Raw genomic sequence first — 72,089 nt, forward strand, 5'->3', positions numbered from 1 at the left:
ACCCTGCACTTAAGCTTCTTCCAAAAGCTTCGTTTATTCATGAATTGTTCAAGCTCATTTGTTCATGGGCCAAGAATATCCTTTAAGTAATTCTTTCCTTTCCCCTTAATCCCCGTGACTGGCTCACACAGATCAGTCATCATTCTCGTTTTTCTGTGCTGGACAAACCAGAGTTTACTCTCCCCTCCCAGAACAACCATGCTGTAATTTAGTTCATCTTTCCAGAGCACGGATTACCAGAGCTCTGGGGTGCAATTTTGATGCCAGCTCACCAGAAACTTTCACAGTGGTCATGCTCCTTCWTTTTTGGAAATCCTCTGAAGCAAATAAGGTTGAAAGCTTCCCAGAAAATTTATCAACAAGGATATAGATATCAATCAGTTTCAACATTCTAGGGGATTTTAGAAATGTGAATCCCTACCTTATTGGAAATACTTTGTGTAGGATAAAATGGACATACTCCTAACCAGACCTCTATTTCACTGATTAAMTACTCCCATTATAGGCAATTTAATACATATTTTCAGTTTTACTTGTCATCTAGCTGGGGCCAGGAGTTGGAAGCAAGTTTTGCTTCGTGATTCTGCAATGCTCCAACAGCAGCAGTTTGGAACARGTTAATGGATTTATCTGAAGGTGGTTGCACAGTAATAGTCAAAAAACCATTCTATGTCAGCTCTCCTTTCAGGTCAGCAGGTGAACTTTAGGACAAAAAATTAGATCAAAGGCAAATATATTCCAAGTAAACATTAAAATAATTTAAGCAAGGTATTGAACAAAAAAATCAGATTAATAAAAATAATCCAAGTTAAACTGAAAAAAAAAATTGTCCATATAGAAAGCAAGGCGTCTTGCTTCATTCTTTAGTTAAGTTTTTAAGACATTACTTTTCTCTAAGAGCTGAGATAAATTTTTAACTGAAAAAAATTGCTGATAGGTTAGTTGGGAAAGGCGGACAGCAACTTAAAATGGAATGCAAAAATAAATTTTATTTTCAAAAGGGAAAGAAATGGGGATTTCTCAAAGGAAATCATGCATTTGACAGTTTCTCACTGGGAAGAACTCAGATGCTTTCTAAATCATTCCTATCCCCTTTGGGATCTGAAGTGTGGCTAAAAAATACAGCTGCTCACTAATAAAGAGGGCAGGACAGTGGAACCCAACTTCAAGGTCATGGAATACATCACCTGATTTCAGGCTCTGACTTTGCTGCCRTATGAAGATCTCTGTAGCTGGAGAAGTTTGCAAATGTGGTTAGAAAGCCCCCGAGGCAGCTGTTTCTGCAGGGAGGCTGCACAGCTGGAGGGGAACCCGGAAAACATGGGAAAACCACTCGTGTTTGATGGGTGAACCGACTGCTCTGGGTCAGGATGTGGCTCTTCTTCAAARCCTGAATTGCTCACGAGCAAACTCCACTCCGCTCTGAGAGAGCTAGCAAACTTCCTCTCAAGAGTTAGCTCATTCTGGGACTTCAGAAATATTTGGAAGGGTCTGAATAGAAATTAGGTAGAACTTCATCTGGAAGACAATTTTTTCTGTCATTTCTTTTGGGGAAAAAAAAAATTGCATTATGTCCCTAAGTTAAATATTTACCCTCAAGTGCTGTAATCCTTTGTTAACACTCTTCTAACAGCTGAATGATAAAAAAACCCTAACCTGTTACAAGAAAAAAAAACAAACCCAAAACCAAAAAAATCCCTACTATTTGGGTCTCTAGTGTTGATGATAACAGGTTTTATGAAAACTGCTTGGCCAGTATGTAAGTCAGGCTTGATTAGGTGTCTGAATGTATAAATGGATTAGGAATACACTTTTATACATGTAGAAATAGAAAATACTCACCGACAAGACTTGTAATTAAAGTTGTGACTATGCAAAAAAGGTTTAAATTGTCTTAATTTGGTTTGGTTTCTCTTCGTATTTATTCATCTCCATCTTAGAGGAGCCTTAAAAACAGACAGTTTTCTATTTCTTGACTCCTTTTTTCTTTTTAAAGCCTCCTACCCTTTCTTCCCYCCTTTCCTAATTTACTGCAGCAAAGCCTCAGGAGCCATGGACTTCTACTTTGCTTATACCTCCATTATTTTCCTGGAGAGAGGCATTTTAATGCAGAAAACTTTTCATAAGCTTCAAAACTTCACATCCTCAACCAAGGTATTGAAATACATGTTGAATATTCCTTTGTAGTGTCGTCAAGGAAAATACAAAGCACAGAGTTTTAATCATAAACCGTAACACAGAGCAGACTATCACAGATTAAAAATGGAAGAGGAATGAAAGTCTAAATTAAACATAGCTAAACCCATGTCTAAATTTGTTTCTTGATGAAATGAGGTTTAAAGGATACATGACAAATAAAAGTAAAGTTGTCCCTCATAATTTTTAAAAWGCAGGTTCTGATTACTCCTAGAATGAGGGTAAATAATGAGATGCAAATTCAATATGTTGACCATTACCATTATCATATAGTCTATGGTGATGCTTCTCTGGTTGCTATGGCTTTCTTTTAAAAGTTTATGTTGCACCATAATTTAATGATAGAAGGGAGTGTGACTAGTTAACCCAAACCATAAAAGATCCTGTTCCACAGGATCTTAATGCTATGAAGGTTTATTCTAAAGGGATGAGTGTGATTTTGTTTTAAAATACTGTTCCGCAGCAATCAATAGGTCAAAACTGATTTTGGTCAAGAAATGAATCARAGAATGGTTTGGTTGCAAARGGACCTTAAATATCAYCCAGTTCCAACCCTCCTGCAGTGGTCAGGGACTGCCTTCCACTAGACCAGGTTGACTAAAGTCACATCCAATCTGACCTTGAACACTTGCAGAGATGAAAGAAAACACCCAAGTCTTAGAGTCACCCCACTAGTGYTTGCTGCTGGTAAAAAGATTTCTCCCCTGTAGATCCATTTGGTAGCATGGCTATTGCAATTAATTAAATTTCATTCTAKTTTCTTTCTTTGCTAGAGAAGTCCCATACTTACATCATTACTTTGGTTTATATTTGTAGGACCAAAGAAAAAGAGTTTCATGCTGACCCAAAGCAATTTAAAAAAGTGAGGTTCCAGCAGTAAGAAACACAGCTAGAGAGAGCACACAAAACTCATGTGGTTGCAATAAAGATGAGTGCACTGAATAGGAGAAAAAATATGGAAAATTGGGGCATTCATAATCCCTGCTTTTCTACAACTCTCAAAAAAAATTGTGAAGTGTTTTCTTCTCAACTTATTAAGATGCTATTTGGTAACTTGCACTACAGAGTAAATCTGTTTCCACACCAGCTCTTAGCCATCATTATTTTATTTCCTGTATTGACCCTTTTTGATTCAGATTAATGCTGGTGGTGCCACTGTCAGATGAAGCCAACCATAGAATAACAGCTGTGAGCTTATCATAGAGCCATTTGCTGAAGCAATGAACTGAAAGCTTTTTCTGCATCATACCAAGCAATTAGAGAGTGAGGTACAGTGGCAAATCTAATTAACAATTTGGAGGGAGTATGCACATGTCAAAGATATATATCTATATATATCTACCTAAATATCTGTGTGTGTGTGTGTGTGTGTATATATATATATATATATATATATATATATATCTATCTTTGATACATATAACTTTTTCAAGGGCTGGAAAGCAATCTGTGCAATCAGCTGGTTCCAAGGGCAGCACAAATTTCTTTAGTCAAGAGAAAACATTTCTGATATTTCAGAAAGACAAAATGAAGGTAACTGATTTCTACAACCAGTAGAGAGATACACACCAAATGAAAACTCTGTGAGGTTCCCAGAATTTTCTTCCTTTGGAGAAAGTAATTAAAGCTGCATCAAACATACAACTGTCTGTCACATCCAGGATGAAGTAAAATCTACAGAATATTAACCTAAGAAGTACTCAGCATTAGTCAGAGAGATGAAGGAGCTGATGGACATRTAAGCATCTCCTGAAGCATGACAGGATAGCTTACACAGATCAGAGGGCTGAGTTTATCAGTGACTACTGCTGAGGATTCATTTCCAGAAACTGTTTTCTGTTTCTTCTCTTGCTTTTTGTTCCCTGCTGTCAAGAATGATACCCAGCTTGGCTGCCATGGTTTWTCTYCACTGGCCTTCRCARGAAATCRTCCTGGATTTCTTATTTTTCCACTCTGTCAAAGCCCCCCAGTTTTATCTGTTTTCAGCCTTTATGCTGTAACTGAGAGCTCACTTCATGCAATATCTCAGCCTCATCATCATATTATTTCCCTTTCTTCTATGTAATGCACCCATCTTTATTGCAACAAAATTTGACATCCATTTCTTTAGATCTTTAGATCTGTTCCTTTCTTTAGATCTTCCCTCATCAAACTGGCATTTGGCTGTATGCTGCCTAAATTAATTCCTCTCTGCATGACTGGAACACATACCTCTAATTACTGGGAATACCTACAGCTGAAATAATTAACTGAACATCCCCGTCAGATTTTGGGTCATCAGACTGTGGGATAGCAAAAAGACAACTCTTGTCKGAAGGAGCTTGAGTTTAAGAGTTTAGTGAATGACATAAGGTAGTAAAAACTGCAGAGAGTAGGTAGGAAGAAAAAAGTGATTAGATTGTGATGCTACATTAGAGGCAGCAATCCCAGAATTAACATTTCTGAAATGAAGAACAAATCTTAACAGGAAGAACAAATCTTGCTCTTATTGTTACATACCATCCCAAGAGTGATGAAGTAAAATGATGGAACAAGGTACTAAAGTGCCCCAGAGTAAACTGGGTATATCAGCAGAGAAGCTGCAATTGCCACCAGAGCTGAAATAGGAAATTATGACCCCAAAACCRCATAAAATAAGGAAGCCTAGACACAAACCAAGTTTGTTCTGTTTGGACTGGAATAAATGCAACAAAGGGGATTATTCCAAAGGGTGTTGCTGAGACCAGGTAAATTACTCCAAAGCCAGAAGGCCATGCTTTGGAGAGCACAAAGGCAATAAAAAACAGAGAGAAAACTCTGCCAACCTGTCCCCCTGGTGTCTTAAGCTGACAACAGGCTTGCTACAAATACACACAAATCATATGAATACTGCATTTTATAGATCACCTTTTGCTGTCTAAGGGAAAAATGAAATCACAATGAGGATCCCCGTCATGAATGAAGGGTATTGAAGTAGCCTACACGTGCCCTGCTATTGCCAGRTGACATCATAGCACAGCTCAAGATGGATTTCACATTGATGTGAAGCACTGTTTAATTTCAGAAGTATAGGTATCTAACAGCTCTAAAACTTGCTTCATGGACATTAGAAGAAATGTTTACTTTTGCTAGCAATTACTTGACTTTCCCAATTATCCAGAAAAATGACCTCATTGTAGCACATAAATGTGCATTGGAGACTCTGTGTGTAAGCTATAAAAATATAGCTTTTAAAAATAGATATGTAACAGGATTGAGACATTTGAGCCTGAGACACATGCAGTGGTGAGAATAAAGGGAACTTTTCTGCTGTCTTTACCAACCAAACCACACTGAATATTTACAAAGTAAAATTGCAAGTACCTTTCTTGGACAAGAGTCTTGTGATAGAAACTGTTATAAAGCTAAGTAAATGCCTGCCTGAAATAAAATGAACTTACCTGTGTGTGAGCTGCCATAAAGTGAAGAAGTTGGCAGACATTTCTGAAAAATTGTTACTTGCAACTCTCCATCCATCTTTCTCCATTCAGCCATGACCTGTTTTGTAAATCCTACAGATTTAATCTGTGTACATTAGGAAAGAATACGCAAAGGGCGAAAGGCAATCAAGTGGTGCCAACTACAAATTACTTCTCACAGTCTTCAGCAGCCTAAAGGAGCCACGTAGGCAGTAGGTGCATGCATGTGCAATACGTGTATGTGAAAAAAAATGGGTTATGAATCAGCTCATTAAATATTTATAGGGTTCAGATCAGTCCTGTAGGTATTCATTCTTGCATGAGACATTGCATATATTTTCCCAAATAAAATAATAAAGTGGAGACTGAAGGGATAAACTCATGGGTGGCACTGAAAAGTATGATGCAAACACAAGCTTTCACTACTGTCACCTTCTAAAGCCTCTCTGTAAAATATTAAAAGGAAAAATTATCATCAAAAGACGTTTGCATCCAAGGTTTTGACAGAGCTGGTTAATACGCACCAGTTGTCCCAATAAATCATTAAATGTGTTTGCAGTGAATTCGTAAATCACTATGTGAGGCATTGAAATAACTGGCACTACTGTTTTGGCTCAGTTACCAGTTTTACATCAGGGACTTATTTTCCAGTTTTTTTCCTCTAAGTCACTGTAATCATGTGCTGCACTTGAATCTAAACTGAATGGCATGCACAATAAATATGCTCCCTCACTGAGATCATGCAAGCACTGTAAAATGTAGAAGAAAACAGTGGAAGGCACTGAAGTGGTTCACACTGTGACCTTTTATAAACCGAGAGGAGAAAACCAGCAGAAGAGCAAAATTTGTCAGATTTATCTGCTCCTTTTGGCTCGGTAACAACATCAACATTTGCTTCTTTTGTGAGGACATCTATGGTGCAGTAAGAACCCTTACCTGAGCAGAAAATAAATCCCAGCTCAAAGCCTTCCTTTAACCACCCACAGATGCAACCCTGCTGTGTGTTTTTTTTTACAGAATATTCCATCTAAAGTGATGATCCTTTATCCAAAAGGAGTCACTGGGGAGAGCAGACACTGACTTGCAAAGTAAAGATCATGTTTGGGGCCGAAAGCTTCATTCTGTACCTCAGCAGCAATCCTGACTGTCACAGCTCTGTTATTGCTTGATCTTATGCCATGTAAAACCCACAAGTCTTCAGAAAACATAGTAGCTACAAATGCCAGAAGGGACATTAGCATCTCACAGTCTCTTCCAAATGTAAATGCCTACAAATCAAAAGCTGACCTTGCAAAGTGGCCTTGTCTATGTTTAAAAACAATCAGGATCCTATAACACAAGGTTATCTGCTTTTGGTTGATTTTGKTTCWYGTGTTAATAACAAATACACTGAGCRGGCCAGAGGAAAGTGAGCTGGATCAGCCCASAGAAGATCAGGTTTCYGATCCCAAATATGCCTCCTGGCTTMCTGAACAAGATAGGCTCCATAGYGAGCACCATGGAGCAACAATCACYGTGTCCCTGCTTGTTCATGAATCTGGYCAAGCYTGACTGTTTTACAGGACAGGTGAGCTCTTTAGCAAGCTTTAAACTAATGCAAATTGACAASACTGATTGCTGCAGTGAGGAGGTATTAGAAAAAGCCAAGTTCTTCACATTTCTTGCCCTTCACAACTGTCCTTCAGCTGCAGCAAACAAAAAAAGTCAGTTTTAAGTGMAAACCACCTCAGCTTTTCATATCGCCATATAGTTTTTTGACAGCGCCATTTTCCAAAGTACCCTATTTGACAACTCCATGCTCACGATTTTTAAAATGCAAAATTATGTAAATGGACTGAAAATATAGAAATCAGTTTTTATATATTAAATATACACACATATACACAAAAGCTTGTAGAATGTAGCCTTTGTTCTTTTCACTGTTTATTAAGAAATAAACATCACTCTGCTTTGTGATGAAAATATATTCTCCTTAAATAAAGGTCTACTTCTGAAAAACAGGAGCTAAAAATATTAAACTATTCTGGTTCAATTGTATTTCTCGCCTTCATACTCTAAACTATTCCTGATTTTATTTTCCAAAGGAAAACTAAGCCACTAAAAGTAAATAGTTGGAAACCTGTTTCTCTCATTTGGTCATATAGATACATGCCTATTTCTTARATCCTCAATTCTTCTACTTTTATTTCTTCCATGTTAATGTTACTTTGGTAAAACTAATTTAGATTCACAGGAAAAAAATAGGTTGGAAGGGACCAAAGGGGGTCACCTGCTGCAACTTCCTCAGAGCAGCAGCAGCTTCAAAGAGGGGTCTGGTCTGGCTGAGGTTCAAAACMCCCCAAGGAGGGATTGACTTTTCATGGTGCTTCACCGGCCCCATGATGAAGAATTTCTTGCATCCAAACACAATTTCCTTTGTTWCCAATCATGATCATTGCTTCTTGTCTCTTTGCCATGGTGTCCTTCACAAACTCCTTTGGGTAATGGAAAATGGCAACTGGATCCCCTCAAACACCCATAACTGAGCACAGCCCATTCCATCACAATCTCCTAAAGCCTTYCATGCTCTCACTTTCTAACCACTGTAATAGCTCTCCTCTGGAGTTGCTACGGTTTACCACTTTCCTTCCTGGGGGCTCAACAATTTTTCAGATGCACCCACTGGAATTCACCTACAAAGTCAGCTGGAATAGCTCAGCTCCTCAGTGAGGACTAAAGAACTTTTCCTGCAGCTGATTATGGAGCTCCCATACACTTCCATCCAGTAAAGAGCTACAGGTACTGTAACCTCTGGCAAAAGGTGGGTACAGTCTTCAGCCACATCTGAGAAGGAGCRTTTATCTCCTGATCCAGACACTTTTAGAAAGGTCTCTATCTATGACCTTAAGGCTAATTTTCAGGCACCTGGCCCTTGTATCATGTTTTAGAATCCTTCCAAGGAAGTTTACCTGCTGCCCATGGAGAGCTCCAGAAGTCCCAGTTGCCCCAWAAGCCTGGGGAGTTCTTACTTCAGTTTGCTGAAGGCAAAACTGCTTGTATAAAACAGCTAAATGCAAACCAGCTAGGAATATATCACATCCCAGAGTTGTTCATGCCAGAAAGCACCACAAATCCATTGGGATGCAGTAAAAGCAATAATAATAAACAAAAAATTTCATCTTCAAGGAGAGACCCAAACCAGAAAAGCAAAGCTATGTTATTTGCTTWTGCCCTGGCTCCATAATTTGTAACAGAAATACCGTGGGGCCAAGCRAGTGGCGTTGCAAGTCTTGCCCTAAGGACTGAAGTAGCTAAACAGATCATTTGCAAATGGTTATAAATAACCCACATGTTGATCTTCAGCTTCCTGCAGCCTGCGCCAGTATGAGAAATGACTCCAGGAATAATTCCAGAAAAAAGCCCTGTCCACTTGCTGACTTCCATTCTGCCTTTTGCTTTCATATCCACTCTCAGATAAAATTGCTCCTGTTGGAATACTCTAGCATATTGCAATGCAATGAAAGATCMCATTGCTGCTCTGTTTCTCCTGCCTTGGGAAAGAAAAACAATCCTGATATTCCCATCTTGAAACACTTTTTCATCCACTTGGTCAATGGGTTTGGATGGAGTCAAAGACATTTCTATCCTGCAGAACAATATTGTAAGAACCCTTATCACTTCACAAGTTTTGTGAGTCCCGTAACACTCGTTCCTACCCCATTTGCTGTAAATTTCTTCCATAAATCTTCAGTGTAACTTTCCTCAGGCCAGCATTACACTCCCCAACACCCTCTGCCCCAGAAAACACCACTTTGTTTGAGCATCTCCATTGGTAAATCTACTGATCGAATTAAACCAATTGCAGAGTCAATAGGACAAAGTCCAATGGCAACATAGGAAGTCAGGAAACACTGGACAGATCCAGCAGAAATTACTGGGGGGAAAATCAAATGCCTGTAYGGAAAGTGTTGTAATTTAGTTTTATTCCAGGTCTAAAAGTGGAAAAACTTAAAGCTTCATACTACTTTACAGCAGCACCGTTTAACGTCTGCCAATGTTTCCATTATGAACTGCAATTTTTCAGGGGTTTATAACTCAGCCATAAAAATTTGCTTTGGTATGAAGCTAGAAATAAAAGCTCTCCACCCAAAAAATAATTCTCCTCCCTGCCCCCCCCTTTTTTTGAAGGAGAGATTTAAATTGAATTTTGTTATTTTTAAGCCAGCTCAGTTAAAAAAAGGTAAATTTTTTTGGTTACTTTTTTTTACTGTCACAAAGGATAGATGAACTTGAGGGATTTGCAGTTAAAGCACATGAGAAACCACAACCAATTCACTATTGTTATGTTGCAAGAGGTCAAAGTTCTTTTTGGTTTGCATTAAAAATGTGAACAGCATTCCTAAGAGMTGGGCAGTAGTTATTCTGTGCAACTTTGCTATTGCAAAGTCTCATCCAGAGGACTCTAACCAAGTTCAACATTGACCAATAAAAATTATATAGACCTACAAAACATGACATAAGGCAAGGCTGAAGAACATACATTTAATCTAGGAACTGAATATCAAGGAATAAGCAACAACAATTCCCTTAATATGAAAAAAAGAAAAACTTTGTAAGGAAGACGGTGATCAAATGCTTTCCAGGTTTCCTTCAAAAAGAGCAAGAAAAAAAGGTTTATCTGCAAGAATGAAGTTTTAAATTACATGTCTGTAAATTCACATGGCAGTGAAGTCATGCAGTGGAATCACCCTCATATTGACCTGGTCATATTACTTTGCAAATATTCCTCTTGAGGCTGGATAATCACTTTGAAGTTGGTGGTGAAATGTAGCACTCAAATAGAGGTTACTCACATACAGTACTCAGATATATACCCTGAGGTTTTRTGACCAGCTTAAAAAATCCCCACATTATCTTTTTTTACTAAAGATCATTTGTGGGTTTTTTTTTCCTTTGCCTTGGATTCCTAGAGTTTTTAGAGCACATTTTCAATTTTCATGCAATTCAGACTGTAAATCTGAAATGCTGATAAATAAAAATTCTTAGTCATGACTTTAAATGAGTTACAGCTCTATGAAATACATCACAAAATCATGACATTTTCAATAGAACAACACAAGTTTTTAGCTTTGCATTTAGTCCATTATACAGTTGGTTTATTTTCCATATTATTTGGGACAGAGAAACTAGACTGAGTAGTTTCTCTTTTTTTACAGCGTGTCTTTTGCTTCMCTTTGCTAAACTAACATACTTTCAAGTGTCTTTTAAGTAGCAATCTTCTAAGCTTTATCCAAAGAATTATATCCTATATATCCAAGGCAGCAGTTATCTACACCAGTTTGAACTGAATTCAGGAATCAATTTTTTCAGTCTTTTGGGAAAGAATTAAGAACTTCTGAGATTATTAGCAAGAAATATTTGCTGGCTTCWAGTCCTTTATCTGGTGGTTTCTCACAAAGGCTGGGAGTTGATGGTAATTTCAATATAGTCTGAAAACATTGATTTATAATTTAAAGGATTGTAAAGCTTTGAAAAGCTTCTGACCATATTTAAAATTTGGCTGAGGGATCAGCTGACAATGCACTTTATTTAATCATATAAATTTTAAACATTTCTTTCCTAAAGAGAGGCTTATCTCCAAGTGGTGGCTGGGGAACAGATCATAACCTTCTGGCTGTGTAAAAGACTTCTCACATTTTCTACTGCCCCTTTGGCCCCTGTAAGTATCAATCACATCTTCTCTGAAATGTGGTATGGCCCCTAAGGTCTTTCCTCTGAAGGTTGTTCACCATCTCTACTGTCCTCCCTCATCCCCTCCAAGCAGATCCCATTGGATTGCATCATGCCTGGTATCTCTGCTGTCTGATTTCCAWGTATTGACAGCCAACTTCAAACACTATCCTGCCCCCCCCACAGTAGTCATTGGTTTTGATCCTAAAAAATATTAAATAAAAAATGAACCCAACCCACAAAACTTACCAGTAGTGCATGTAATTTTTYTTCCTAGAAGGTCAGATCCTCTGGGATCCTGTTTCTCATCCATGCACACTGCTCTGACAGCTCATCCCTCAGCACACTTCAGGTGTTAGRTTGAAACACCAGAGCCAAACACACTCGAGGTTTTGTCTGTGCATCTGGCCTGTGCCAGCAAAGCCCAGCTTATCTCTGATGGGATGGGCAAGATCAGAACCCATCTGCAGCCAYCCAACCTCAAAGCATGTTGACAGGCTCACATTACCCTGGTGCTGACCACAYGTGATACCCTGGTCATCCATGTGCCAAACATGGCCTCTGCAGGCAGAAGAAACTTCTTGAATATTTGGCTCCTGCCCTTCCACTCTCAGTTCTACTCTGAATCCAAAACACCACTTGCACAAAGCAGGCATGGAGAGAGGGCCTCCAAGCTGAAAATTTGGGAAGGGTCTAGATAACTCTACCCAGATAAGACCAAAGATTACCTCGGGTGAGCAGCTGAATAATTCAGCTTCAGTGATCTTTGACCTTTCAGACCACACTGAAAGTTTGGGTTTGCCTTGAAATATTTCAGGAGTCAACTGGTCCGAGACATGAGCCAAAGCTCTCTTGCAAAAATATGAGTTTAAATATAAGGCGGCAGACAGACTTGGTGCACTCACCTGGTAAAAACAGTGCACAAAGTCCATGTGCCAGCAAATATGTGATGACTCTGCTTGGGTTTACACACTGAAGTCCCAGAGCTGCATGGATTCTTCTGTTGTGAGTCCTGCTCTGGACAGWGCCCCACAGATCAGGGGGCTGCAGAACAGCAAAATCTGTCTATTTGAACAAAATAGACAGCAGGCTGTAGTAGCTGCACAAAGCTCTAATTTTCCACTTTAACACTTGTGGTTCTCTAGACCACATCTCACCTTCAGCTAAGGAATTTTCAAGAGAAGTAACAAAATGAAGCAATACTATTATAAGCAGCCTTTGGGTGGGTTACAAGTCATGCTGCTGATGACTGAGTAACTTTAATCACCTTCAGAGCCCTGCAACTTCCCTGAAACAACGCAAAATGTTATTATGAAATGGAATTTATACACAGAAAGCAAGAAAAAACAGACTTTTAAATTTACCAGACTTGCAACTATGATTAGGACTATAATGGTGGATCAGAATGTTCCCATTACATCAGTGGGTCTATAATTAGCCCCTAACTCTGTTTTTGAGGGTATAAGAACATCTTCCAGCTTGCCAGTGGTGGCTGTATCAATTCCGACACAAGCGCACCCRCTCCAGCTGTCAGCACTATGCCACCGCTTCCCCTACATTTTCTTGAGTTTTCTAAGACAATAATAATAAAAAATCATACTATTGAACTGCCTCTTGGACATCCTCTGCTTTTTGATATCCTATCCAGGAAAAGCCAATCCTCAGATGGCACAGGGTCAGGCCTCCAGTAACTYCACTCATGTAAGGACTTTGTCTGATGTGTTTTGGCACAGCTCAGCTGGTCCTAAATGAGCTCCACCAATTTACAGAAGGAACTGGCACAGACAACTCTGCTCTACTCTGTATAGCATTAACAGGTCCTCCTAATTATTTATTGAAAGAACATTTTATTTTCCTGCTGCTCTCCTAAAGCCAAGTCCCTCCAAGGTGGTCTCCATCCAGAGCCTGGAGCTGCACGTTGAGCTGTTTTTGAACGCCTCAAAGTTCCGTGTGCCACCATCAGGCAACCTGACCAGGTCTGGCCAGCAGCCAGAATGTGTTCAAAGCTCTGGAGATGATGTTGGGCACGAATCTAGGGACACAATTTGTGCCATTTAGTTGTCTCAGTAAGCCAAAGCACAGTTTTGACTACAGGMGATATCAGCACATGCAGATGTACAAGCAAATCCTTACAACACACTCACTTGTAGTTGTAGCACTGGAGGGAATTTGACAAAGTAGAATGAGTCCCATCCTCTTTAGCACCACTTCAGCCTTTGATTAAGTACAAAGGGAAGGTTTTAAAGAAACTGCAGTGAGTTAAATTTAAAWGACTTGAGGTAATTACAGTACTTTTCAAGGCCTACTTTAATAGTGACTGGTATGGAGGAACAGTATTAAGCTTTGACATTTGATATTCACTAYAAGAAGGGAATGACTGATTTTAAATACTGCTACATCCAGCAAGCAAAGCAGGTCCACACAGAAGCAAGATCATAGACAAGGATCTATGCTATTACTTCTGCTGCAAAYGTAGTGTAACCTGTTGTGGCAGCCCATTAAAAAGCGCTGTGGCTAAAAATATGATGGCTGAAGTAACTTTGACAATACTGCTTCCTGTCAAAAAACACAGACCGCCACAACTAAGAACAAACTGGCAGCRTTTTCTGAAAAAAAAAATCAGAAATATGTATTCCTATAGTAATAATTTTAATATTGTAAAGAAGCAAAGACAAGAATATTTACCGGTTTTACCCTGTCTTCCATTTATCTCCCCTTTTATCAATTTTCCCCAGTAAAARAAAAGAACTAGAAGAGAAAGGAGCCAAAAATCCCCAAAGGAGCCAAGAACCTCAGTGGCTTTTGAAGATAAAACTCTTTTCCAGGGTGAAAGGAAGGTTGTGAGGGGGAGAGTGGGAGAAAAAAAGCTTTAGTGAAGCAAATTAAAAAAAAATAATCCAAAAAAACGAACAAAACAGAAATTGTTGCACCATTAGCTGGATTTCAAACCTCATACAATAAGGGCAGCCAGCCTGCAAATCTGGAAGGGAATTCAGCCCATRTTATTGGTGGCTGATTTCAACATTGCCCCAAGGGGAATGTATTTAAAGATCCATATGTTTGCTTGGCACCAAACCAAGTTCCATTAAATAACACTCTACYCAGCTACACAACAAATTTACTTACCATACATTTCATATGAGAACTAATTTGTTTGATAGCAATATTGCTGATGTTTATATTGGTTTACTGTAATGAAAACAGTATTTTCCAAACTATGAACAAATGCATACCAGTAGTTTTACAGTGGCTTAACCAAAGTACTGGTAGTACTTCAAGAAGGGAGTTTATACAGTACGTACATTTCTCAGGGCTGCTCACGCCAAAGRGGGTTCCACTGTGAGGATGGAACTTGCTTTTACCCCCCAGAAGAGCTGACCTAAGTCCCTTCATGGGCCATGGGGAAAACTGCTGAGGCCAGCAGGACCAGAGGCAATTCCAGGCTTGACAGTTTGCTGTGTCTAAAAATGCCTTCAGGAAAACGGAATATTCAGTGCTGGGAGAGTGAAGCTCTCATGACAGGGCTCTCCCTTCTCATGACATTACAGAAATTATGAAGGCAATCACTTAACTGCTGTTTCAACTGAATGTTAAACCCTAATTGCAGATATGAAACCACAGGCCTTTATAGAAAATGTGAAATCCACATACCATCGCCTATCTGGTCAAAAAAGCTGCCAAATATTTTCATATACACAAAAACTGACAACCGAGTTGTGCTATAAAAACACTAAAACATCTGAGGATTTCACTCAGTAATTCCATGTGGTCTGGCATTAATCAATTGGACATCTTCAGAAAAAATATATTTCCTTAGTGAGGAAAAAATCCAGTTCTTCCAAGAAAGTCACCTTCAGTGTCTCACATGTTTATATTTTTGCTTAGAGAAGCATCATTTGAAAAAAAATAACTGAGAAGGAGCCAAGGATGATTTAATGATGCACTTATTGAAACCTCTGCAAATTATCTTTTTTTTTGTCAGCTTTCTATATACAAAGTCTGCCCTGACACTTTTAATATTAATATTAATATGCATTCTTTTTACCAGCAGAGTTCTGACTTCTGGTTATGAGTCATGCTAAATTATAAATACAAACAGAAGAAGGGGCCACATTGTTTCCAAAAAAACATATCAATATTTTATTATAAATACTGGCAGCGTCATCCTTCATTTTGCAATCCAGTTAATTTCTTAGGAAATTATTTTAAATTAGCGTCCATCTGGTACTCCACATCACCTCTGTACATGCTGCAGGTGGCCACAGCACAAAAATATGTGTTTCCAAGTATAAATCACATGTGATATGTCACAGGATGAAATGTTTCACTGCAGCTGTAATGCCCAAAAGGAGAGGGAACCTACTTCTAAACAAGCTTCCTCTACCTTCCCAAACCAGTGGGGAAGGAAAGGTGGCAGTCAGAGAGGCATCTGTAAATCCTAACTGAAAAGTACTCTGCTGCAAACCAAAGAAAGGGTTAATTTCATTTCTGAATGCTGAGTTGCTCAGTGGGCATTTATTTAGCCAATTTAGAGTGTAATCTGTTCAGTAAAAACACTGAAAAATATCAATTTTTCTGAAAGATGGAGAATTGAGGCCTAAGTCAAAATGGGTCTATGGGTAAAYTTGATTTAAATTCTTGTGCATTTGGAAAAAATCCTAATGACGAAAATGCCACAATGCTTGCCCAGAAGGTCATAAGTCAGCCATTACTATTTCTGAAGTGCAAAGAGAAGGAAGGGAATCTCTATTTTAAATTCAGATTAAGTTTGTTGTCTGAATAATTCATCACATTAACCTGTAAATTATTCCAACTTCCACTTCATAAAAAGGCAAACACAAAAGAGAGACTCTCCTCTGATATATAAGCATACCTTTAATGGGCTAGAGATTAGCAATGGAAGCTGTGGAAGCTGAGCATCGTTGAGCACTCAACCATTCTTATTACTCTGGAAGCATTAAATCACTGCCTGTGCAATTTTGGCATACTAGTATGCCTAAGATTCATAATTATTTTGGCTGCCCCTCACAAGACCTTGGATACATTAAGAACTTCACCTCAGACCCTCCAAATTCAAACAAAACAAACTTCATCTTYGAAGCCAGACTTTCTGCATAGATCTATCAGTGGGAACCATAGGCTCTAAGGCAGCAGAGCTTGTACACATGACTGAGTATCAGTATTTGGCTGAAAGGTGCCCCAGAAAGCATTTTTTTCCACTAAGATCAACTATGACAACAGGTAATGCTTTCAGTTTCATTTATTTCTGCATATTTTAAAGGCCAAGAAGCAGAAAAAGTAATATTTTTATAAATTTTCTACTGTATACATGACATAACATCTTGATGGCTTCTTTGATTCAAACTCTGATCTGGTGCACCTGATGCCTAATGCTGTACATTCTTTGTGGTGACAAACACCTTTAACTACATGGAGAAAACACAGTTAATTAAACAATTAATTCTTCTGTCGGGAATTGCTGACTATTAGATTATTACTCCTTCATGTTGCATCTAATTTAAAACAGGAACTACTTTTAAGAAGCCAGGTGAAATATCCACMAACCACAAAGTACTGGCCCCATGAAGTGGTGGAAAAGTTCCAAGTACTCCCTGGTCTGACAGTCACGGCTGTGCAATAAGGCACAGGTTACAAAGCCTCATTGGCTTTGTTCTCAGGAACCATGACAAATTCCTTGTCTTTGCCGATTAATGATCCAAGAGTAATGTTTAACACTCACTACAGAACTGTTTATAAGCACTAAATAAGGAGAAACCAACTCTTCCTTGCACTCTTAAAGGATTGTACAGATTCACACACTAAACCCACAGAATATTTTAGGTGGCTCCTCACCAAAGCGGTGCTTCCAGCCCTCACACTCTTAACAGAAGAGTGGAATTTCTGTACTTCAAACTCACACAACTTATTTTGATGAGAGCAGGTTAGTAGGCTTAATGCCATGGGGAGTAAGAGGCCTTGCTGGATCCACACCACTGTCTCTTCTAAATTACATTTTTTTAATCTAACTGTTCAGTAAACACAGAACTCACCCAAGGCACAGCCGGGTGCTAAGTCCCAGTGCAATGTACAGAGAAACATTTGGACAGAGAACCTGAAATTGAAAATAGAATTGGTAGTTTCACTTTCTTCYGAGTAGCCATATCAGGTTCCCACGATGGAACAGATTTGGAAAAGAAACAAGCAGGAAACCGAATTGATAATTGTTATTTCCTTTACCTAGCGCACATTTAACCAGCTGCATCACAAATGAAGGTTTGTGATTGATTCAAGGATTCAAGGTGAAAAACTTTTKATTGTGAGGATTCAAGGTGAAAAACTTTYGGAACAAGTTTCTAAGGTCTCCCAGACAATCTTCTCAGCTGTCCCAGAACATGTGTCAACTGCAAAGGAAACTCATATCCACTTTCCTCCATCTATGTCTTAAAAAATTTTGTTATAACATTGTCCACTAGGTTCCCRTTTCTGTGTTTTGCCATCTGGATCTCATCTTTATAAATACAAGTTACTTTCACCCACTTGGCTCACTTCATCTGTAGAAACTTGTTAAATGGCTTTAAAGATGATTTGCTAAAAAAGCAGTGAAAGATCTAACACGAGAAGAGATTAATTTAAGTAGAGAACTTCTTGCTTTAATGTCAAAATTAYGTTACCAATGACTTCTGGCTTCCCACATTGCTCAGCCAACTTCTGCCTTATTCATATTCCCCCTCTGGCTTTATATATTTGTACAAGCACATTAATTACTCAGAAAGAATTCAGAAAGCAATGATCTAGTCACAAATTTCAAACATCTGAAATACAAATATGTAGTGTCAGAAAAGTAGAAAGAAAAATTCCARCACTAGTGCCTTGTTTCTGAAGCAGTATGGAACACACTGAGCCCAAGAGTTAAAGATTTTATTAAACTAGCTTTCCTTTGCTTACTGACTTGTGTGTTTCACCAAAACAGTATCAGGCTCCAAGAAAATAATAGCAATCTGAATGAATTTACTCAGTCAGTTATTCCAGTTATAATTTTAAATGTTATTAAAAGTTTGTACTTYAAAGCCAAACTCTTATCTAACTTTGAAAAGAAAGAAAAAAATATCTCAGAAGGGTTACAGTAAAAACATAAACCAGTACTGCCAACAAATTGCTCCTGCCTCTTCTGGAGCAGGACAGAGCCTCCCTCTCTCTAGTTTATGTTCTCATACCTTCAGTAGCCCAAGTAGTACAGATCCAGACTTTCAGGCTTGGGGCTTAAATTTTGCAATCTCTTCCTCTATCAAAATGCTGCTCATGACTGTACCTTTAAACATGAACAAAAATAGGACAAAGCTCGTGTACAAAGGAAAAAATACAAAAAAAAAAGGAAAGTGCCTCAAGTTTTTTCCWTCTAAGAGTGAAAGGTATCTTTCTCCTTAACATTTTCTGTATGATCAGGAGTGAAATACTAGGGATGAATGAGAAAGGTTGCATTCTTTTTCATTCTCTTCATCTGAATCTAAATTCAGCTGGTAAGACACACCAGTTCAGGGCTCTGTATGCCCTGGCACCTGCTACAGGAACTCTGTCCCACCAACATTWAGTCAAAAGAGAAGTCTTTTAATTCTTAAAGACCCTAAGAAGCACTTTACTCAGAAATCAGCAGGCAGGTCCTGGAGTTGCAGTGCCATATGCATTGCAGAGATGCCCTTTTGGAAAACAAACCCTTACCTTATTTCCAGTATCAAATTAAAACCGGATTTTTTTAAATGTGGTCAAAAAGGGCCAGGTCAAAAAAAGAGGCCAGTCAGTCAAAAAGCTGTCTGAATTACTTCTGAAACATGCTGTCAAGCAGCTGGGCTAATTTGGACTATTAAGGTTTTCATTTGACTTGAGATCTAACAGCAGGCCCACTGTCTTCAAGGACTAATATTGCCTCTGGCTGCTTCTCAATACCAACCAGCAACCCAAATTTTTCTGGGCTAAACTTCAATCTGTTTGTCCAGTATGAACTTGGCACCATCTGGGACAGAGCCACACCATCCTCAGMAAAAGGGACAGGCAAGTCACAATGTCCTCACTACCTGCAGACTGAAGGAAAACAATATTGAGTTCTGCAACAACCCAAAAGAGACTCAAACCCTCTGAGATTTGGGACTCCATTACAGCATATACTTAATCGGTTTCCAGTCTTATGTCACAATACATCTCCTGAGTAGCTGGCATTTCACTCACAAGCCAAGAAGRTGGAAGAAAATAGATGCAAACTGGGGACTTACTGTTTTCTAAGGATGTAATGACATTTGTAATTGCTTCTCAACCTGTATCAACGGAATGAAGCCAAACTCTGTATCCACTTTATTTGCAATCATTGACACTGCAAAAACAATCAGAAGAACTGGGTTTGGCTTGGTAATATTTTATATTCCCTCCATGATATTCCTTCAACTTTTTATGCTTTTCTCTGATCTTGTTAAAAGCCACCATCCAGAAGCCTGCCACTTACCCATCTGAATGCACTTGTCACCAAAATGAATTGCCACCTTGCATTAATGGTTCAAAGAGCTCCCTGATAGGAGCTCAGGAAGAGCAGAAAATGGGGCAAAACTCAAAGTGGTGTATTATCCCTAAAATGCAGCTACTTCACTTGTCAAGGATTGCAATTACAGTTGGGCCAAGGCAATGTTAGCTCAGCTGCCTCTGAACACACCTGTTTCAATTTAATTTGCAGTAATTAGGAAGCCTAGGGCACCAGGAAAAACTGCTGTTCRCTTACTGTTTCAAATAGCTGAGTTTTCATGTGCCATTTAAAATGCTGTTTTTCAGAACAGACTGCTGACTTGCTAATGCTAGGAAAATGAAATAAAGCAAAATATTTTTAGCAGCAGGAAGTTGTTACTTGCTACTGCCAATTACATGCCTTGTACTTGAACAGTGACATTTTTTTCCCCTTCGCTTACTCCTCAAGATAGGTAAAAGCTGGCTGAGGTCTGAGGGCATGAGGATTCAAATAAAACTTAGTCCTTGGGAGCTGGCTGATACTTCTGGAGTTCTAGTCAGTACTGGCAGCAATGTGCTGTGACAGAGCAAACAACAGTGTCCCAGATCCACTCCTCAAAAACGGGAAAAAGAGAGGATTAAGCAAGAGACTTGGATCTATYGGCTTTGGCAAAAGCCTGAATACCTTGTCATGCTAAAAACATTACTGAAATTGGGGGAGTATAAAATGGGACAGAGAGGGGAGAAATAAAAAAAGCATTACAATTACATAAGAATAGATATTTATACTCTGAGTTAATTTATCAAACTRACAAAGAGAGATGAATCATCTACCATTAAAATAATAACATACAAGTTTTCTTTATATCACAATCATTATTTACAACTTTTAAATATTCACGGATGAGTCAAATATCCTCATCTTTTAATTTAAAATGTGGTCTTGCAGGCCAAAAGAAAACTCTTGGCAAAAATAAGTTTCTACGGGAACAGGGCCCAAAGAATGATTTCTTCAAGAACAGGATAGATCTTAGCAACCATGATGGCACTTCTTTCTTTTAAAATCTACCCTACAAACCACAGAGGGCTCAATAAACTCACACAAAACTAGATTTCTGAGTAACAAAACAATGCGATWGGGCAATAACAAAGGCCTGTGGTAYAGCTAGACACAGCTACTTAGGACTTCTTAAAATGGAATACAAACCYGATTTAATTTGAGGTGACATTAAACAACTCTGTTTTGAGGCAGGTTCATTCCCACATGCTGAGAATTCAAYTGAAGCCTACACAGTTCCTCTCACTGAACTAATTTGACTATATGCATGCATTTCTACAAGTAAAATGGCATTATTTTAGTAATTGGTCTTTTTGTTGCTGTAATGCCATTAGAAATGACCATACCACTGTGTATTTTTCCATCCTGGAACACCTCCCTGCCCAACCCCCCCACCTCCCCCAAAAAATTTTTTTTTGAGATGTAGACCAATGCTTCCGGAATGCTGCTTTGATTATTTTTAATAGTTTTAATATTATCAGTCACTATTTTTTGTAGACTGATGTGGATGTGTGGTCAAAAACTGGATAAGATAAAAGAAACCCACAATATAAAGTGAGGTTTAGTGGTCAGCACCTTCTTTTCACCATTTACGTGAACATTATGGAATATAAGAGCATCCACCTGAAGCTGTGCTTATATAATGGATATGGGACATCCATATATATGTCAAACATGATTTTAAAACTACAAAAATCAAAAACTAGGAGGCTGGATCTTCTTTTATTCATTTGTCTTTGATGCTTCAACAGGCAATTTCTTTACAATCCAGGATTTTAGTTTTTCTATTTCAGTTCTATTCAGCTCATGATTGAGGTTTGGAAAAGTATGAAGTGATGCTGATACTCCCAGAGACTTTAACATCTTGTTGGTCTCTTCACCCCATGAGTAGAGAACTAGTTCATCAGCAGTTCCATGGCACTGAAATAATTCTGGAAGAGCAYTTTCATTTCTTTTCAAAGCCTAGAAGGAAAGGAGACACTTTCAGACATATTGCCAAAATTTTTTAAAGGATGTTTACAACTACATGGTAACAACTTACATAGCAYTGCATTTACTAATCTACATTTCAGGGGTCCTACTTTACTGTCTCTATAGAAGTAAACAAAAAATACTGGAAAAAAAAACCTGCCTTTCAATCCCAATACGGTAACTCTTGACAAATGACAGGGTTTACTTTAAGATCAATACCCCTYTCCACATAYATAAAAWGGAAAAAAATCATGTCASCACATGGAGTACATGAGTATTATAATCCATCACAAATTTTCAAAGAATAGTTATACTTACACAGACYCTTTAAAAACTAAGGACAACTAGTAAAGCATGTCATTTGTTAGTCTCCTTCTACAYTTTAATAATTGTACTATCTGTGCAAAAAAGTGCACCAAAACATCATTAAAGGACAGCTTTAAAGCTTTACTTCCCTAATATTCTGATTATCTATTTTCAGGRAAGGRCGTAAGTTTARAATATGAACCAATTCCTCAGATTAATAAACATGCAYRTAGAGYTTYAATCACCACATTTTCCATGTAGCTAAGCATGTTTTCTRTAATATCTACCACATCCTTACCTGGTAAACAGCAGAGTCTTTATTGAGAAAACTAGACAAGGCAAAGACTCCTGCCAGATCCTGATGAAACCTATATGCCAAATGCATTGCCATTCCACCTCCCATCGAAAAGCCTCCTAGGATACAACAAAAGAAATAAAGATTGGATTTTTCTATGTCTTTGTAACCCAGTGTTCAATTTATTATTTTCAGATTTGTTTCTTTTGTATTTAATACAACAGAAACCTCATCTTGAGTATCATAAAGGTTACAATGATCTTAGAATCACAGAATCATTCAGGCTGGAAAAGACCTCTAAGATCATCAAGCCCAACCTATGACCCAACACCACCCTGCCAATTAGACCATGGCACCAAGTTCCACATTCACTTGTTTCTTGAACACCTCCAGGGACAGCCCATTCCAATGGGCAACATCTTTCTGTGAAGAAATTCCKTCTGATGYCCAACTTGAACCTSGTGTGGCATAGCTTGAGGTTGAAAACAAAGCACGATGCAATTAAGACATTGGATAGCTAAAGTAATGGTGAAGATTCATTACCAAGAGAGAGAGAAAAAGAAACAGCCAAAATGCCATTACTTCAGAAGCCATTTGTGCATGGTCCCTAACAGGTAGCTGAATASTGTGGCCATACATAGTCTGACATTAACAAAATAAACTATAAGAACAGGAAATTCTCACTGCTTTTTGTATTCAAGTTATTTCTCCCATAGGCTAGCAGCATTCACACATGTAAGATCTCTGTCACCGTTGGACACAATCAATGAGGATTCAAATTAAACTAGCATTGAGGAGATTTTTGATGTTAAACCTTGGGATATATAATAAATAGGGAACAAATGCAATGTTCTCCCTCTGAACTCTAGCAGGATCTCCGAATTCATGGCCTTCTGTCATCCATATGTCTCTTCAACTGCACTAATTCCTTACATAAGATAACACCCCAGGGATGATTTTTATATGACAAATGCTTATTCATTAGGAAAGAAATCCAGGCTACCACATTACTTCATGAGGACACAGTAYATAGGCCATTATATTGACTGTATCCAGACAATGATGACAGTGAAGTTCCCTTTATTTTCTTATGTGGAATCTGATCATTTATTTAATTTCCTTTTGATTGTTCTGAAGAATGCTGTCATCTTCAAACTCCAATAGAAGCACTTGCAGTCTAAGAGACCATTTGGCATTTACTTACAAATAAATACAAACAATACTTTGTCAACATATAAAGTGAAGTTCATTTGAAGTATTTTAGATTACAGGAAGAAAAGTTGCATTGAAAAGTCATTACTAGTTTGTAAATGATTTAATCTTAAAATTTTGTACCCAGTAAGTCACAGTCTGGCACGCTGTCTGCAATTACTCACCAGCAGTCTTTGACAATGCAGTCACCTTCTGTTTAGAAGAGTATTAGGTAATGGTTCTTTTATGTGGCTCATACTACTACAAGAAAATGCAATACAAAGGACTAGCTCTTTGAATTTGATTTGCATGGGAATACCTGAAATTTGTACATTGGTAAATGTTTCAAAAATAATAATTTGAATAAACACTTATAGCTGCAGACTAGTTTTTTCAATTACAAGAAGCCTTTCATGATATGTCTGACATAACACATAAAAGACATGCTCAATCMAGAACTTGTACAAAAATTCAAATTTTGGATGAAGGAAAAGTAAGAGGCGGGTATAGATATCACACAAAATAAATGTATGAAATGACAGAATTTCATATTTAAGCAAAACACAAAAGAAAAGTACATGTATCCAGATGATCTCAGCATGAAGAATACAGAAATTGTACAGCATTGCCAACCAGATCGTGTCAGGAGTGTTAGACAAAATCAAAATGACACAGCAACATTTCATCCTTAGATGGGCAGAACACTGCAAGCTTTTCACCAATCTACTTCTTGGCTTGAGACCAATCTACTTCCAAGACACATAAAAACTGCACAGAAGTTCAGAGTGTGTCAGCAGRTTTTAAATAAAAAAGTATGTTCACTTTCAGTTTTCCCCTCATACCTATTTTAATGAGAACTGTGATTAATGCTTCAGAACAGTTAAACAGTCTTAGCTCAACAATGTTCAGGACGCCAGWTCAGGAAAGCACCTAACTCTTTGTGTTAACTTTTCTGACTCACAATGGAGGTTTATGTGTAGGTTATAAGGGGAATACGTACAAAACAAGACTCAATTATGTAAAAAACTTTCAGTTGCAGAGAAAATTCACCCTAGAATGCATTTATGACCTCAAATCTGCTTCAGTGATGTGCTGATTTTTTGGATAAAACCCCTTTGCAATAAGAAGAAAGCTGCTTGCAACTTGCTTTGCTAGTTGGGAAAGATCTGCTGAAATCATACAATCATCACRCTCCCAAATTAAAGGATTTGAATCAGAAGGAAACTCTGCATGSAATACTTTGCTGGAATATAATCTGTAACTATATTAAGGTAATCTCAGCCACACGATGATGTAATACAGAGTGAACAGAGACTGAATTTCTCATATGTAATTTATTCCTGATAGAATAAAACAGAAACCTTCATCACAGTTTTCAGTGATAAAATGTTCCTTTCAGAGCTTTTTAAATGTCCYTAGGAGCCTTTTAAACAAACCTCCCCCTCATTTTTGCTAAAGATTTTGATTTGTATTAATTTGCTTCACATTTATTATTGTCTGAAATGATAATCTGGTCCATGATAACACTTGGGGTTCAGGAAATCAAATATTTACCTAACATCAAACTTCAGCTTTACTAATTTCTTTGTATTTCATCTAACAATGTCTGCATTTGCATCTCAGAAAATGACTAACTTTATTATCAGGTGGAAAGCTTTCTTTATTTTGTCCCTCCTGTCCTGTATACATAAGAGATGCTAAAAACTGCCTTCTCTCCCATGTTTCACTTTAGTGGCTGCAATGAGCTATTCCTGAATTCAGAAAGTTCTTTAGGTTTTCAATCTTTACTGAAAAAACAGCTCTCTAACACACATAGGTTTGACATTGCCAATAACTTCCCAAATTGTACAGATCTGACTTAGGCAACTCGTTAGAATGATTATGGAATTAGGAAACAACAAACATCACTTTCTTTTACTTTCCAGTAAAATTTTAAAATGCACTCAAAGCTGTTTGCCACAGTGAAAAAAAATAGTTATGAATCATACCTAGTGCACAAGTTTTGAAGAAAAAAGGAAGAGGAGAAGCTAAACCCTAGACTTTCATGAGATCAGGATTTGGATTTGGGTGTAGGGGTGTAGTTTGGGGTGTTTATTTTAAGCAGTATTTCTTCACTAGTAGTTCTTCTTCATCCTTTGTTATGTTTTTCAAATTTGTCAATACAGCTTTGGCAACAAAGTGGCAAAAAATGAATCCTACAGCATACAATGTCTGTGCTAGCATGGTACAAGACAAACCCTCTTCTGTTGTATAAGGCTACACCAGCACAGTTAGATATTGTCTTGGCCTGTTCTGTTATTATCACAATACATCACATACTCTTGCCTCCTTTTTCATTCTCAATTTCTCCTTTTTTAATATTTTAACTTACAGTTACTTCAATCAGTTTGCTGTCAGGAATTTCTCCCTGAAGCTACACTTCAGTTTACTTTCCCTCTCCCGAGGGACTTTGTGATTTACTTTCTATTAATGGCAATAGCAAAACTTKTTCTACACATTCTCTGCAAAGAAGCTGACTTACTGTTTTGACCTTCCCTTCTCATCAATGAATGGAAGTATTATACACATTTAACAGGGTTCACAAATGAATATCAGCAAAGAGTACAAATACCAGTGGAAYAGCAAATTCCCTGCTCCACAAAACTCCCTGAACACTGCTCCTGTGTTAAGTACTCAAACATGTACTTTGTCTCAAGTGAATTTCCTCATAGCAGTGATTTTCTCCTTTTAATCTCTTCATGGAACTTCACCAAACACGAACCTTGTACACCAACAGAACAGGAATGAACACTTCCACCTTTGATAGCCTTGTTACTCTGTTACTCAGTCTTTACAAGAGCAACAAACTTGAGAGTCTTTACAAGAACAAAGGCGACTTCCCTTGAGTGGCTCAGCCACTTGCTCTTGTTAGGAACATGAATCAATTTGCTCCCCAAGTTTCTCACCAGTCAAAACACATTCTGAAATGCATATTTAAGTGGTATGAGTTTTACCACTTTCTAGTAAAAACAAGTGTACAATTGTTTCTAACATATTAACTAGCAGTAAAACCAGAACAAGTTCCAGTTTTATTTTCAACTATTATGGGTATCAGAGGGGGACCCAACATGTGTATCTAAGGAGTTGTAATCTTTAGCACTGGAAGGGAAATAAAATCCATTAAAAGTCTCAAATCAATTTTATTAAGATGTTACTCTGCCAGTCTGTGGCTTGCTTCATGTACCCATGTGTTTTCTTAGTTGTTTCTGAGAGGATGACAGCACTGCCCTGCTGCAACACTTACCTGTCATTTTTATAGTCAGCATAACTGCACAACATGGAAAAAGGAAGAGAACAACCTATTGTTTATGCTCACAATATTTGAGATTCTAAACTGAATCACTAAAAGGAAAGTAGAAAATAGCTCTCTAAATCAAAGAACAGTGAAGCACAGAAACAGGCTATTTTGCAGTGCTGTGAACCTTCTGTTAGCAGAGATCCTTTAGAAATCAGAAAAGCAATGAGAAGGATTTGCCTAAATAGAGCTGAACCCACAATGACACACGACAGTGGATTAGCAAGTGTTGTTAAGTTTCATTCTTCTATGATTCAGTTGGCACAACTGTGAAGAAAGTACAGGTTAATTTGTACCCTGTGGCATGCCTACACAACTCTCAAGCATTCTAAAAGCCTATCCATCCATTTAATTTTGCACTGAATTCAGGCATTTATTAAAGATGACTAAGGATAGGTTTTCAACAGAGYTCTTACTAAGGCTGAAAAGATCAGAACCTGATTAACTATAATTATTTTCTTACCAAAGTCATTATCTTACATGTGATGGCAATATGACTGAATAACTTTTGTGTTTACTGTTGTGACTCTTATTTACTCCTAATCCTCACTATCATTGGCTAAGCCTGCCATTTACTATACTGAGAATTTGCCCCTTTTCAGATTCTTTAGATACCATCAAATGCTGGCAAAYAAAGTAAGGAATAAAGGATCCTACYCTTGGTTAAAATTAGCAYTGTACCTCCTATTGAGAGACTTATGAAGGAAATAGGAAGACTGATMTGTTAATGTGTCTTTTAGTTCCTGATGTGTAAATTAGAGCAGTAGAGATTAAAAAGAAAAACACATGGTCAGTTCAGATAAAAAAAAAAATCCCACAAACAAGAGGAGGGAACAGTTTCCCCAAAGTATAAATGCAATTCAAATTTACACTGATATACTGAAAATTAATKAAATGTTGCAGGTATTATGGGGAAGATGGACTAAGAGCACTGCTTTGAGCCCAGYATCTCAGGCACAATTTAGATAAACCACAAAGCCACGTAATGGGAGGTACAGAAAGAGAAATCTCTTTAAAAAAATTTAAATTGCAGTGACAAACAGCAAAATAAATCCATGAATTTACTCTGTGAGAACATGGCAATATCTCTAAATGGAAGGGGATGTTGTCCTAATAAAGACAGAAGATATACAAGATAGGATGAGTTGCAGCAAAAGGCTTAGAAGCCAAAAACTTAAAATGCCAAGACTGTAGGTGAAATAGTTTGCTCAACACTTTATCAATTTATTTTTGGATGGTTTTATCTTCACATATTTACAGACTCCTCACTCTGGGATGTCAAAGCCAAGATATCTCCCCCCATCCCATTCTCACACACACTGAGAGAGATGGAAATGCTAATATTTACAAGAAGCACAGAGCTTTCATGTTACTTCCACCATGGTTCAGTAGCTATGTAAGAAGTCTAGCAATAAACAAAAAAGTGGTTGTGTGTCTCATGTTATTGTTACAGTACAAGGGGTCAGGAATCATGCATGTGTTTTTTGGCATTTAGTCAAATCTACAGGGCTGTTATGAAAAGTTTATTTTCACTGGCTGCTTACATGAGTGACTACAGGTGGCAGAGACCAACATGCTTGGATCAGCACTTCTGTGCTGCATAAAAGGTGACCTGTAAAAGCAGGAAAGTAGTGCTAAATTAAGAACAAAACAAGAACAAAAAGACTGCCTTTCACYGAAGTGTAGTTGACTAAAGTGAGCCCTATCGAAATGCTCCAAGAGTAAGAGGGCCATTTCTTTCAAGAACTTCTAACATATTCTTGAATAAGGTTGTTGAAATCTTTGACCATTTTTACCTACGTAGGGTTATTTCACAGTGCACTATCACTATGGAAGCAATTTAAAAAACCCAAAACAACAGAACAACCACGACAAGAAAATAAAAAGCAAAATACCACCACCTGAAAAACCAACTTAGTTTTAAATAGAATAATAAATTATTGTCCYACATTTTAAACTGTGGTTTGTTTAGCCAATTTAGCAATGAATTCAGGCATTTATAAAGAAAAAAACATACCCAGTTTTTAAGAAAGGATACCATCAAAGCTCCAAGTGTCAAAATTTGACTAAATTTGTAACACTTTTTTATCTCCAAAGTCAACATAAACCTACTTACAGGATTATTTGCAAAGAGTGCTTTAGCCAGGAAAACCAGTAAGAGTAACTCAACAAGAATGTCTGGCTAAGAACTAAGTACCACTATCAAAACCTGCGGATGATATAATTATTTTTTGAGTAATTATGTACTGCTGTTAGTCATCCTTCCTTCCTCCTTCAAGGGGAAATAAAGATTAATTAGAAGTCTACTTCCTTCAAAAGACTTGTATTAAAAAAAAGCAACTCATGAAACTGTCAGGAAGTAGGAATGGGTAGATAAGCCATGTCACAAAATTAATATGGATGTTTTAAAARTAAGATTTCATTTCCATCCAGTAAACTAAGTAATTTAATTCTTTAGAAGTWGATTCACAGAGCAGCTGTCAAAAGCAAAGCTGCACCAGCATTCTTCTTGACAAAGAAGAGAGGAGTGGCACTGTACAACTTGGACTCCATGCTCMGCTTTAGAGTTCTGCCCTACATGCAACCACTTGTGGATTTCAGAGCCATCAAAGCAAACAATGCAGGCTGTAATTGCTTTCAGAGAAAATGCTCTTACTGTCTCCCACTATCCTGAGCCCTGTGGAAAGTCTGAATGGSTCAAGAAGGGGAATCATCCCCCGCAACAGCAGGTGCTGGGCTTATAATTTTCCGTGTCTGAGAGCCCACTGCTGCTCTCGTCTCTTCCCACTCGCTCACCTTTGCACAGTGCTCAGATCTTGCCTTCTTATTCCACAGCTTGGAGCTGTCAGCAGCTGCCCACCTTCCTACTCTCCTAACACCTCACTCGCCCTCATCCAACAATATCTGACATTCATCCTCAGCCTGTAATTTCTAGTCTTCTATTCCATATAAAACCATAACCTTCTATCTTGTTACAATAGTAATTTTGTTTTCTTTCCAGTCATTAAAACTCCCACCTACTACAAAACAGTCACTCAACCCAGTTCTCCTTAACTCTTTAAAGGAGCATTTCATTCCCTGTAAATACCTTCATACAGAATTGAATGCACTATGAATTCATAGCACTATCTCACCATGGGTTCCCCTGATATAAATGTCTTCTTTTCCCCTTTACCTCACAAAGACTGCCTCTCTCAACTCCATGCTACCAGCAGTTACAAATCCATTGTCTGCACCCAATCTCTTACCTTAAGCTCCATCTTCTTGTACTAAATGGATATTCCAAACTTTTTCAAAGAGAAATCTAAAATATCTGACAGGACTTAGTTATATGACATGCTAAGCAAGTAACCATACTTTCCATAATCTCCAGTACAACAATCTCCTGTACAACAATCTCCTCCTTTCTTTCCTCAGAAAAATTTCAGGCTACACTGTTCTCTTTTTCCACTGGACATTACAGTTTGGTAGCACACACACTAGCAGACACACTAACTTGGCCTCATATTTTCTTTTGATCAAAAATCACCGAATGGTTTGGGTTGGAAGAAACTGAAGATCATTTGTTTCTCAACTCCCTGTCACGGGCAGGAAGTCCTTCCACTAGACCAGATTCCTCAGGGCCCCATCCAACCCAGTCTTGAACACTTCCAGGGATGCACATCCCCAGCTTCTCTGGGCAATCTGTTCCAGCATCTCACCATCCTYGAAGCAAAGAATTTCTTTGTAATATCTAATCTAAACCTGCAGACTTTCAGTCTAAAGCCCTTCCACCTTATCCAAAAATTACATGGCCTTGTTAAAAGTCCCTCCCCAGCTTYCTTGTAGGCTTCTTTAGGTATTGGAAAGTGCTGTAAGATCTCCCCAAAGCCTTCTTTTCTCCAGGCTGAATATTATAAAGCTGCRGAATGCCTTTACTCTGAAGAATTCCTAACCTGTAAGAAACAATGCCAGAAAATGGGCAATTATTTGCACAGTCCCATCTAAGACAATAAATGTCACCTTTATGCAGAGAGACCTTACAGGGTCTCTAAGCTTCGTTTTTCACTGCATCACTGATCAATCATCAAAACCAGTGCAGAAAAGGCACAAAGTTCTTTTGGAAGAACACTTAATCTTGTGCAACCACAAGTGACACATTTTTTCCACTACCAAATTTCTTATGCATCCACATGAATCCCCTYCTGTACTTTGGACAAAGTAATTCAGGGCTGCCTTATTTTGCTTCTTGCATAAATATTGGAATGAACCATGAGGATGTGCGCTTGTAGTCTCTGTCAGGTGGGGAAACAGAGCTCTTAAGAGTGACAAAATAAGTACAGTTATTTCTGATTTATATGTGAGGAATGCAAACACACAGAGACGGGGACTTCCAAAGAATCTACGGGATAAAACACTCAGTGCATGCCAACTTCCTTACTCTGCTTATGACTTGGAAAATAAACCTTCATATTTTGCAGTCTGACTATTTCTAATTTTGAAGGTTACAGAGGAAGAAAAAAGCCTAGTAGCACGCTGGATCTGTACATAGAGCATCTCCCACCTCACCCTACAGCAAGGCACCTGCACTTCTCCAGCTGCTTCCAAGCCAGCAGGTATAACACAGGAAAGACAGATCAAAGAGAGTACACTGACAGTCATCCAAAATAATGCATTCTGCAGCCAGGGAAAGGGAAGAGCCAGAAAGGGAAAGCAAGCACAGGCCTTCACAGAGCAACATGGTGCTGGACCAAGAAAACACATCAGGCTGAATGATAGTGGCTTGATCACACAAGATTCTGATGGTATGACTCAGCKGGACATAAATTTATAAGATCCCACATTAAGAGTTTTTTCCCCAACCTGAAATACTTTGTGGTCTAGAAATAAGACAGGGAGCCAAGGACTTGTGAATTCTCATTCYGTCTCTGCCACAGGCTATTTCATCACCCTCAGCTCCTGCACCTCAATATCCCACTATCTTTTTCAGCGAAGTACTGCAATAGTTACTGGATATTTGTGGAAAGGCAAATAAAGATAGACACATATGAACTATGACAGCTGATACTTCATTTGTTATCAAGTGCTAACCTTTAGCGCACTGTAACATGCACATTTTTCCTGCATGAATTAATTTAACCTAAAATTATTAGAGCAGTAAGGAAAAGTTCATGATTATTTATATGCTACATCTCCATTCTCCAAAACGCACGTCATTTTTGGAAAATACACTTTTCCATCCTTGAAAAGGGCTTAAAGGAAATAGCAAAATTATGTACTTCTYAAAGTAAATCACTGCCCACTCTACTTTAAATAATGATTACAAATGAGTRTTGACAATAAAAACAATTTTACATGTGGCTTACAGTTAGCCACTTTCCTCACCTGATATGGGTTTAAAAAAGGATTGATTCCATATTGTTGAGGATTGGCTACTGAGAAGGCTATTCAGCACTTTCAAGCGCCTCATGAGTCTTCAGGATAAAGTAACTTCAAAGGAGATAATCTCTGAACCATTAAAAACCCTTTAGAATAAACACATTATAAGTAAATCTCTTACCTATGAGTATCCTATTCTTTGCAATGCCGTTCTTAATCTCATCGTTGATCAGGTCTGTAAGGCCCTGGCACATGGAATCAATGCTTTCAATGTGTTCAGGACAATCATTGCAGATCTTATACCTGTCAAACCACACATTGGAAAAGGCTCCTTTCATAGGTGTATATGGCCTGGAGTGGTGGAAGGAAAGAAAACAAATGATTAAGCAAGTGTAAGATCAAAAGCCTTGAGCATACAAAATGAATAAAAAAAAATCAGTATCTCTCCAGCAAAGAAGAGAATAAGCCCCTTTGAGGTCTAACTCCATTTCCATCCAGTCACATTACATCTCCCTGCATTCAAATCATGATCCTTTTAAGAATGAAATCAACATTTGGAAGCGATGTAAAATGCAATTTTCAGTCAGTTCCATGTTAAGGTTGGTTAGGTCASCTAAACATTTTAAATCTTAAGCCTRTTGAGAGATTCTTAATCCTAAACAAAGTCAGGGCTGAAATCCATGCTGGAATATGACAAACTTAAGTAAYTTCTAAACAAGACAGCTTTGCAGGAGCTAACTTTAAATTCAGTTGCCTAATTCTTGACAAAATTGACAGGGGATGGGTATTATAAACCTCTAGGTATTAAAAATGTCTGCCAATTTTTCTTTTTTTCAAATAAATACAGCCATCCTCATCTGAATGGGGCAGATATCTCACAAAAAGAACTGAAAGGAAATACCACGTGCTTACTGGACTGGTGCACAACAAGAAACACGGTACTCCCCACCATAATCCTGTGCTGTCAGAATATTACTTTAAGTGCTTCAACAGGCAGCCCAAACCTTTCATAATCAAGAAACATTCAATTCAAAAAAGCCTTTTCTTTGTTTTTAAATAAAGATGATTAATAGAGCCCTGAAATCCCAAGAGAGGTGATCTAATTGCCTTTCAATGGCTCTACAATATATTACAAAAYATACAGCTATGAGATTGATCATCTCAAACAAAGCCCCTTGAAACCCTTATTTGCTATGTTCAACCAGGGCAAATTCTTCATTTTTACTGAAGCTTGGATCAGATTACAATCATCRTCCACAAAAAGACAGCTTTTGATACATTAATGGATGAGAACATACTGAAAATGCTAAAATTGACATCTGTCCTGTCTCTGGAAATTTTTCAATACTAGGATTAAACAAAATCATGACTAACTTAAAATGAGAAAGCCACGAATTCAGTTACTCTTAACGAAGGACAAATTCTGCCTTTACTGACACCAGAAAGGCTTCACATATGTAAACRTAAGGTACTGCCACTAGGATGAGTGTTCAAGGTAATACTATTTGCCCTATTCAGTCATAAAAGTAAAAAATGAGAGGACATCGGATTCTTCTGCCTGTTGTCATGAACATGAAAAAAAAAAAGTCCATGACTTAAAAGTTGGTAAGAAAAATATACTGAAAGAGGCAACAAATGGCAACAGGCAGGTACAGACACACTACAGGCTTATCGTTTTCAGAAGAGTTCCAGGTACCTAAAAGGTACCATCATTGAAAGTGTCATACAATATATGGTCGAGTGCCTTACATAGCCCCTCATTTCCTTAATTCAGAACAAAATGTATACTTAAGCACCAGAATTTTAAAATTTGAGCTATTTTTTTAAGGTAGCCTTTACCTGTCTATTAAAAAGTTAACTCCTAATTTCACTGAAATTCAATGGATATATCTTGTATACCCAGCAACCTAAAGCTTCATYAAAAAACTGTTATGAAAAAGCTTTTGACCTTTTTATTGTTTTCTTTTTAGAATCCTGTCTCCATGATTCTTCCCAAATGAACTGAAGAACACCTAAGAAATAAGATTATAAATATCTAATTCTCAAAAGTCAATTTCTAAGCGTAGACATTCCASTCAAACCTATCAAAAGCAGAATCAGTGGTGTTTCTCGAAGTCATTTGGACAAAGTGATTTACAATAGAGTAAATGCCTGGGCAAACAGCATTTAATCCATGATTTTAGCTTCCCTAAAATACTTTTATATCAATCCTGATTAAAATGCTTAGCAGCCAGAGTGCCTAATTTTCTAGTACCTAACATTTGTGTAAGAAAATATGTGAAACGTTTTAGTATTATTACAGTAGGTTTTAGTATTATTACAGTAGAACCCAGGATTTCTATGGAACAAAGATACATACATATACCACATCACAGCAGTTTACTTTTACATTACATAACTATTAAAACAGATTTCCCCTCAACTGACAAAATCATGCCATTTATAAACAGGTCAAAATACATTATGAGATTATAATACTGGACCAGACATTGAAACCTGGGACTTCTACCTSCTCTCTTTGCAAACTCTTCATAAGACAGATAAAAGATCAATGTGATTTAAACCCACATGAAAAGACCCCCAAGCAAACAGACAAGTGGCCTCCAGCTGCCTCAAAAACATCCTTGCAAGCACTCTTGATTTCCCAGAAATGCATTAAAAATAACCTTTACATAAAGCTGAGAAGTAAGATTCTTTTAATGGTTCACCCAACTGGCACATCTGTTTTAGTCATTCACCTTTTTCCTTAAATAATCCCCTTATTAGCTGGCACACTACAACTCAGACATTACCACGGTAAACAAATATGTTTGGCATGGAACCATCTGCACAGTTCCAAGAATACAGCACCAAATTTTTTCATACAATTAAACCACAAAAAAAAAAAAAAAAATCCCTATGTTACAGTGACATGAGAAGCTGGACTAAAATATGCAAAAGCAAAAAAAATACAGAGAGGAGTGGAAATTCCATCCAACAAAATAACATGGTCAGTTAAGGACAATGTCAGACCAAATAATCAGCTTCAAGTTTGGATTTTTTTTCTTTCTTAAGTTTAATCAAAACTCATACCATTAGTCCATTTGTGCCTCACTTTCTTTATTCTCTTTTTAAAATGATAATAGAAAAAATGGTCTGTGTGTCTAATACTGTGTGCTGTTGAAACTGGGAATGAAAATACATAGTCCCCCAAGTTGTGTGGGCATTCTTTCTTATTGAGTTTTAAAGGGTATGCGTGCTTATGTTTTGTTTGTTCTGGAGCACATAAAAGATTCAAGCCCATATACCAAAACAAGAATCAAGAACTCTCTCTGGGTAGAYCCAGCTTCCAAACTTGTATCCATTTTTAAGAGACAATTGAAACAAAGTTTAATTTGTGCAAACTTCTCTCCTAAAAGCTCGGAGAACCGACAGCAAAGGAGACTTGGCTAATATCAAACATCATTTAAGAAACTGCAGGCATTAGGAGGATTATAATCCTTAAAATGCTTCTCAACATCCCCCAAATCACTCTAAATCATGTTTTAKGATTATTTTATAGCTCCTGTTTGTCATTGTAGATCAATACCTCTCTTGTATGAGAATGCAGTCTCAAGAAGATCCTACACAATACTTCAATATCTTAAAAGGAAAATACACCCTGTAAWATCTTTGCAAGCACTTATCATCCATTCAGTCTTTTAAAAATGTGCACGCAGAAGTAATTTTCACTGTTGATTTCACTGTGAAGTTTCAAAGCAATACACATCATTGCAGACTTTAGAAACTCAAGAYAGATTAGCTTCTGCTAACCTGAGTTCTGTAGTAATGAAGAAAATATGGTGAAAGTAGGTAGCAGTAACACCATCTATTTCCACCTTTCTGAAGCACGAATTATAGCCTCTAGACCCTCTTAATCATGTTTAGAATTGTGCTACCAAGGCTGAAATTAYCTTAACAGAAGTAGAGAGCAACCAAATAATGCTACACAAGGCTCAAATTCAGATCTCAAACCACAGTAAATTCCATCTCCAAAATTATGTTATTAGCATAGTGATTCACATAAAAYGACAGGTGGTTTTGTTCTTTATCCAATCAATCACTGTCCCTATTCAGCATTTTAAGTTAGAAGACAAGTCAGGAGTTCTAGCTGCTTTAAATAAGGGTAGAAGAGATCACATTGATAAATGGCAAACATTCTTCCCAACCCTTTCTCCTGATGCACAATTATATCCCTGCCTTCATGCTCAAGACTATGATTACYCTGCATTAACAGTCACCAGTCACTCAGATCACTGGTCAGATCCAGACAGAACTTCCTGAAATGTCAGACAAAACTGGAAATTTATAGTGAAGTTGGGCTTCAAGATTGAAATAAASACAAAGAAACATTAAAAATTACCAAAGTCCTCAATTCTTCTTCCTTCCCAAACCCATCTCCTCTGAGTTAGGAGGCACAGAACCCCAAATGCTAATGTTTTTTGGAAGACTGTGCACCTCTTCAAGACACTACCACAGTAGTTCTACTTTRCTCTGGTGAGACTCCACCTGGAGTACTATATCCAGTTCTGGAATCCTCAGAACAGGAAAGACATAGACCTATTGGAGCAGATCCAGAGGAGGGCTACAAAAATGATCAGAACATCCCTCCCACAAAGAAAGGCTGACAGAGCCAGGTTTGCTCAGCCTGGAGGAGACAAGGCTCCAGGGAGACCTTATTGCAGTCTTCCAGTATTAAAGGGGACTACAAGAAAGATGGGAACAAACTTTTCAGTGGGGACCTGTTGCAATAGGACAACGGGGATGACTTACAACTTAAAATGAGTGTCAGATAAGATATAAAGAAGACATTTTTTATAGTAAGGGTGCTGAAACACTAGCACAGTTTGCACAGAGGTGGTAGGTGCCCCTGGAAACATTTAAGTTTGGATGGGATTCCAAGTAACTTGATCTAGTTGAAGACATCCCTGCTCATTGCAGGGGGCTTAAACTAGATGACCTTGAAAGGTCATTTCCAACCCMAAAATATTGAGTGATTCTAGAAGCAAGTCTTGACTCTATTAAAGCTGATGGCAGGGTTTTTGAACGAAAGCATAATTACTCCCTAATTCCAAATTCTTTCATAGCATAATGTTACCTCTGTATTTCAGTACCACATTTCAATAGAAAATTTAGTTCAAAACTCTGCTTTTTAATTCCCACTGTCTGCTTGAAGCACAAAGCAAATTCAAAAATAAATGGGGAGGAAAGCAGAGAATCCACCAGGTCAAGAAGTATAAATCAAGACTCTAGTCCAAGGTATTTCTTATGTTAAAACTGAGGGTCAATATATCTTAACAATGAAGCTTTGTGGTATGGTAACAGAGCATATGATGTGTCCAAAATTCGAACAGCATTAACTTAGAACTATACTTAGAAAAAAAAAAAAAACAAAAAAAACCAAAAAGGAAGGCAAGAGTCATCTCCATGCGGAGCAATTTTGGCTGTTCTCCAGAAAAGACTCTGCCTGTTCACTCAACCACATGCAAATGCTTTTGATAGAGTTGTTCTGGATGCACATTGTCTGAAATGAGAGCTGACTGAGCTTGTATAGAATGGTTACCTGAAGAAATATTATGCTGACAGCTTTTGTTACTTGAGACAAATCTTACTCATTCAAGACAAAGGGAGCTTCAATAGAATCTGGCATTTAACTCAGTGGGAGAAACTAMGTTTCTGTTTCTTTGTTTCTGTTGGTTTGCTGGGCTGGTTTTGTTGTTTGGGGCTATTTTTTGGAGTGGGTGGTGCAAATTGTGGGGATTGGAACTAATCACAGAACAGCAATAATGTTATGGTTGAAAACACCATAAAAGATCTTTAATACACATTGTCAGTTCCTCAGCAACCAAGTAATAGTGGCAGCTTTATAAATTCACTGAAAGAAAGTGGCAAGAGGCAAACCAGGGTCCAATGTGCATCAGTTTTCCATTATGGGCTCTGAAAGGCACTCACTCTGGTATTCAAAGTGGCATCTTTCACAAGCTGGTGGCCAACAAACACCGAGGATGGATGAATGACAGTAACTATGCACAGATACACTCGAAAAGACTGTAAAGCAAGAGCACAGGATGGCACACAACTTTGAAACCCACAACTGCTTGCTGGAAGGATGATATAAAAMCCAATTTTTCTGTACTGGAAAAGGGTTGAGAGAAGAAAAACAAGAAGAAGGATGCCTAAGCACAGTGAAGCAAAAGGGATTAGAAATCCAAGATTATTTCCCTCGTGTTCTAATACATTTTCCCCAAGCATGACTACAGTTACCTCTGCTGAGTGTTTACTTGTTTACTGCATTCCACATGCTATTTAGCATCTGATGTAAGCATTAGATGCATGCATAACCATGAAGTTTTCCTCATCTCATTCCGGAGTAGAAACAGAAGGAAAATACAAAGTTTATCCAAGTATGCTTCGAGCATTATTATGCAGAACACATTAAATTTCTACTTAAAAGAGATGAAAGAACCACCCCATGATACCAACTCAAACCTTTTCCATTTCTCCCTCAAGCTCCCACCTCTAAAAAAGACTCCTTTGTGTTAAATTTATGAATGAGGTTAGGGCTTACAAAAGTCAAGGATTAATAACATTCGCTTGAGCCAAAAACAGGATGATAGGCACTGTGCATGTTCCCCTCCAATCCATCTCAAGTCAGACCTGCAGTACCCCTGCTGCTTTTCCAATCCGAGGCCTCTCACAGGCAGAGGCTGCCAGTGGAGCTGAGTGGTGCCAAACTGTCTGGTGGTTTTGTGATAGAGCCAAACAGGGACTATGGTGAGATGAAGCTCATTTCCACCCATGAGCAGAGCAAAGATGTGAATTTAGGTGAAAAGATGGAGTACTAGGCCTTTTAGTTCTTACCAGCCACATAAAGATAATGGAAATTAAAATAAATTGGAAAAAACATCCCAACCAGACAACATGTTCTGTGAGACTTATGTCCCACAGAAAGGTTTGCAGAGTGAATGTCAAAAAGATCCATAAAAGAGGTAAAGTAGTATTTATAGTTTATTTTCTGACTTGCAAAAGAGAAGGACTGTCAGAATGGAATGCAAGACAACGCAAAGAATCTTTGGCCTAGATTTTTTCAGGGAATTATAGAAGGCAAGGTATATGTATTAAAACAAGCAGAGCCTAAATGGTTTTAAATTTACCACGTTAGCTCCTGCAATGCCAATTTAAACTATCACTTTCTACTAAAAAAAAAAAAAAGTTAAATTGGGTGGTATTCAGTTCTGATTTAGAAACTCARTAGAAATCTAATGTTTAAGTCACAGCTGAAGCAGCTGAAACAGTATTTAAATTGTAGCCATCCTGACCCAAATAAAAAGAGAAAAAGGAAACCCTTTCCTTTAAAACTATTAGTGTAGACGTGGCTTTAGCGATTGCATCAGCTACTAAGGCTCCAATTTTAGCTTTTTATTTTTTTTTTAAAGATATATATTAGCATTACAATGAAGAGAAAATAGAATTCTCTTGTGTTTAACAAGTTTAATCTATGTGCAGAAGCACTAATTTTGAAAGAAAGCTAGATACAATTAAAACAAGTTCTCTACTCATTTTTAAGTATTCTGGTAGACTACTGAGAAAAAAAAAAAACCCAAAAAAACCCCAAAACCTCCAAGCAATGTGCAAAACTTTTTAATTTGTAAAGTGAAATTTGCATGCCCCAGGTACATGCATTTAATTTCCAAGCATATTCCAAATTTAGGTGTCACTATCTCACTATACCACACCAAGACTTCAAATCCATATATTTTTCCCATTTTTATGTAAGCATGTTTTTTGCCATTATTACTTAGTGTTTTTTGCAAGTTTTGCTTTTTTAATTGTAAATTTCACTATCTACATTCAGTTATTTTTATTCAGGAAAGAAACTAGTATGAGATTCATTGCACYTTCCAATGAGATGGGGGATGAGTGAATCAAAGTGCAAATGCTGCCTGTCCAGGGGGCATCAGGTGATCACTTTATGTACAAACACTATTACAAAAATGATAAAWGAAACGTAAATATCTTTTTTWAAAAAAAAAAGTGTGACTTTCTACAGAGACCTACAGAGAACAATAAAAAACAGTTTTATAAAATGTAGCTCAGTAACATTCCATTGCTTTTACCCATAACACTCTCTGATGTTTGCYGAAATCAATGTTAATGAAGCCAAAGAACATATTTTGGAATTCTTCCCAATTCTATGCTAGACTGGTTTTCCAAAATAATTTTCAAATACATTGAATCTTAAATCAAAACACGGCCGAACCTCTGATGCTGCACTTATTAAAAATATGCATGTTTCAGCACCTGGGATAAAATCTAAACAAAACATANGAACCTCTGATGCTGCACTTATTAAAAATATGCATGTTTCAGCACCTGGGATAATATCTAAAAAAAAAATAAATATAACCCAAATCAAAAAAAAAAAAAAAAAAAAAAAAAAAAAAAAAAAAAAAATCAATGTTTTGTTGAAAAATGTGAATTCCATTGCTTTTCAAAACTCTGCCAGATAGAGGTGAAGAATGTACTATAGTCTGTACCAAGACTATATCCATGGTTTTATCAGCAGAAAAATATCCATCAAAAATGTGAAGAGGTATTCCTGACCTGCAATTTATCCTGACAAAGCCCCCAGCTTTGCAGTTACATCATCAAACCTGCTTTTACTGGCATAACTACTTTCACAGAGMATGTTAAAAGTGCATGAGCAAAGTTCTCCTGGAAAAGACAGGAGTTCAGAGTATGAAGTACATCCACATCGAGAGTATTTTGCCAGAAGAACATATTAGCCAATCCTAGGAGGGCTTTGTGAAACTTCAAGCTTTTCTTTGATTTCATCATCAGCACAAGAACCTGCAGGCAAGTTTTGYACTGACAGTGCAGTGGCAGTTTAGAGAACCACAGAGGCTCTCTCAGAGCAGCCTGACTTTCAGCCAACAMATTACTCTTCCTCTACATGAGCCAAGAACCTGGTTTCAGAATCTTTTCAGCAGAACTGCACACCTGCACACCCCTAACCATCCAGCTATAGGTCTAAATTAACAAAGATGCTGAATGTCTCCCCTAGCATCAGAAAAAATTTAAATTCTTATCAAAATAAGAATATATCAATATATGCATATCTATATATGCAAATATAGACACATACATAAAACCACCACATATATTCAACCAATGTCTTTACTTTAAAGTCTGCCATTCAAGTTTGGTAGTTCTAGGCCTTGCTTTTATTTTCTRTGAAAGAAAGGAAGACAACTGTTACAAAACTATTTCAAAAAAGCGTAGTGCAGTTTGTTCTTGAATATCAAAACAGTATGAAATAGGTCTGTAAATGCTTCTGTTATTTTGGTTTCAACCAATGACATGTATCATCACAAACTTCAGCATTGCTGCAAACAGTGGCAAACACTGCTGTATTTAGGAGCATCTGTTTTATTTTACTGCGTCAGCTAAAGCTGCTTATCAGCAACAGAGGGCTGTACACAACTTTGCCAGTCAAAGACAAACTGTGTGGGTATGTTATATTCTTGGAATATACAACTTCTGTTTTGCTAAAAGCCACTTCTGAATCAATCATGCATGACTCTACCTGCTCTAGAAAAAAGAGTAATCTCAACTTAAAAAAAGAAGAGAGTGAAATAAACTGTTTATTCACATCTTTTAATTACAACAGTATCTTTCTTCCCATCTGTTTACCAAAGTACTGAAATTCAAAGTGTTAAGAAAAAAACAAATTCCTTTATTTGAGTCAGGAGATCTTGCTGGTTAATCCTTCAYACATAGTTTACATCTGTAATTACCCAAAGAAACCAGAACAAATGAAAAATGGACTGGATCTCARAAGTGCAGTTGGATGGAAAAAATGAAGCACTGGTCCAGCAGATGTGGTCTGAGGTGCTCTAGGCTGCATGTGATATAGAGAGGAAAGTAATTTCCCAGGGGAGCAAATCCTCCTGTATTTTCCCAGTACCTGCTGTGTTGACAGRGAAGCAGAGGAGCCCATGAGCACGTGTGATGTGCCACAGATAACTCCAGCATCACTATAGCCTGTCCTCAGTGAAGTAACAAGTACATTATTTACAGAATATTCACTATGCCCTGCTAACCCAGAACACACAGCTTCAAAGGCTTCCACTCACAGGCTTGATTTTTTTGCAACACAATGAGTACATTCACACTGCAATCTCTCAGTTGCTTTTCCTGCCTAAGTAGACCATAAAAAATACATGGTCAAGGGTTCTTTTTTTTTCATGTATTAGTGAGTGCCAGACAAAATCTGCTATTATAGTAGTTTATACCCTCCAAGAATTTTTTTTCTGACTTTGAAACCTCTGTACCTCAAAAGTCTGTGTCACAATTTCCTTTGCCATTCAGCATTCATCCACACTTACGCACAAATTCAGAAAGAAACTCAACCCCACTACTTTTCAAGGAAACATTTCCTACCTTAAAGCCACAAACACCATAAAAAAATTATATTAAGAAAAATTAAACACTTCTGAAATTTAGTAGTATATATTTAATATATGTTGCATACATACTACATGCAATTAATTTTATGTTATATATTTAATGTTATCTTTGGATATCTAAGTATAGGGGTAGTTGTTCAACTTTTAGCCTCTAGGTTAGATCTCATAAACTTGAAAATTCCTACAGAAAAAAATTTTTATCTCTATTGCCACCTACTACTGAACACATGGTATCATTTAATAGCAAGACTTGAGCTTACAGCAAATGTTGAATTCAATTTTCTTTWAAATAGTTGGGTCAGGATTCAAACAAGAAGTAATGTGCACTTTTAAATTCCCAGTCCTTTCTCCAGTGACTGAAGATCTTTGACATCCTACTTGCCAAAAAGAGCAACCACCTTCAGAACTGAAATCTGGCATTAAATACCACAATATTTTAATGGTTAATATATGGGAGTTATTATAGGTAGAATTCCGATCCACATCATCGCTCTATAATGCTACTRTAACACACACTGCACCATCATCTTCTATTTATATGAAGGAGATAGAAAGCGACTATGAGGACAGTACCCAAATTTCAACTAGAGGCTGTGACTTCTGTGAACMATTTAGTCTTAACCACTTAAAAACACAGTTCCTGGACAAAAATACACTGCTGAGCTTCAGTTTTGTCATTTTATATACATGTGAAAAAAGACTTGTTATGACATTCTGTACCAATATTCAGAACTATATTTTATAGCATTGGAACAAAGTAACTTATTCCTACAGTTAATATGTATTAAATGGTACCTGGCAGGAGCCGTTGGGTAAATTACTTTTATATGTTGGAAAGCCATGTCTTGATTCAAAATTTGTTTTATCCATGCTCTTGCTCCCTGGCCAGTATCACCTGTATCACAAAGAAGAGTATAACAAGAATTATTCTGTGCATTTAGCAAGAAAATTATACATCAAATACAATTCAGATTGATTTCAAATTACAAAGTTAATACACCAAATGCTAAAAAATAACTTTTTAAAACAACTTCAGTCCCCTTTCCAATGAAGAAGGCCTCAAAATTTCCCAGAAAGACTACTTAAGAGATCCCACAACATAAGTTTAATAAATATTTCACTACATTCAATGACTGAAGTATCTCCGAAGCACACACAAGAGCTACCTCTTACTTACAGTTTACCTTATTTGCTGGTAAATGATACATAGAAATCTTGATAAACGTCTTTAAAAGTGAGAGAAAGTAACTGTTGCTCCCCTTACAAAAGAGAATTACTTTTACTAGAGAATTTTGTGTTAATCCACTTCAGAACCAAGTAAAAAAGGATCTTCATTTAATTATGCTAATATTGCACGTARACTTTAAAGGGGAAAAGACAATTTGTAAAGAGACAGGCTCAGTTAAAATATCTGGTAGCCTTTAAAGAAACAGTAATCATATAGTTCTTTAGGAAAAGTAGTTGAGGTCCATTCCCAATCTGTTTTTTCCCTAGTCTTATAACTCAGCCTATGGCCAAAATCCCTGCAGACTGAAGTGCTATGAACAGATWAACAGGATCAATTCTTATGGAGACAGCATATGCTCCTTTCATACAAATATAAACACCAGACAGTTTCTCCAGCTTGTCTTCGCATCACTGGTATCTTCAACCATAACTTCACTGCCACCCCTCTGAGGAACACATCCAAGTCCTCAGTGTTCAAGCTTTTTGAGAAAATTGGTCCACCAAGGACTATAGTTTACACTGGCAAGGATGTTCAGCCTAAAAAWCTTAGTGGGGACTCAACAAACTGGAATTTTACTACTGCCACTCATGCTATAGGACTTCAATCTTGCTTGAAGTTGAGGTTCCCACATACAATCAACTCAAATTGCTAATATTCTTTATTACATTAGCTCAAGTTGTTTGGTTTGACTTCAGAACTCATCCCATTCTTTTCAATAAAATGGCCAAACCAAAAAAAGAATATCACTTTCCTAAGCCAGGCTTACTGCCACATTACATGAGCTTTTCTGAACAATGTCACATGAATATACCAATTGATTGTTAAAATTATTATAATTCCCCAATGGAGAAAATCTGCCCTTGCTTTAGCACTCTAACGAAATTCAGTAGTTTTTATTTACACACAGAATTAACGTATCTTCAAAATTAAAACAGAAGGCAAGAAGGATTCAAACCAAGCAATTTTCTTCTCCTTTTAAGCACAACTAGCATAACTAGAACTAACTGTTGTCTATTGGACCTGAACACCTCATGTGACAAATAAGCAACAGGGCTGCAAAACTGACGCAAATGTTACTTTGTGCTAAGTTMAACAGTAAAATCAAAGTTACATCCTTAACTGGATGCTTCAGAACACACTCCCACAAGAACTTTGCTTATGCAAGTATGGTCTGAAGTCCAAACATAGTTCTGACTCTTCACAGACACTCTTGAGTGCAAGGGTTTCCTCAAGGTTGTTGTCACCTCACTTATAAACAACATCTCTTGGGGAGGCTTGAACTAACATTTTTTCTCATATACACTCCTTTTTTTTTCAGTTAGAAAGCCAAGGCCTATGCCTTGCAAATACTTGCGCAGAATGAACCCTCAGGTAAGCCAACCATCTATCTGAATGACTACAGATTTGGGACTTAGCTCTTTACAAACTCCTTAATGATGCAGGACAAATCATTATTCTGACACTTATTCACACATCTTAAACTTTGCAAAGATCTGCAGAAATATTTACTGTTATTGAAGACAATTTGTCCATGAAAAGGTCACAGAAACTCAGAGAAAATTTAAACTATGACCTTCCGTGTGTCAAGAACTGTCATGGTCCAAATGTTACTCAAACATGTGAGCACTTGTATGCTCAGATAATGTATTTTGATTTCCTAAGAACAGAACTCAGAGGAGAGGCAGAAAGAGAGGACTGTGACATCAAACAAAAGCCAACAAACCTCGTGGAAGGTTCAGGCTCTTCTGGAATTTCAGCATTKTATGTTCTTCTAACACAACAATAAGAAGCAAATTATGGGTGATTCTGCTTTGAATCAGTTTACAAACTGAAGAAGACTGAYGGCAGCAATATTATCTTTTCCCCCCTCCTCAAGCAAAACATTAATTTCTTTCCTTTCACATATAGCTTGAACGTCCAATTTTTTTTTTCTGTGCAAAGTTTAACAACATGTAGATTGGATGTTAGGAAAAATTTATTCACCAAAAGGGCTTTCAAGCACTGGAACAGGCTGCTCAGGAAAGTCACTGAGTCACCATCCCAGGAGGTATTTAAGAGATGTGTAGATGTGGCACTTAAGGACATGGTTTAATGCTGGACTTGGCAGCATGAAAGGTTGGACTTGATGTTGTAAAAGGTCTTTTCCAGCATACGATTCTGTGCTTGTTACAACATGCAAAGTTGTAATCCTAAAAAGCTATTACATACTTGCTCTGTCCATTTGCCTTCCCTGCCAAGCTACCAAATGGAACCTCTGCCTTAATCTGATGTACAGTGCCAGGAGTTTTCTAATATTTTTCTACCCCATTTTGCATTTACATTCTGCACTTGTTATAGTTTGTCTAGAGCAAGCACTATGAACAGAATGGATTCATACCATTTGACTGCCACTTTCCATCACGAATACTGTGCAAAAGTTTACAACACAGGTTTACAGGCCAGCCCACAGTAACARCACTGTGGCTACTTCTGTTTTAAATTCTATTCTGTGGAACTGCTAGGAACCAAATAAAGCCACCCCATTACAAACATTATGAATAAAATTATATAAAAGAAAAGAAAAATTGTACTTTGATCACATCTGGAATCAACCTCTAACTATAATCTTGCCTTACTCCTCCAATATTATAGATAATTATTTCCTCGAGCATTAACAAGAGAGCTGAACACACAAACTCCTTCACTTTCATTCTTTAACTCACATAATTTTTAAAAAGCAAAATTAAACTAGACTATAAAAATGAAACCAATTTAGTAAGAACACACGTTTTTGTTAACGAAACTGAAGCATCAGCTAAAAGTAAAAGTAAGCAAAAGACAGGAAAAGTGTTGAGCATGCTGCCATATGCATGTGGGCAGCTCAATAGTATTGATATCCAAGGCCTTGATCTAGTACAGACTTATGATTATTGGGGTTTTTCTTTTTTCTTTTCAAAGTCATGTGGACTTYGTTGGCCTTATTTATCTTGCTAAAAATAACTTTGAAGGGAGAAACCCAACAAAAAATGCTTTCCTCCTGCCCTCAGCCCAGTCAYTGATGCAGGTAACTCCCCTCTTCAGAGGGTGGCCACGAAACCAGTCTGGACATGGACAGGACCCTTTTGAACTGTCAGAAGTCAGCAAATCAACACTGGCTTTTAAAAGGTGACAACACTCTCATGCTGACTCTAAAACAGCAAGCGCCACTTTAACTGTGAAAATCACCCTTYGCAGCTGGCTACCCCCTGAGTGGGMCAATTAACCTGGGTGTGAGGTCGGRTGCCAGGAAAAGGTTCTTCAMCCAGAGGTGTTTGGGCACTGGCACAGGCTCCCCAGGGCAGTGGTCACAGYAYCAGCCYGACAGAGCCCAAGAAGCGTTTGGACAATGCTCTCAGRCACAYGGAGTGACTCTTGGGGTGTTCTGYGCAGGGCCAGGAGTTGGACTGTGATGATCCTGATGGGCCCTTCCAGCTCCAGTGTGGTCGGTGATCTCCTGGAACGCCTGTGTTCTCGTGGAAGCCGGGCTGGAGTGAGCCGGCGCCATCCCTCGTCGGGCACTCGCACCTGGCTCTGCTGCCCATCGCCGCCTCCTCCTCCTGGGCCAGAGGAGCTGAGCCGCGGGGACAGTTCCTCACACCCCTTCCCCAGACCTGGAGGCTACCGCGGYCACCCCGTCCCGCCGCCCCGTCCCGCCGCACCGAGGGGACCGGCCCTGCCCGCTCCCCGGAGCGCCCCGACCCCACCGGCGGAGGCCGTCCCTCCGCGCCCTTCCCCCGCCGCGGGGCAGCGGGGAGAGAAGGCAGGGAAAGCAGGCACCTGAGCCGTGCAGGAAGATGAGGGAGGCGGTGTGCCTGCCCGCGGGGGACACCACGCTCCGCTGCAGCGCCGCCATGCCCAGCGCTCTCCTCCTCCTTCTTCGGGCCGGCCCTGCCGGTTCCGGGCCTGCCACCGCCCTGTCTCCGCCCCCCGCGCTTCTGCTGAGGCCGTCGCAGCTCTCCTGGCACCGGGCTCGGAAAGATCTCACTCTTAACGCTGTGCTCGGTTGGCGAAGCTTGTTTACAGGCAGCAAGGCCTCGCTCTGACGGGCAGGAGCAGAGGCCGTGTTTAGCAATGCGCTGTGGCAGGGCCCCGTGCGGTGTTGTCACACGTGTGCGGGGAGGTGGCCGGCTGTGGCTCGCCAGGAGCGGCCCTTCAAGGGTAAAACCTGGCCGCAGGAGAGCCCAGGGCAGGCGAGTGCCAATGGTGGCTCCTTCCAGCCACTTCAGAAAGCGAAGTGCCTGCGAGGSCTACCGTCAGAAAGGCCCCGTAGASATKGAGAGCTTGTCTGACATAAATCTGCCTCTAAGCACAACTATTGTGATGCTCTTGCTGGTTTCTARTGCACTGCCATAAGGGGATTAAAAGTAGGAGCTTACTTTGCACTTTTAGGTAACCTATACACGTTCAAGGTCATGATTTATTTGATATTTTCCCTAGTGCTGTCCAGATTAGCCACCTGCCTTAGCGCTTTGAGGTCTGCGGCAGTGGGACGAGGATGGCCAGCCATAAACTCCGCTGTCGCCATTTCACTGGCCAGGTGCAGCGTGACCCGGGGTGAGCGGCGAGTGAACGGATTAGTTTTGCAGTTCATCACAAAGCCTTTTGGCACGGCACAGGGGCGCACCTGTTAGTTCTTAAAAGTGTAATGAAACCTTAGCCTCTTGAGGTAGCGCGTTATTACCTTCAGAACGGCCTGTGGGTTAAGTAGATGAAACATCAGTGTGTGTGTAGTATGAGGAGCATGCTGTGCTTGTATTTCTGTTCAAATTACTGTCCTGACTACTCTATTCCTACTTATTTAGGCCATAAAGTCTTAGGGTAATACTGGTTAAATGTAGACTAACAAGCAGCTTGTTATTATGGCCCTTTAGAATGTATGCAGCTGTATTTTTAATATATYTGAAAGCATTCTTCAGTGAGTCCAAGAAGTAAAGAAAAGGAAAAAATCTGATTGTTGTGGAAATTAATAAGTTGCATGGTGGGAAGGCTTGAAAGGTGTATCTAAAATTTTCTGTAATRTCAGTTGCCCAGTTGAAGAATACAAAATCTCAGCAAAGCAGTGCCAAAAAAGACAAGTCAGTATTGATGGTGTTTAGTAACTGAGACACAAGTTCMTTTTCCTTTGACTTACAGTATGCAAAAATAATTGTGATATTTGGGCCATTAAGGCTCATTTATTTTATTAGCTTAGAAGGAAAATTTTGTTTCAAAGGACATAGTCTCTCATTTAACTGTTCTTATTTGCAATATTTTAATTTTTCTTACCATCTTTCATGAGCATTATCATTTTTTTGAGCTACTAAGTGTGAAGAGTTACTAAACAAAAGTACAGCAGTCATATGTGGCTTTTGACAAACTCTTCTGCTCAGTTATGGCAACAACCCATGACCAAGTTTTTTAAAGCATATGAATTGTCATTCCCTGCCTCTGAGTTACAAGCTTGGAGGTACAAGATTTCTCTGTGCCAACAATAAAGCTTGATGCCAGGAACAAAACAAGGAATAAAATATCACGCCATGCAAAAATAGTACTCAAGGTTTGGAGGATTTTGTGTGTTGTTTTTTGGCTTTTTTTCCTAAAAGAAAAGTGGTCAAGGCATAAGATTTATTCTGATTGGTGTCTCTCAGGAAAAAAAACCAAAGGGCTAATTTTATCTTCCCCTTAATAAAGAGGACTACAGGGCTGGCTTCACAGCAAAGACTAATATTTAAAAAGGAAAAAAAAAAAAGGACAAAATAGACAGCTACATAGAAACTTGTGAGAGAATAGGAGCTCTGAACAAACATGAATAGAAAAACGCTGTGTTCCAATTCAAATGACAACAACTTTACTGTAGTGAATTTTATTTATATCCAAGGAAAATGTCTTCYTCGCCTGTTTTTAAAGTGTAATAACTTTATGAATATTAATGAAACTACATGACATTTAATGGTTAATGAAATTTAATTAAAATTTAAAAAGCACCCCAACCCCACAACAAAAACCCTTCATACTGTAATGAGTCTGAATTAAATTCTCAGATTTGGCCAGTAGATAATTCTATTGATTCTAGGAGTTTTCTGTTGTTAGAGGGATAGGACTCCCCATCTCTGCTAGTTTTGCCTTTTCTCTTAAGGAGGGGAAGGAGGAAACATGTCTGGAGTAAGAACTAGAAATGGTTATAACCAATGGTTATATAAAGGTATCCTGGGCCAAATCTGTAAAGCCTATGAAGCAGAGAGATGTGACCCAAGAAAATCATGGCTCCTCCTAAAACCAACCTTRCTAACTGAAAGGACTCTTCTGAATGAATAAATACTATGTTAATAACTGTAGAAAATTATGGGCAATATGGAAATACCTTGCAAATTTTGTTAAACTAACATATGCTTAAGTTCTAATGCTTATGCTGTTTTACAAGTCTTTCACTGCTGACATGTAACATCTCCAAAAGGAATTTATTACATTTCACAGCATTAATAAAATGTGATCCCACACCCTTAAAAACATATTCTGTTGCAACTTTTTTTTTTCCCTGGGCTTAATGAAATAAATGGATTACATTATGACTTAAATGTGAAATAAATATTGAAATGTAAATATGTGGACATATTTAAATTTTCCAAAGAAAGTAAAAGTTAAGAAGTTAAGTGTAAGCTTTGTTTTGTTCCTTAGGATAGGCCCTTGCTTGAAGTGCTTGCTGATTGGATTCTGTTCTTTCACACTGACTCTATTCAGAAAAAAACAGAAGACTTTAATTTACTTGTAACCATTTTGACACTTTTTCTCATTTAAAATGGCTTTGCACTTTAAAATTGACTTTAGCTGAAAGCAGTATGTTGCAGAGTAATTTTTATGTTCAGCATGTGTATATCTGTAACATCCAGAAACACATCTACATCTGTATATGCAGAGCTAATGCTCCTGCACTTGATATTGAAAAACAGTTTTCAGGTATTGTACAGTTACTGTTGGTTCTTTTAGTAGGTGATTAATCCACAGATACGTCATTGGTAATTACAAAGAATTATATCTGTTTTCTAATTGATTATATTCTTATATTTTTTTGTATTACTATGTAATTATTATATATCTAGGTGATTTTGACAGAAGCAGAGGTTTTGGTGTGGAAATAAAAATATCAAGTATTGAGCCTTTCCACATCCCCCGTTCATTTCTTTCCCAGAATCATTTAGTGACAGTGACATTATCATAATTACTATATCAGAAGGTGGCATAACTGTGTGAAGCTTTCCTATCCTTCTTTTCTTCATTATTGAGTGTAAAATTAAATGCTGAATTTGACTCCTTTGTACATTTCTTTCCTCTTGTGTCTTTCTTCCAAGGCTCACAACTCTGTCCCCTGTTTTTTAGACCTTTATGCCAGTTACTGTGGTTTGATAGAAATAAGAAACTGTCCTCTAATTTGCAAGTAGTTTCATGTATTGGAACACAACAGCAGTGCTTTGACAGAGAATTTATATGGCATTGTCTTGGGTTGATTTAATGATAACACTCTATTCCTATATTCTATATGCCCAAAAGGTGCCTGTGCCTTAAATGCGATCCAGAAGAGGGGACAGGGGCGGCTGGGAAGGCAGCGCGGGCAGTTCAAAGCTGGGGCTGGCACGCAGCCGTGGGCTTTTGGAGTTCAGCTCTGTGCTGCAGGAGTCCTGCTTGTTGTGTGCAGGGGGGTTACGTTGTTGTGGCTTAGCTAGCTCGTGCTTGTGAGCTTGGGCAAACAGCTCTCCCTGGACTGCCACCTCTTCTGTGACTCCTGTGATTTTCTGGAGCGGATCGGCGGGGCTGCGGTCCGAGAACCAGGAGGCAAGTGCTGACCAGCCGGGCTCTGGCAGGTACAAGCCGCGCTGTTTTGTCTCATCCTGGACTCCAGAAGAAGCCAAGCTGGCGACAGAAAAGCACACGGAGCCCTCTGTTTCATCCACAGTGAGGAGAGGACTGCCACCAGGTTGCCACTGTTGTCTGGATGGCCACGTGGACTTTTCTTTTGTTTCTTTTTTTTTCCCCTAGGATAGGAGCAGCGCCATCTTTCTCCATGCCACATGCCCAAGTGGCTGTTGGGGGAGGGAGTGGCATGCATTTCTGGACTTTTAAATATCTAACAGTTACTTTTTACCTGTGTCCTGTATGCACCTTGTTTCGTTAATAAACTTTTTCTCTTCACTTTTTCCCAAACATCTATTTCATATTGATGGGAAAAAATTATCAAATTTTTCACTTCAGAGGAAACATTTACCCTGTAATGTTTTTTTTTTCTCTGAAAACATTGTCTCAAACCAAGACAGGCATGGAGGTTTTTTTATGTTTCCTTTTCCAGTATGCATCTTGGCATAGTTTACRCTGAAAAGTTCTTGTCAAGAGCTCTCTGCACAACTGCCATAGTAGAGGTAGGAMGTGCCACAGAAATTACTATTCGGGCAGACAACCTAGTGGTCCATTCAAAAGTGGTCAGACTCTCACCAAGCCAAACAAAAAAATGTGTTTCCATTCATACATTTTAGTTGAACAGTTGAGTCTTTAGCAAATGTTCAACTTTCAAAATATGTAGATTTTGAAAAGTTGTTTTCTGTCCAGTCAGAAGTATGTTTTGGTGCTGCATTCTCCTGTTCCTTTGTAGGAAAACATGTCCCCTGGCTAGGTTACATCAATAATATTGTGGATCATACGTATGATTTAGTGTGGAGTTGAGTAAGGGAAATCAGTCCACAAGAAAAAAGCAAGTGTGAATATTGTGTGGCAACATGGGATCTTGACCCAATGTTTCTGGTYACCAGAACAAGGTAAATAAGTAATTAATAAACAGATCATGCTCTTTTTGGCACAAAAGACAATCAGTATTAATGGTCTTGTGACATAATTTTGCTATCAGGAGCCAGATATTTACTGCATGCCATCCAATTTGTTTAAAAACAAMCAAGGGCTCTGTCCCAGGGACACCAGGAGGCAGTTCCTTTCTTCAGGAATCYGAGCCTGCACCTAGCCAACAAGCTGCCAAAACTTATCCAGGCTTGGCTACGTTTCTGGTGCCTGTGTGTTTCTTCTGCTTGTTCTTTGCAGCAGGTTTGCTCTGAGTCATTTGGATGTCCATTCAGCTGCTGCATGTGCAGCCACCTTCCAGGCAAGCTCCTTGGCCCATCTTGTTCAGCTCATAGTCTGTTGGAGCCTGGAGGGATGTTCCTTGACCAGAACTCCTTGAAGATTTCACAGACATGCTTAGGGCTTAACCACAATCATATTAACAGTATTCTCAGCAAATAGCAAATAGCAAAGCTGCTTTCTAATAATATGTGGACTAGACGTGTCTGCCTTTTATTTAATATGTTGGTGTGACTGGTTTTATCTGGGTTTGACAGCAGAGTTGCTAGCAGAGCTGCTTTATGTATCAGACAATATTTCAAACATCCCCTTCCTTGATAGTAAACCCACCTGAGCATGGAAGATCTGCAGAAGATTGAAGTGCTGTGGGAGGGTTTGGCTCCATTGGGAATAAAGATCATCAATTTAATTTATTTATCTGGCAATAATTTTGTTGTGTTTTGGTATTTCTCTTGAGCATCATTTTTCTTGCATATATATGTTGCTGAATTTGAATCTCAGTTTCTTCTTGCTCTAAAAGGATGTAGGCACTATAAATGGAGAAAAAAGCTGTGAAAACATGAACCTTAAAATCCAGACATGCGTGAAAAAACTCYCAAGACTGCTGTTTAAAAACTCTTATAATTTGGATTCAATTCAACGAGTTCTGATTTATGAAATAGAAATTCTTGAAATTAATAGGAGCACTCTAGTGAGGTTGCTTCACTGGAGTTCATAAATGAGTGTACCCCAAAGCTCTGCTACCCCATTCTGCTTTCATGTGTACCTGAATTGAGGATATTAAATATGCCACACTCTCAAATAACATAGCTGTGCTAGCAAGCTCTCTCCCTTTCTCCATAGAAATGCAATCTATCCAGCTAAAGCATCTTGTGCCAATATCGAGTACTTTTGCCAGTATAAATTGGAAGTCTGAAAGAGAGCTTTGCTCGTATAAATATATTGGCAAGACTTAATACAGTCTCAACAAAATCTCCATTTGCTTTYTTAATGTTAAAATCTGTTTTTAGTTACAGTACTGTCAGTCTGGAGTAACTCTGTGGTTGACCCAAAGGTAAGTTGAATGCAACAAGAGTCTTTTAGACTCACAGTCTTGTAATGCCACWGGAACATGGAAATGGCAGAAGGTGTTTTTTTTAATGTGCAAGTAGAAAGTATCCTTGTTCACACTGGTTTTGGTTAATTTACCTCTTCTGAGYCAGAACAGGTGAAATGTTGAAATTTATATGAGCACTGGAAACACGTAATACAGAACACCGTGACAGAATTGTTGGTTGCTTTCTTCCTGCTTTCGTACTAGTAGGACTTTGTATGCCTTCCACATTTTGGCTGTTATTTGTCAAGATTGGGGCRTAGGTGCAAGTAATTTTTTGTGCCAATTTACATGATGCCATAAAGYAGCGTTTTCCTTTTTTTCAACACTTATTAGCTCAGCTCCTCAGCTGTGCAGCACCACACCCTGGGGTGAAACTTATAGAGGGATAATTCTGACAGGTTTATATTGGCCTAAATTTATAGCATTTCATTTGGGAAAATTGTTGTTTTGTTCAGATTTCCAGTACAGTGTTGTGACTATTTGACAAGCTCAACCACCAAGACCTTTGGAAGGCTCTAAATCAGAGGGTTTCCTAAAGGTATGGTTCCATTTTCAGACAGTGCGTTAATGGAAACCCCATTTCTTTGAGCTGAATGCACTATATTTGAAATTACTGTAGTGTCACTGCACCARGTTCTTCCCAAACAGTGTGCAACTTGTTTATGCACAAATATGTGTATAATGCTAAGGTAGGATGGAAAGTGCAATATTGTACTACAAGTTTTTAAAGTAATGTTTATAGTTCTTTAGAGTAAAACACTGTGGCATGTCTTTTTTTGTCATAGACCAGAGGTGGCAGAAGGACATTGAGTAGGAATCAATATGTTTTTCCTACATATCATTTTATGCTTGAATGTAAAATCAGCATGCAGAATGACTATCATATATACATTTATTGTGTGGTTTTTTTTTTTTTTTTTTTTTTTTTTTTGTAAAATGAAGTATGTCCCAAAAGAGTAGTTCTGTAACATCTGATAACAAGTTCTGGATGTACAGTTTCTTCCGTGGGCTGAGGATAAAATCCATGTCTGATTCTTTCTGTTTTGTTCAGTTGGACTCTAAGGACCAAAAAAATCTTTTTCTGAGTTAGTAACATTGTCCTTTTTCTGTAATCATATGAGGCAGTAGGTCACCTGTGTGGTRTGTAAAGGATCTTGGTTTCAACTGTGGCCATGAGCTCAGCTATATCCATCTGAAATCTGGACATCTCAGGTGAGATTAGACACATCCTGAGTTTCTGCTTTGATTTTGTATTGTCGGATTCTAGATAATGGACACAGTATTATTAGCAGACCATTGAAAATTGCCTCACTCAGAAGTCCAATTGGTTCCCAGTTTGGGTCTATAAACTGTCATTGTTGGAGTGTGGTGGAYGAGTGGCCATGAAATAGTTAATGCCCAGTTCTGTCATACCTGAATGTATGTACGTTTTTCAAATCAGCACCATCAAGCTGGCAATAACAAGGATTTGTTTTATTTCCTGCAACAAAGGAACTATGGAATTGGAGTATGAAAAATATGCGCAGGTCACTGTAGAAGGGTTATCCACCATTGGGTGTTAGATCTGCTCTGAGCACATCTAGCTGTAGGGTCCATATTCCATTACTTATCTGAATGAGTTGTCACACATGTAAAATCTGCAAAATCAGCCACTTCTGGATAACTGGATGACTCCATTCTGAGTCAATTAAAACAGAGACAATTATGTAGAAAATTAAATAATTCGATTTTCAGACAATGGGAAACATTGTAGGTTTGCATAACATAATCAGTGTTTTCAGAAACAATTGCAAAGAGACCTAGGCATGCAGTACGTGAACAAATCTGGGACAAAGTGTTATGYGTTATATGGGTGCAGATTGCACTGTTGTCTTGAAATGTGGACTGTATTAGATACCTGTGAATTACAATAAAACTTGATATATTCGTGACATTAGAACCACATTGGWTTATGTGAACTGACTCAGAAATAATGAAATGTTCTCATTAAGATGTTCCTTGTTTGGATTTCTTTGTTTTCCATTATGCAAAATTTAGCCAATATTTTCAAATTAATTTTGTGTTCTTTCAGATTCAAAGGGAATTACTCAGTTGAATAAATCCTGCTGGAAGTAGGTCCTGTCCAAATGAAAGCCAGGATTACGTGAGAACAATTACTTTTCATTGTCCTTTGCCTAAACTATGGGATGCTGGGAAGTTTTGAKTGTTTGAATATGCTAATTATTCTACCCTTTGCTCTGTGGTAGATGCTGTTTTGCTATACAAATTGGCTCAGGAATCTGCATGTTTTTGTGATGTGCTAGTTGCCATCTGCTTTGGAGATATTCCCATGCATTTTTGTTGATGCAACAGCAATAGTGTTTTCAAATGCTGATATTGTGAAAATGTAATGTGATTGGGCTTGGACAGGTGCCTTAAACAGACCACACATCATACTCACTTTGCTGCCAGTTAGAGCAGGCAAACTCTTAGGTAAAACATTAAAGTTGTTTGAACTTTCCAGATAGAAAGTGAATAATTTRTGTTTCATATTCAAAGAGATTTTGACAGCCCTGAAAAAAAATCCTGCTTGACTAAATCCACCATTAGCATCCAAATTTTCAGAGCTTRCTATTTTATTTGATTTGATCACTACCAGTTCTAGAAAAATAACAAAGTCAGGGTTCAAACCACTAATACAAACTGCATACATAATAATACACACTTGTGCATGCATTAACCTATTTAATGTCTTGGWTTTACCTTAATGGTAAATAGAAGCAAAAACTTTGACTTGAAGTCTTAACTGTTCAAGCATTAATGACTGGAGGTGCCTGATGGAAAATTCCTGCGGAAATACAGGGTAGAAAACAGGTGGTTAAAGTAGATTGAAATATAAGAGATCACAGTGAAATGGTGTGTTATCATGGCAGATCTGAAAAAATATCTAATATTTGATACAAAAAGAATGTATTTCAGAACAAGAATATTTCTTCTGGTAATTGATATTGCAGTTACTGGAAATGGAATGGCACTCAGGGAGAAAAAAAAATGATTGAGTGAAAACTAACATAGCAGACAGACAGGATCTTGTTCTCTGAAAGGTTAGATGAAATTAAAAGTAATTCACTTAAATTATGGCACTGGAAGATTGGCATAAATGAGAAGAGGAYTTGTGCATGGTCACCTCAGCAAAAATATGAGACTTGTAGTTTAATTTTGAGATGAGCTTAAAAAAAAATATGCCTCTTATCACATAAATGTTCAACAATCATTCTTAAAAAGAAAAAGGTGCTCTGTAGAAAAGGGATTGTCTATGAAGATTCTCATAAGGAGCAAATGAATCTTTAAGGAGCCTCAGAACTGTGGCCACGTTTTGAACTTAATATTGGAAGGTTGTGTGCCAGACAGGAAGAGAAGACTTAGGTGTGGTTGTKTTTTTTCTGAAAAAGAGATAGTGTTGACAATTATTAATAGGAAAAATTAAGTCTCAAGAGAGGATGGCCTAATGGCAGAGCTATTAGTTACATCCWAAAAGATGGTCTCACATCCTTGCTGAAATGTTCAAATTACATGGGAACACAGTGTGCTTTCCCTGATGGGTGAAAGAGAAACATAATCATCTTTGCCTTTAAAAATGATGACAGAAATAGCTGGGAAAATTATACTTCAATTATCTTGATTGATCTCGTAATAAACTGCACACAAATTATCTGTCTTTTCTAGGAAAAAGGTCAGGGGAAAAAAGAAGCCTTTTTTTTTACAAAAAAAAAAGAGGACCAAGATGAACTTGGGGTGAACTTTTTTACTTGAGTGTATCTATTTATTAGAGATCCTGTGGATGCAGAAGTGGCTGCTATAACATTTTAAGCTTAGCAAAAGTTCAGTACAGGATCAAGTAAGAGATTTTTGTCATGATCTTGTTTCATAATGAATAAAATCAGTATTTTGTGGTGAAGATCCTCATCCTAAATATTGCAGTAACATCTTGCACAAGCAAATACTAATTTACAATTGCTCAAACATTGTTTTGAATGTGTAAGGATTTCAACTTAGTTTTGGTTACTAATCATCATTACATGTTTTCTATTCAAATACAAAGAATGAAGAAGTCCTGGGGCCCATAAGATGGTGCAAGCATTTATCATCTATACACGTCGCTATAATTGCGTAGCAAGACTGCTGCAACTCACATTTTGGTGTATTTTGAACTCATATTATGTACACATAACAGTGACTGTAAGTGCAAAGTTTTCTTGTGCTCCGCTTAAAGAAACACTGTAGGTTTTGAACTCTGTAATTTTATCATAGGTGGTTGGTGGCAATCAGTTCAGGAGTAGAGAAGTGGTCTAGAGATCTTTGGTGTAAAAAAGATGCTTTTCTCATCAAACAGGTGAATTGAAAAAGTACTTCAGAAATTTGAATTTGAAGTACTGAGAGGATTTTACAAACAGGGTAAAAGCTGCAGAATGWGAATGAAATGTCTTGTTCTATCTCATTTAAATTGATATTATAGGCAGTGAACTTGAGAAGCTGGGATTTCACAGCAATGAAATGTGGAAAAATATACCTTTCTCACATCATTCCTTTTGCTCACTTTTATTCCATGACATCATGTGTGAACTTAACTCTACTGACTGAATACAGAAATTAAAGATTTAAATCTAATCTTTCTTTTTTTTTCAATAGAATGGCTGTGAGACATTTCCACAGAAAAGTACTGGAAATACTTGTCTCTCTCACCCTGATTCAATTAGCTGGGAATGCTGAAATTAGATTGTATTGTCCTCAAATGGGTAACTGAGGGATACGTAGGAGGGATCTCAGGGTACATGCAATCATTGTGTGCTATTCTTTTTAATTGAAACAACAAAGTCCTGTTGGRTAGATTTTGGAGTGAAATTCTCTTCTACTCCTCTCTGTCCTGGTCACTGCCTTTCCATATAGGAAGTATTTGAAATACTAAATGGGACTGTTTGGCAAAGGGTTTTTTGCTGATTCTTGCATTGTATGACCTTTGTAATTCTAAACTTCAGGTTTAGAAAGGCTCCAAAAATCTGGGCCATAATTACACTATTACACATTTGAATCAGCTGAAGTGTTCAATATTAGAGGCTGTAATAATGATGTAGGAGAGTTACTGTTTTAGACACCCTGATTTCCAAGTTCTGCCAGCCCCTTTCAGCCTTTTGATACATGAAAATGGGCATGTAGATTTACTAAAGCCTTCAATTTTATTATGTTTTATGAAGGGAAAGCAAGAAAACTGAGTGATACTCAAATTCTCTACTGCCTTCTCCTGTTAAAAAGATGGGGAGGAAGGAGGCAAGAAACGTAATGGACTGTGAGTCAAAATTGTAGATTTTGATCTACTTTATGGGGCATACAAGTATAATATTTTGATACGGTTTTGTTTCACAGTGGCATAGAAAACACTTATCCATGTTTCTAATATTAAAGCAAAGCCTTTGGTTAGTGAAGTCCCACCCTAATATTTTAGCAGAACAGGAATTCTGCAGTTTGCATGTTGCCATGTATCAGAACATTTGATAACACTACAAAGGGATCTGTTTTACCAAGCTGGTTCTAATCATAAAATCTCTGACTGCAAATTATTTYGCCCATTTAAATTTCCTAGTGATTACTTTTTCTCAACACTGGTGTTGTTATATTTATTTCCTAAGGGCATCCAGGTGTTTTCACTGAAATAATGCAATTTTGAGAGATTTCTTTTCTGCATGCCAAATTCACTGAATTAATCACTGTGGGCGAATGTGGCCCAGCACTGTCCAGCAGCTGTAACAAGCTGCAGCTTCCCAGTGGATGGTTTCCAAGCTGGCAGAGGGCAGTGGGGAGTGACAGCCATCACCATCTTCTGCTGGTTAGGCTGCAGGACATGGGGCCAGAGCAGCAGCACACTCGGGCCAAAACATGGCCCAAACCCCTCACATCCACAGTGAGTRGTAATCAGCATCCTCCAAGCAAAGCACTAATGAAACCCTGTTGCTTCTTGCCCTGAGACACAGTCTGGTGAGAACTACGTGAAAACATCTTCTGAAGACTGGGAAGAAAAACTTGGGCCAAGGATTGTCATCTAAACAGAGGGCTGTCATCCAGTGTGTTTGGGCAGCATCTCAACATGTGAGCTCTGTGCCTCAGGGCAGAAATTAGAATAACTGAGAAATCATAGAGCTGTTGAAGAAAAAAATATATTTCTAAAAATAAAAATATTTTTAGTGATATTAAAGATTTAATACTCGTTTCAAAGGCTCTGTCAAAATGTATGTGTATTGGGCACGAGGTACCTGTACTTTTTCAGCTCATCTTCAGAGAAGCACACACTCTGCAAATGTTGTCTCTCCAATAAAGCAATTGAGAAGCAGGCTCAGAGAAGGGACTRAGTTTCAAAATTAGGGACAGAACCATCCCTTTAATGTTTTGGATTTGGGGTTCAGAGCTTACTTTAAATAGAGCAAATCAGTTTTGAGAGGTCAGGCAGGTTTTTCAAARCAGGAAATATTCTTGACAACAGTGGTCTTATTTCTGAAAGGTTATTGTCCTGAGTGGTCAGGCATAATAAGTCAGGGCCAACATCTCCAACAGTGGAAGTTCATAGTAAGAAATCAGGAATTGTTCTGGCAGGCCTTGTGTGTACATACTTAATTCCACTGTAAGTATCTGAYTTTGGCTTAATATACTTTTTGTATCAGAAGAATAAGGTAATGATAACTAATAGTAAYGAACAGTTGCTTTTTCACAGTTGCTTTTAACACATATGCAGCCTGCTCGTGGATGTGTCCAAGTGTTTTCATTTTCTTGTAATATTTATCTCATTCCTGCTTTTCAGTGGTTTATAWTTTTATTTGCAATACAAAAATATTTAGGACACTGTTGAAATTTGTTTTTATTGCCCAGTGCCACCATTTCTTCCAGGTGCTTGTTTATCTTTGTGAACTAGGTTCTTACTGGATTTTATTTTTGCTTATGTTTAGAACGTTTCTGCCGCATTTCATGGCTGCTGGGCTTCTTGGATGGGAGGATGTTTTACCATATGCACCATTATCACTTCTTTCATTATTTTGTACACATCCATTAGATCATCCTAAATGTTTTTAGTCTTCACTGAAAATATACTTAACACACAACAGGTGTGGAGCCAGATGGGGAGAGAAACCTTGAAAAAAAATACTGCTTTATCCATTTCAGTGCAGGGTCTGTCTCCATCAAACAGCACAAGCACATATTGATGCAAAGTGGGGGCAATTGCYTTCAGAGCCCTCTCTCTCTGTAAATCCTCTGCAGAAGTGCTTTGCTTTGAATGTCCATATGACAGAAGAGAATCATGCAAAACAAGAAAGTCTTCCAGGTCCAAAAATTCTATGTCACTGACTCCATGTCTGTCACTCATAGCTCTTTATAGCCTATTATGTTATATGGATATTTAATATTTTCTCAATGCCTAGGTTCGTTTTCTTCCTTTCATGAACAAGGTGTTAACAAAATAAGTAGGGAGTTACCWAAGTGTTCTGAGCTGCCTTGGGATTTTTCTGGAATACAGATGTTGTAATGGATTTATAGTGAGTGCCCTGCTATCTGGCATCAAGTTGGGCTGAACTTAATAAGTAATCAGGAAAGAGCTGAGTCCAGTGATTTATGAATACCTGAAAGGCATTTTTAGGATCACTGTGGCCAGGTGAAATCTTTAGGATTTTCATGCGTTCTCTTACAAGCATAGGAGCCTGAGCCAGCCCCCTGGTCACAACTGGGAGTAAAGGTGGAGAAATTGGCATGCTTTGTCCTGCCTTTTCTGTCTTGCCTCTACCTGGTGCAGATGACTATCTGCCTGTAAAAGAGTAAAGRGTTGCATTTCAATTCCTGTAGGACTGGACTCTGAATCAGGAACAGTAATATAATTCTTGTTTTTTCCTTTCCTCCTCTGTATTATTATTAGACCATTTCCTTTGTCCCTGTTTCTCATTTTTTGTGCATTTTTAGGAGACCACTATTATATTTTCCCTTTTCTTTAATGTGAGTATGTCTAAAGAGCCCATTGTTGTCAGTTGAAATATTTATGTAGTTTAGCATTCAGTAATTCCATTTGCTCCTTTAATTTGATCCTTTAACTTACTTCTGCTTATTTTTACATACAGTGCCTCCAAATCCTCTGCACCAGATTTGTTTATCTTTTTTAAAAGCTTTCAGCTTTCTGCTTGTAAAACTCTTTTGCATTTCATTCCTTACCTAACCACAATGGCCTATGTTGCACTTTTCCCTGTTTAGATTGAAGTGGGAAGAATTTCAACTGCACTCTTTCCAACAGTTGCTTAAACATTTCCCACTTYTCCCCTAGTAGCTTTCCCACAGTTACTAGAACTCTAATCAAAAGTACTTTCCACTCTTTTCAAAGTCAGCTACTTTATTTCCCTTATGCTTTCTGGTAATATTTTGTGCTCATCCTTGAAATTTCTCAGCCATCATGCAAGTTTGGAAAAAATGTTATGTTRTGTGTATGTGTTTGAGTAAATACACACATGCATGCACACAGACAACTATATTTTAACTTTTTTTTTTTCTTTCTTTCCTCACCTTGGCTTCCAAACTGCTTATATCCCACTGTTGTGTTTTGGGGTGGATTATCCTTTTTCTATAAACCACTGCACTATTTTTTTTAGTGTAGCAAGAACAGTTAGTGGGATGGAGAGACATCTGATACAAGGCATTTGTCCAGTCCCTGGGGATATCTGACTAATTGGACAACTTGGTGTGAGTTCTGGCACTGKCCACCACCCCAGATGTTTTGGTGGTATGTAGGACAGTGAGAAAGGAGTGATGCTGAGCTAAGGAGGGAGAGGCTGTAAACAGAAAACATTGGATTTATTTTTCCTAAACAGATGAGTGCAGAACTGAAGCTGCATTTCAAGAGCAGAAGTCAGAGTTACAGAAGGCTGCCTGGTGGATAGACTGTCTCAAAACCCATTCCCTAAGTTACSTGTCACTGTCATTATCCCACAGCTCCATGTCCCAGATTTCTGGAAGTCAGAGAAGTCTCTGCAAGGTRAACACATTTGGTGCCTAACAGGAACTCTGAAAGCATTAGTTAATCAACCCTTTCAAAATCTTTGGGCTTAATTGAGCTCTGCGTGGCTCCAGTTTTATGATGGTTCAGATCCAGCAATTTCAGTGGCATAAAAGAGGAAGAATCAAGCATTTGAAGTATTGTTTAATGAACTGGTTGTACAGAAAGGCCAACTGGAGCAGAGGCATGAGGTGTCTCGAGTGAAGATTTTCTGCTCTAGTGCTCGTTCTTTGGGGCCATCAAGGGCATGTAGTGGGTGGGATGTTCAGTTTGGTCAAAGCCAAAAGCTGTGGGCTGCGGGCTAGATTTTCAGCTGGTTTGAACTGGCACAGCTCCCATGAAACTGAGTTTTAAATCATGGAGCAATTCCAGGTTTATACTCGTTGGGGGAAATCTGGCCACTGGTTGTAGTTCCCAAACTCGTATAATATTTGTTTATTTTCTCCACCCAGATAATGTCTCCAATGTAGCTTTATTTCCACATGACTGCTGTGCTGCACATTTCTTTTTGAAAATCAGCCTCCAACAATGCTTCTCTGCAATGAGCTCTTTCTTGCTAATTTTGAAGTGTTGATCTGAGCACTAGCTGGTTGTAAGTGCAACACTTCCAAACACCCCTTGAAAACCTGAGCAAAAGTGCAGCAAGTAAATGTAATAAAATGCAATAATAACAACAGGAAGGAAGCACATTATAAAATGGGGAATGGAAAGATGCTGCAACCAGGTAACTAGCAGAACATGCCCCAGTATATGACCTTGGTGGAAAGGGCAGAGAGAGGATTCATTGCACGTGGATGGATTCACCTGCTGGCATAACCCCAAATGATGCATAGTTTATTTGGGGACTCTTTTTTCATTAAAGCAAATAATCAAAATACGGTTGTGAAATAGTGTGTAGTTAAACATGTCACATTTTGTTTCTCATGTAACCTTTATTTCTATGTGTTGAATGAGTTGTCCTGCAACTGGATAAGGACTAAAGATTTCTGAGAAAGATGTTTTAAAAGAGCTACTTTTTGAAATGTACAGTAATAACTGCAGCATCCAGGGTTCTCTTGCAATATKATCAAATTATCAGCAGGTGTTTAAAAACTCTAATGATTTGTTTCTTTATTTGAAGTTCTGGGGTTTGTTTTTCCTTTTTTTTTCTTTTTAAAGGCAATATGTCAGTAAGAGTTCTTTTATAAGAGAAATAATGTCCACAGAAGGCTAAACAGCACGTGCCTGTAGAACATCTGCTCTGAGAAGCCACATGAAAAATAACCACTCAGTAGCATGATAAGAAAACATCTGTGAAGCACTGGGAGGAAGATTAGCAATGGGAGGAGGCAAGGAAGGACAAGTGTGGTTGGAGCTAGATCAGGGACAGATATCTACCAATTGGCAATGCCTCTGTTACTCCTTGCATGACTTCATCGATATGTAACGTTCTGGTTTTGTTAGAAGGAGGAGGGATGTGGTGAGGGCAAAACAGAACAGGGTGGCCATTGCCTTACCAGGTGTGAGGCTGAAGGCCCAGCCCCCCAGACTSACCCAGTGGTGGTGTTGGGATGAGAAGGAGGCTTTGGGCAGGGAGTGCAGCCCTTGGCRTAACCCAAWCCTGGYGATGCGTGCGCGTGTAGCCCGCTCYGTGTTTGCCTTTGTTGTGCTRTACATGTTGGATAAATCACACACGATTTTATTACAAAAACACTGTTCTTATTAAAATTGTATATAAACAAGCCATCTGCCTTCACAAATCTATTTGAAGATTTTTTTTTTTTTCTTCTTAACACTGGCAATTAGATTTCAAGGCACTTATGGAACGGTTCTGGTGAATACTGGGAGGATGACACATATCAGTGTCTTAACCATTAAGCAGACATTTGGCTTTAATTGATGTGCAGATTATGCTCCCTTTTAAAAGTGAGATAGTTAGCGTTTGTCCAATTTCACCAAYGCAGCTCCTCTGCAACTTTTAACAAAGAACACATACTACTGAGACRTTTCCCACAACATACCGTGGCCTCAAAATCCTATTGGTTCACTATAGAATAAACAGTCAGGAATTCCTGGAAATTAAAAAACAAAAACCACATGGACGGTAGGAGAAAATCAAATTAGTTACCCTAGGTAGAAGCAAGTAAGATTTTCAAGCATTCACTCTGTTTCCAATCTTATTTATTCCTTTTCTGGTATTAATCAACCTCTTAGATTTCCCTTTGGATCTGGCTTTTTCCATTACAAATCTAAGGATACTGTAGAATGACAACTTCAGTATACTACAGGCTGTAAAGTATTCTTCTGAATAACATATGCAGAAATAGATACACATATAAAAAATACAGGTAAAGAGCTGAGTATAGATTGATGGGAATATTTGTATTTAGAGAGGAGGTCAGATACTCACACACTGGTGGATCAGTTGATTATGAAATCCTCAGCCTACAGGATGAATAAAAACAATCCAAAACATCTTCTATTGCTGGTTACAGATCCTATTTCAAGTAATAAATCATGAAAAAGAAGAAAGGAGAAACTACGACTAGGAGCCAGGCATTCGAGTCAGGTTGTTTTGTTTACCCTGAACAAATAAAATTTGCCCCAAAAATTGGAGCAAATAATTCCAGTTTATTCAAGGTGCTCTAGACCACCTGGTCAGGAATGCCCCAAGGAAAACATTTAACATCTCTTAATGAGTACTGTTTTTGAACATCTCCTTATTTCAGTAGACTTAACCACAGAACAGCCTAACAAGGCACAGTTCTATGAATACACAATCTGARTGCTGCATTGTAATCTGGCTGCAGCATTTGAAAAAAATAAAAGGGGAGATACTTATCATTTATTCAGTTATCTCCTGCTGGGAGAGCAAATCACAAGACAATAAAACAAGATTCTCTGGGAAAAAAAGCCCTCATCTTTCTGTGGAAAGCAAGTTATATTGATCTTTTGTTGTTTTCATAGGTTCAAGTTCAGAATTTTGTTCCCAAATTTTCTCTCTCTGGCACGCACAACACACCAAGTACATGTTTTAAGATGCAGTTTGCCACCTGATCCGCCCAGGCAAGCCTCCTGTTCCTGTGAACTACTGATTGATTTGGCCATATAGCCAGCAAGGAGMAGAACGAGCCTTCACCTGAACTGAAGATGTAAACTCCTATTATTTTCTAGGTAAAGAGATTTTCCATCTTCAGGTGCTTTCTTTTTCTGCCTCCAGAGGCTTCCATCTCTCTGATCTGCTGTTGATTGGGGAGGATGATGTTTGGGAAGTGATGTTTTGGTGCTTTTAGATGGTGTTTTGGAGCATCTAATTATTCTCAAGGTGCAATATGGCTGGAGTAACATGTGTCTGTACAGTCCTAAAGTGATGCCATCTTAAGTTTCAAATTGACAAAATTTACCCATTACAAAGCATTTTAAACTCTTACCTTATTTCATAGCTTTTTGTCAATTCAGTCTTTGTGCAGTTAAATAAGACTTAGGGGTGTCAAACAATAGTCTGTGCCAGTTTAAATAACTTTTTAAAAATACATATATAGCTCATCTGAGTAAGATTTTATTTAGAGTTAGGAACACAAATAGTAAAATATAATAAGGATTGCATGACCTTCTCCCTGCTTTCAACATTTGTGTGCCTCTTTCCATTGATTCATCTAAAATATTAAGTGTACAGGAGAGTGTACAGTTCCTGACACATGAAGGAACAGATGTTCCTTCAGCTTCTTGGTATGACCAGAATATATATATGTTTAGGTAATAAAGGGGTGAAAAGAAAATTTGACTTTAATTGTTAGAAATGAGTTATTTGAGAACTATCTCAAAGTTTACTAAACTTTTTGAAATCGAAAAAATACCACTTGTTCAAGTTTGATTTTCTCTAGACTTGTTTCCTTGTCCTGTATTGATGACAAAAATTGTCTTCATCACCTGCAACATTGCCTGTTCTTCACAGGGATTGAGAGGGAAGAAAAAAGGCCCTAATGCTAATAAACACACAAGCCATTTATTTCAATAGTTAGTAATTGCTGTATAACGATTTACAAAAATTGCACATCCTCTGTTTAACTAAGGTTTTGCCTGTGATCATCATAATCAGTTCTGCCTGTTTGAAGAAACGCATGCTTGCACAGCTTGAAACATTTAAAACCTTTCAAGTCAGGCTTTGGCACCTCTGATGGTATGTACTGTGCTTATGACAGTTAATCATGTGAACTGGGCTTTTTTTTCTTTTCCCTTTAAACTTGGTAGATTTAAGATTATCTTTTTTTCCCCCTCATATTATTTCTTCAAAGTTAAGTTTCCAGTGCATGAAACTACTTGACCTGGAAAATAAACACAGCACTGCATATAGCACTGTGGGATAGTGAAAGAAATCTGAACTAACTAACAAAAGAGACACATCAAACAATGARGGCCTGATTTTCCACGGTGTTCTTAGCAACAGTTTTAGAGTACCTCAGCACACAGATGTGTCTGCAATTGTCTTCTATGTCCAGTATGCTTCATAGAGAAGTTTAAAAAATCTGGTTCTTGAATCTTGAGTGACATACCTTTAATTTCCTCAAAGTAATAAAGGTTGACGTATATTACAGACTTCAGTGGAAACAGCTGATATTTACCCCCTCTGAGAAAACCAGGCCCTGCAGACCAGAATCAGCTGGTGAACCGTGACTGGGCTGCTCTCACAACAGTGCAGTTACCCAATTTTGTACCTGTGRACACTTCCAATGCTGCATTACCTTCTCTGTGATTTATATTTTCCTAATATTTGGGGGCACTTTTTTCCTATGACCTGTGACTGTTGCCTCTTTTCCTTTAGCTGTGTGGCTTGAGAAGAGTCTGGCTCTGTCTTTCTATGATGAGTCTTTCACAAGGACTAGCAGGCAGGAGTTAAATTCCACTTTTAGAGTCTTTATCCTGACCCTTTTGGTTTCTTCTTTTACTGGAGCATTGTCTCCAATTTGTCAACATTTTTCTTGAATGGAGTAAGGGAAAAAAAGAATACTTCAAATGCACCCTCAAGAAAGCCAGTTAGAGATGAATAATTACCAAAATTTATTTTGTGTTGTGATATTTCCAAAATCATTCCACATTTTCTAGAATGGTTTATTTGGATGATCTTCTCAAGCCACTCTAGACATCCCYACTGCATGCAGGGAAATATTTCAGGCATGCAAATTGTAGCATGACTGATAAACTCTGCGGCCATGTTTGAGCAAGTTGGGTATGATCCATGGAAAGAGATATCCCGAAGTAACAGAACTACCTTGCAGCCAATGTCACATTTGGGAGCAGTTGACTGCTATTGTCACTCCTCTGGAGATCTTATGTCAGACCCTCTGTTGGCATTATGATTTCAAATATCAGTCAGGATCTGTCTGGACCAGATATGAGCTGGGAAGTGAACTCAAAGAGGAAGTTTGCATAAGCTCTGAATATGATCCAGGTCAGTTCTGCTGGGGCAGTTACATAAAATGACCATTTTATTACATTAAATAACCATTTCAACAATGGAGTAGCCATTAGTCATATTAAGATATCAGAAAAATAATAGATCATGATGCTTTCACATTAAATCAGGCTGAAGAGYACAACAGAACCTAAAGAACAATTGTTAACTTTGTAAGTACTTGAGCAAAATTTRTATATGACTTCTCATGGCAATTGCAGGGCATAGGTGTATGGAATGGAATAACTCCAGTTCCATGGAACAGGTAAATTATGGAAGAGATGGTGAGCCACATTTCCAGGTGATCAGAACAATATATTTTGGAGCCAAGACTGAGTGTTTGCAGAAGTCCTTACTAGTAGTTCTCCAGCAGAGTTATCACAAAGCAARCTTGCCATTAGGGGAAGTTTTCTTTACATTCTCTTTTGCAAGATGAAGGGGAGCAGGAATATCATGACAACTGCTTTGCAGTGAAATGTCATTCTGAACAAAAATTTGTAAGAGAAACATGAGTGTGCTCTCAGAAGGGTGCTTTCAGAACATTGTCTTGTTTTCCAGTCTGTACAGTGACATAGTGACTAATCCCCTGTGGCATATCAAGGACATTTGTGGTTTTGTAAAGGTAAATTAACATAATTGATGGGAATTTATAAGGAACTGGATAAATKAAGATATTTTTCATCTTGTCTCATACCAGCCTTGGAATTTTACCTCAGTTAGTTTTCCATTCTGTTAAAAATCTCATATAATGTTTCCATTACAAATCTTTTTCGAAGATTTATTGTTTCTTGCATGGAGTTGGAGAACAGCAGTGTGTCCTTTATCACATCTTTACAGTCTTGCCTGAAACCTAGCTTTGTTTACTGAGTTTTATTCAACATTATCACAATATACTCGGACACAAATAGACTACTTTCATTCAAGAAATAATAATGATAGACCTAACTTGCTGATTTAATAATCTCTGGGTCCTAAAAGGGTGTATTTCAGGGACCAAATTTCCCTATTTAATTTTGTTTATGGTTTAAGTTGTTGACACATATTAAGTAACTTCTAGAAKATTTGCCTGAAAATTTACTTAAGAGGCTGAACTCATATGTAGTCAGCATTTCTTCATCATGCAGACATGCACTATTAATAATGTGACATTTGACTTACATTTAACAACCTAATTATTTTCTTGCAAAGATGTGTGTTAAACCAGACCCAGGCTCTGAAGATATTTGCTGTCTGTGTATATCAAAAATAGGCCATTTTTCTTATTATCCACATTAGCTTGCATTTTGAAGGGAAGGCACTTACAATGCTTTGCAAACCTGTGAACCATTTTTTTTAATGCATGCCAGTAAGTAAATAAAGGCCTACTTGTGCTAGATAGCAGTAGCTTTGAGAGCTGAGCTGGCTTCTCTTGTGAAAAATTCATAGTCTTCACTGATGAAAGAAATGCCACGTATTCCAGGAGGCTGAGATGTACTCTGAGTGAAGCACCCACTTCTGCAGCATTTGTTTCTCCCAGTCTCCCTAAGGAGTCACAGTTGGAGTCTTGGTCAGTATCTATGATCACAAAACCAGTGATTCCAATAATCTCAAACCCAGCCCAGGAGATAATGTCCAAGTGTAAATGTTCACAATACAGGTCTCCCTCTTAAACAGCTTTTTACTAGTAACCGGACATGAGTAATTGGCCAGGCTGTTTAGTTTTCAGTCTTCTCCAAGGAATCTTCTCAGTGATGGGATTTTTCCTAGTGAGTGATGCACAGTCTTTCTGTGTGCAAAAATCTATAGCAGTGTTTTACACCTGAAAAACATTTCAACTGGGAAATATCCTTAAACCTTCTGCTTTTGGCTAAATGTGATTTTAATCCTCTGTTTGGACACACAGCAATGATAGTTTGCCACTGTCAGGATTTTCTTGGCTAATGCAGTGTCAGAAATTAAACAAACATTATGGCACATCTGAAAGGGGAAAAGTCTCAGCCCAAGCAAGGTAATTGATATTTTTTGTACATGTTATTTGTAAACATGATGGAATGGTATTTGTRTATGGACTGSATTYCTCCTTTTCAAAGTCTAGCACATCTCACTTCCACAGTTCACATACAGTTTAGATTTAGYGATAACTGGTAATGTGTGCAGCAACATTGTATTAAATGGATATAAATCTGAGTGATCGTCCTGGAAGGTGATCTGAGACTCTGGATCATTGAGGATGAGGGAATACCAGTAAGTGACACCATCTTAAATCTACCCAGAATACCAAACTTTTTGTTATGTATTTGGGAAATACTCTTCCTCTCATGACTCCTCAGTCCTTAGCAATCACCTTGGCTWGTTGGCAGAGTCCTGGGTCATGTTTGCCTTTGGCACTTGCCCATCACAGTTCACCCGTGGGCTCCTCTGSTGTGTGGACTCACTTCAGTTGTATCATCTGCATGATGGCTTTGCTGTGGTTTCAGGAAATCAGCTTTTCCATTGCCTGCTTTTCCTGACAGAAATTTATCTTTCAAGCTTCACAGTGCCCATCCTGAATCTTGTCTCTTTTCCTTGTTCTGTGCTTTAATTCTCAGAAGGCTGTCCTGGGAGGAAGGCTTTTGGATAGCTGAGGCTTGACTCAGTCCCCGCTGGTTACTCAGATTACTTACCAGCAGCAGAGACACTTTGCTGCATCCGCTCTTCTCTGATGCACCAAGAAAAGAGACCTCATATTGTTCCATGACTTTCAGACACGAGGATAAGGTAATACTGTTAAAACTATTGTAGATTATGATTATGTCTTAATTTTACTTTTTTTTTCCTAAGATTAAATCTTAGAAAATGGAGGTCCACAGCAGTGTACCGTGTTGTTTCTGCAAAATCCTTTTGTCACTTTATTTGCTAAKGTATCCGTTATGTGTGGTGTGTTGGCCTGAGTCAATAGCTTGGATTCTCATCCAGGAATGTTTGCAATCAGTCCCTTACTTTTCAGGCTGTGTCTTCCCTAGAGTTTGGGTAAAGATTTCATATTTCTTGTGAGCTCTGATGTATGTCAGGGCACATACGTAAGAGAAGAAAAATCTAGTGTTAAATAAGKGACTAGGCTGAAATTACAGAGCAGCTCCCTGTAATTTCACAGAGGATATCTGAGGAAGAGAGGTTTGACTGAGTGCTTTCTATGAGGAAAATCCATATTTACTCAAGAATTGTTATTGTACACGTGGAAGTGAAAAGTTTCTCCTCGCCATTGATTCAGCTTTTCATTTCCTGCTTTATAGTTAGGTTATAACTTCACTGGAATATGGTTGCTGCCTTATTTTGTGTTGTACAAGGCTTCTGCTGTATAAACAACACTGAAACAAGGAG

General features: G+C 38.1%; 1 protein-coding gene across 1 annotated transcript; it reads right to left on the reverse strand.

Annotated features, from left to right (window-relative positions):
* Nucleotides 1-21,305: 21,305 nt before the first annotated feature.
* LYPLAL1 (lysophospholipase like 1) lies at nucleotides 21,306-47,994 on the reverse strand. Its single transcript, XM_057382346.1, has 5 exons — nucleotides 47,850-47,994; nucleotides 43,622-43,721; nucleotides 32,521-32,690; nucleotides 22,460-22,575; nucleotides 21,306-21,846 (listed from the first exon to the last, which is right to left on the reverse strand). Exons 1-5 carry the CDS (start codon nucleotides 47,923-47,925, stop codon nucleotides 21,607-21,609), a joined length of 702 nt encoding a protein of 233 aa, XP_057238329.1. The 5' UTR covers nucleotides 47,926-47,994; the 3' UTR covers nucleotides 21,306-21,606.
* Between the last annotated feature and the right edge of the window lie 24,095 nt (nucleotides 47,995-72,089).

Source organism: Malurus melanocephalus, unplaced genomic scaffold (genome assembly GCF_030028575.1).
Source record: "Malurus melanocephalus ecotype Western Australia unplaced genomic scaffold, MMel_1.1 scaffold_565, whole genome shotgun sequence".
Lineage (NCBI taxonomy): Eukaryota > Metazoa > Chordata > Aves > Passeriformes > Maluridae > Malurus > Malurus melanocephalus.